The sequence below is a fragment of the Erythrolamprus reginae genome, chromosome 2, assembly GCF_031021105.1.
Source record: "Erythrolamprus reginae isolate rEryReg1 chromosome 2, rEryReg1.hap1, whole genome shotgun sequence".
NCBI classification, from domain to species: domain Eukaryota; kingdom Metazoa; phylum Chordata; class Lepidosauria; order Squamata; family Dipsadidae; genus Erythrolamprus; species Erythrolamprus reginae.
The window spans coordinates 237948007-238020095 of record NC_091951.1 but is presented as its reverse complement, the minus strand read 5'-3'; positions in this window follow the sequence as shown (position 1 = coordinate 238020095).

Genomic DNA, 72089 nt, shown 5'->3' with positions numbered 1-72089 from the left:
CAAAATAGAACAGAATTCTTTTTTAATATATTTCAAATATCTCATTGAAATGAGTACAGAAGACACACCGTCTCTGATAATATTTGTAATTGGTATTCCAAGTTATTGTTTAGGAATTCATTCATGCATATAAAAATTAGAATTTTAACAATACGCGGGAGATCTTGCTCTTGATTAGAATTGGAAATGGACTTATCAAAATAAATTATTTTACATGAAATAATTGAAAGATTGGCCTATATCTTCTTTCTACTCCCAAACCCAGTTCTAAATATGAAAAATCTATTGCACTTCTGATTCTTATATCTAATGTCCTTGGAAGGGTATCAGCAGCATTTTCTGAAAACTTCAGTCTCTGACACTTGTAGTATACAAGTGGTGCTTTGGCTGTACACCAGGTAGCTGAGAAAATAATAGCTCATTGGCCCTCTTTCCTTTGTGATACTCTCCCTTTTTTTCTGAGTAGCAAGCTACTGAGAAGAAATAGGCACTCTAACCAGAAATCTGAACTGTTTATGCCGATTGTCCCTCAAAATAAAGTGTGGGTCATCATTATTGATGACCGCACGAATCCCAGTGACTGATTAGGTCCCATAGAGTTGGCCTTCTCCGGTTCCCGTCGATTAAACAATGTCGTCTGGCGGGTCCCAGGGGAAGAGCCTTCTCTGTGGCAGCCCCGAATCTCTGGAACCAGCTCCCCACGGAGATTAGAACTGCCCCCACCCTCCTTGCCTTCCGTAAACTCCTTAAAACTCACCTCTGCCGTCAAGCATGGGGGAATTGAGGCATTCCCCCCCTGTCTCCCCCGGGCCTATACTATTTATGTATGGTAAGTCTCTGTGTATGTCTGGTTTAATAATGGGGTTTTTAAATGTTTTTTAAATTTATTGGATTTGTCATGAATTGTTTAATTGTATGCTGTGAGCCGCCCTGAGTCTGCAGTGAGGGGCGGCATACAAATCTAATAAATAATAATAATAAAATAATAATAATAATTATTGCCAACATCATTTGCACAGATTCAGCTTTTACAATTAGGAGTCAATAGATGTGGTGAAGGCAAGCAATGCTGTTGCAGATAAATGAGAAAAAGAAAGATGACACCAATCAAGGGTGGGTGGAGGAATGACCCATGGAAAAGAAGTGGTGGGGAAGTGATTTAAGAGAAAATAAAAGTGAAGAGGAGAAGCTTAGGAAATATTTAAGAATAAGAAGGGAAAATGAAAGCCTTCTTTCTATAGAACTCAAAATCAGAGGCTGGACAGGAATCCCTGTGTCTTCCACAACAGAGTCACAGAGAAAGATACATCTAGGTGAGTGCTAAGAGTTGTCGCCAACTTCATATCATGTGATCAATCAATTAATCTTTTTTTAAAAAAATATAATTTATTAATTTATTGAAAAAGGAAGGGGAAAGGGGGGGTACAAAATCAAAGGGAGAGGGGAGGAGGGGAAAAGAGGGTACAAATATAGTGAGTTTGAAAGTAAAAATTACAGGAGTCCATTATATTCCCTAATATATATACATTGTTATATAGCAATTTGTATTGTTACAGTAGTTCTATTGATGTTTCATTCTCGGTTTACATTCCCAATGAGCAAGTATATAATTTATTATCTATACCTTACGTTACTTAATAAGTCTATTCAAAACATTGGAATATAATTAGTCTTACTGTGTTCCATAATTTTTTCATCTGATATATATTATGCTTGAGAGAGGTTAGTAAGGGGTTGTGATTTTTAGAGAGTGCTTAAAGGAATGGGGATTGAGTAGGGAGGAAAAAGTGGAATGGGAAGGGGATTGCCTGCACCAATAGCAGGCATTGAGTTTTAATACTTGTCCTTCTTGTTAAGCGGTGAATATAGGAAATGAGGATAGTAAAAGATGTAAGAGTTGAAGGTAAGATGGGGTTAATTTTTTAGTAATTATGTAGGTATATCGGTAGAGTTGAACCCAGACAGCTTTTTAGTTGTTTCGTATTCTAGATATCCATTGATACCATTTCTCCCAGGCCTTATAGAAGTCTGATTCTTTTTTGTTTCGCAGTTCCATTGTCATTTTGGAGAGTTCAGTGCATTCCATAATTTTAGCAATGATATTTAAAGGTTGTGGGTATGGTATCCTGTTTCCACTGTTGGGCATATGTTATTCTGGCTGCAGTTAATATTTGTGTAATAAGGTATCTGCCATAAAATATTGGTCAGATATTAAAAAAATATTGGACCAAGTCATATTGATACCGATCACAATCAAACCAGAACTATTTCTTCTAGGTATATTTAGGCAAAAAAAATAATAATCAATTAATCAATTAACCAGCCAACCAATCAATTCACAATAGAGAATAGGAGCAGTCCAGAAGCACAGGAAGCAAAGTTCAATGGCAGCTAGCTGCAATGAGAGTAGAACTACCCATTAAGGAGGCAGTCAGTGGAGGACAAAAGGGAGAACCAAGTCAAGCATCAGGAATGGAGAAGAAAAAGGCCAAAATGAGGTTTTGAAGAAGAAAGACAGTTGATTGTTTGCAACAGAAAATAAAGAAGAGATAGGGAGATGATAAAAAGGAGAGAGGGAAAAGAGAGGAAGCTTGCTTGGCTGGTTTTAAAGTTAAATGTTTACAGTTGCTGTAGACCACAAGACTCTGGGGACAGAATGGGATAACTTGCCACACAGGCAACTTGCCACAACCTACTTGCCATGGGACAACTTGCCACGGGAGAAGAGTTACACCGATATCAAAGAAATAGTGGAATAGAAAAGAAAGGATGCCAAAGGAGGGACAATACATATTTACACTATTTGACATAATTAAATTGAATTGTTGAATTGTCCTGCCATGAGTTGGACCATCTTGAGTTGGCTGTGGCAAGTTGACTATGGTAAGTTGCCTATGTTTCTGAATGTGTGTGTGCATGTGTGTGAGAGAGAGGGAGGGAAAGGAGAGAGAGGGAGGGAGGGGGAGGGAGGGAGGGAGGGAGGGAGAGAAAGAGATCAAAAACTAAAGCTAAAGAGCAGATGCATGTACAGTGGCATTAGGAAGAGGTAGTTGCAAGCTTCTTCAGCACAAGCTTTGCTCTCTAGGCTGCTTTGATTCCCAGCAGAGAATCAAATGTTATTTGTTATTCTTACTCCATAGGAGAATCATTCCTCACCTCTTGTGAAGCCTTTTGAAATATATTAATAATGAATTTGCCTTTGTTTATAATCAAGAGTAAGTAACACTATTGTTTTTATTGGATTTCCCAAGGAGGGGCTAAAAATTGATTTCATTAGATTGGAGGCATATGGGAGTAAACTTTATGTAAAAAGATATACACACAGGTTGGAAAGAATCCAGTGGGATTGCTGCAGAAACTAGTTAGAAACTCAGAAAAACCTCTGATTTAATAGGGAGACTGCATTAACAAGTATTTCTTCCTTTGTTTACTTATATGGCTGCCCATCTTAAGCAAATAAAACCTGGGTGGTTACATGGGGGATCTGTATAGTACATCCTTCTGGATGCATATAGAAATATATATAAAGGTTGCAGCTTCAAGTCCCAGTGGGTATGGCTAGCTGATGAGGCCAAAATAAGGCCGAAATAGATCTATCCTAGTCTCCCTTAATTTTCAAATTCATCAAAAAAACACCCCAAAACATGTGACACATACAGATAGAATTCTTGGCTATCAATAAAATTAATTGCCTTGGAAATGGCCCTGGGTTGGGCCGAGAGGCAAATAAGGAGCTGTGATGTTCCTTCAATACACCAGGGTGATTCGACACAAAAATATGTAACCCTTCCCTGGTGCAGAGCTGAAGGGATTGGATACTGTAGCCTAGAGGATAATTCTCTGCCTTACAAGGCAAAGGTTGCAGGTTCAAATCCCAGTGGGTATGGCTAGCTGATGAGGCCAAAATAAGGCCGAAATAGATCTATCCTAATCTCCCTTAATTTTCAAATTCAGCAAAAAAAACCCCAAAACATGTGACATATGTATATATGTATATATATATAGCACATCCTTTTGGATGCATATACCCTTTTACATAATTTTGGGAGGGATTTATACCATTATGTAAATGAACTCAAGATCTCATTTAGAGAAAGGAAATGTGACGCATATTGGTAGAGGTGATCCCCAAATATAATTTTTCTGGCTTCTGAAACTGATGGAAAGATTGCTGAAAATCAGCATGATGTCATTTTTAATGAGGTTAACCCCACCCTCCCTGCAAAATCTTTCTTTAAAAATAAGTTTAGTATGGTAATTCGTAAAGAAAATCTCAGACAAAGAGAAGGTGTCAGGGCTTGGACCAATGCCCTATTGAAATTTTTATTTTATTTATTTTGTCCAATACACAATAATACACAATGAAGGTAATAGAGGACACCTTCGAGGAAATAGAATTAGAGAAACAATAGAAGAGAGAGTATAGGATAAAATAATCAATGAGAGAATAGAAGAAAGATATAGGGATAAAAGGGAAGATATAGGAGATATAGGAGAGACAATAGGACAGGGGTCGGAAGGCACTCTAGTGCACTTATGCACGCCCCTTACTGACCTCTTAGGAATCTGGAGAGGTCAACCGTGGACAGTCTAAGGGTAAAATGTTGGGGGTTAGGGGATGATACTACGGAGTCCAGTAATGAGTTCCACGCTTCAACAACTCTATTACTAAAGTCGTATTTTTTACAGTCAAGTTTGGAGCGGTTAATATTGAGCTTGAATCTGTTATGTGCTCTTGGGTTGTTGTGATTGAAGCTGAAGTAGTTGTTGACAGACAGGACATTGCAGCATATAATCTTGTGGGCAATACTTAGATCATGTTTAAGGCGTCTTAGTTCTAAGCTTTCTAGGCCCAGGATTGTAAGTCTAGTTTCATATGGTATTCTGTTACGGGAGGAGGAATGCAGGGCTCTTCTGGTGAATCATGAGCCTCGAACCAAGCTTCAAAGGAAATCCAGTTATTTATTAGGAGCTTCATGTCACCATGTTCCAAGAGAAAGCCAGCTCTCACGCCACTTAATTTACATCTCGTCTCTGACCATTTCCCCCCTTCCCCCAAGGTGTGTCATCAATCGCATTCTCCAACAAAGCAATTTTGTAGGTTGTAGAGATCGCTTCCCTCTGGACACTGTGGATAAGTGTGGAAATGTCCTTGACAGAGAGATGGTTGAAATGTGCTTCTGATTTGACTGAAGTGCTCCCTCACTGCAGATGTAAAGTTTGTTTTTCCATTCCCCTTGCCTATGGGAACCCAAGAGCAGGCCAGGGGTGTGTCATGGCTTCTCATCTCCATTTTTATTTATTGCCCTAAAGTCCTAGGCCAAATGTTCTAACTTTCAGATAAATTAAAAAGATAAATTAAAACTATTATTTCAAAAACAGTCTATGATGAAACAAAAAGAGACAATTCTACAAAAGTGTACTGTAAATCAACATATTAATATGTACCACCGAAAAGAAAGTAACTTGAGAAGATGTCAGCTTAAGTCATGGGAAATTAGACCTTCTCATTTTATTGATTAAAACAAGGTGATTAAAGCCGAAGGTACCAGTTCAGGAGAAATGACAGCTGTAATATCAATATGACAGCTTTACTCTTGCAAAAATACTGCAGTTATCTTCTGTGAAATTGGGAGTATTCTAGGCTTTCTTTAATTCTGTTTGAATTTACACTGCATGCTTTTTTTTTAAAAAAAATTGAAGTGAAAAGTATTTGGCATCTGACACAATCAAATTTCAAGCGCTTGGTTTGTTTGATGCAATATTGTTACACTTCATTGACTTGACAAGCTCTGCTACTATGGGGTGCTAATAAGAGAAAACTGAACCTCTCAGCTTGTTTTTCATTGAGGCATGTATATATTAAGTTTGCTTAAGCCCCCTTTGAATTATGCATCCTGGGGAAAAACGATAGGATCAGAATTATGTGCTAAGAGTGCACATACAATATAATTTTTGAGATAAAGCTTTTACTGTGCAAACACTTTAAAATTTTATAGGGATTCCATTTTTATGGTGGATGAGTTCCAGCACTGAAATATTATGATCCTTTCCATTTGCAAAGGATGTCCAACATCTTGTAAATCTATTTTCACAATTTTATCTTCACCCCCCAAAATTGTTAATTTGGAGACAGGGGAGGAACAACTCTCTCTTTTTCCTTTAAGAGATAATCAGAAGACAACCATGTATTTTTGTATTCTTGGGTGTTCTTCATACTTGTCACTTTTTGTGAGGCTGGACACTTGTATCTGTTTTGCTCCCTTGCAGGTCCCGGAATTCTTGCTCCTTCATTGAGTGATAGGGTGATCTCAATCACCTCCACAACTTCTTTTTTAATCAAAAATTGTAAAGATTGGGGCATAGCTATCTTTCTTTTTTCTTTTTTCTTGCTATTTCTACAAACTACTTTGTTCTATTTTCTTGTTTTTCTTGTCACTTTAGTTTAGAGTTATGTCATATGCCTATAATAATCTGTTATATAGAGACAATGAAAGCACCAATCAAAGCACAAACATTGGTAAAACACAAGTCCAACAGTGAAGTAATAGTGGGAAAGAGAAACAGGGGTCTAAGGAATATCAGATGTGGGCTATAGCTTTAATGTGATATTATTCTCTCAGTCTTATCCCCCTCTATATTTTCTCACATATCTTTTCCTGTTTGAAAGTGCCATACCTAAAGGAAAAAAGGAATATGTGGCATGCAATATTCTGATGGTGTTCTTCACTGGGGAAACGCCCTGGGGCATTGTGTTCTCTATCATTTTATGATGTATATCATGTTCATATACATAGCAATATATATGAAAATAACAATGAGAACAAGAAAACAGAACAAAGTAGTTTGCAGAAATAGCAAAAGTATTGATATCTATGCCCCACTTTTCCCAAATGTTGTTAAAAGCAAGGAAGAACATTTTTTCTACTCTACTACCACAATAATCTAGTACCATAATAATCAAATATATTCCAGAGACTTATCTATGTTAACAACATAGTTGAAACCAAGTTTAAAACATTAATTGGAGAAAAACTGTATTGTGAGATACGATAGGGATGTTTTCCTGTCCTTGACATCATTTTTGTTCAACTGAAGATTTAATATTTTAAATGATGCTCCAATGTTAAAAAGCAATTGTAGTTTTAGACAAGAGCTGATTTTTTGAAAATTTACTCAGTTGTCTCTATCTGGCTTTATTGAACACATTTCAGTTCAAAGCTTTTTTTTTTTTTTAAAACATGGTCTACCTTTACTCAATTAGCCAGATCAAAAACTTATTTATGCTTCAAGAAGTCCATAAATATTTCTATCCTTTGTAAATCAAAGTGGAAAATTGCAATGATATCTTGATAAACCATCAGTTATCAAAAATGAGTTCTTTCCTTTTCTGAGACATGGCTGCTGGTGGTGGTGTCATCAAGTTAACTTTAAATAATAAGTTCCCACCTTAACCTCATACTTGGTATCTGTAACCTAAGATTATCCGATTCCTGAGATTATTAAAATTATACAACTTCACCTCTTTTGCATGTGATGGAAAATGTAAGGGGCATATATAAGTGCATTGATGTGCCTATCGTCCCCTGTTCAATTGTCTTTCCTTATCTCATATATATTTGTTTTTGTAGATTTTCACGGGTACAGGTATGATGGTCTTGGTATATTCGGGTTTCTTCCTGTGTAGGATTTGGAAATTTCAATGGCTTCCATGATTATTCTTTTGCTGTAGTGTTCTGTCTTGGAGCAAAAGAATAATCATGGAAGCCATTGAGATAGAAAAACATCCTCAAAATATGAACAAGCGGGATGATACCTCCCGCTTACCAGACATCTGGAAACCAGCCCTCAAATGTATCCCAGCCATAGAAACCAGACACAGAACACACATTGTAAAACAATCAAGTAGCCTGCAAGTTCCAACTACTCAGGATATCACGCCTAATCTACAACCATTAACTAATCAGCATACCTCAGCTACATCAACGACCCCAGATGTTACCCCACTGACTCACCAGGAAGTTTCTACACAGCAGGCAATTGCTGAGCCATCAAACCACACCCAGCCACCAGTATTTATAGAAGGAAGGCAGCTCAGATCTCGCAGTGTTTGCCTTAGAACAAGGACAGAAACACCAGCCTGAAGAATAAAAAAATAAAAAAAATAAATAAAGTAATACATTTCCTTTAAATCAAAAGTCAGAGGTGTTATAGTCCTCTAGATTGCTAATTCCCATTGGAGTGCCATGAGCTGTGCTTCAGCAAATCTTTCCGCCCGCATCAAAGATGAGGATGTTATTTCAAGAAATAAAGCTATACAGTGTTCCCTCGATTTTCGCGGGTTCGAACTTCGTGAAAAGTCTATACCACAGTTTTTCAAAAATATTAATTAAAAAATACTTCGCAGGTTTTTTCCCTATACCACGGCTTTTCCCGCCTGATGACGTCATATGTCATAGCCAAACTTTCATCCGACTTTAATAAATATTTTTTTTAATAAACTTTAATAAATAAACATGGCGAGTAATGATCTGAAAGGTTGCTAAGGGAATGGGAAATTGCACTTTAGGGGTTTAAAGTGTTAAGGGAAGGCTTGTGATACTGTTCATAGCCAAAAATAGTGTATTTACTTCCGCATCTCTACTTCGCGGAAATTCGACTTTCGCGGGCGGTCTCGGAACGCATCCCCCGCGAAAATCGAGGGAGCACTGTACTGTGTGAACTCCAACATTTAGATCACTAAAAGCCTTTGATGATGCATGATAGCAATTAAAAGGTCCACATCCAATTCAGACAAACAACACACATAGAATAGGAGTTCTAGACTGTTTTCCCATCACCTGAGATAACTTTTTAGGCAGCTGGATCATTCACTTAGAACATACTCAAACCATGGAATCACTATCATGAAATCACACTCAACTTGGATGTTTTGAAAGGGAATTTGGACAAAGTGACGAACAACAATCTTAATCCCATTACACCACCCCATACCAAAGCAGGGATGCTTTGTGGCACACCCCATCAGTTAATAATTCCATCTGGTGGGGTCTAGGAAGACAGCCTTCTTGGTTGTTGCCCCTGACCCATAGTTCCCTCTAAGCTGAGCAGTGAGCAATCGCTCACTTAAAAATCATCATCAACTCAGAGTTTTCCAAACCTGCCCAGAAGCCGAGAGGGAAAGAGTGAGAGGGAAGGAGAGAGAGAGGAAGAGAGAGAAACAGATAGAAAAAAGAGAGGAAGGAAAAGAGAAAGAAAAAGAATGGGAGTAAGGAAGAGAGAAAGAAAATCAAAATCTAGTTTGAAACTAGCTCAACTATTTAAGTGGCATTTTGATATTGATAGAGTTGCCCTGTTATGAGCTCACTGTTATAGACACACAGTACAGTATTTTATTTTGAAATTCTCTGAGGCAAAACAGGGTGGGTTTTTTGTTTCTTTGTTTGTTTGTTTATTTATTTAATATTTCTGTGCCGCCCAGTCCCGAAGGGACTGCCGCTCAGACACTATACTTTTCCGCCCCCCCCCCCCAAAAAAAAAATTAGAGGGAACACTGCCCTGACCTATGATATTTTCTACCCCTGGAGATAAGGCAGGGCCCCATTCTCCTGGCTCTCCCAAAAGGAGTTAAGACAGGACAGTATATATTTTATTTATTTATTTTGTCCAATACATAATACACATTGAAGAGAATAGATATGTAATAATATAAATAAAGAAAAGAATAGAAGAAAAGATATAAAAGTATAGGTGAACCTATTTGAAAGGAAGAAAAGATAAATGAGATAAGGAGAGACAATTGGACAGGGGACGGAAGGCACACTGGTGCACTTATGTAGCCCTAAGGAGCACACAACTATGGAGTTGGTTAGTTTCCTGAAAGCTCTGCCTCCATCTTTTAATGAGATTGGAGATGGGTAGTTCAGAAATATAATCAATCAATAAATAAACATAAAACTAAAACAAGGGCTTAACTCTATTGTTGGAGGTCACAAATATCCCACTCCTCTCCTCTCCTCTTCTCTTCTCTTCTCATACGAGGTCACAAATATCCCAGTTTCCTTGTTTGTGGAAATGCTGGACGTAACAGCTTATATTCATATTTTTACACTTTTTACACTCTGTGAATCTGCATTCTACACTCTTTAGTTGGTGGTATCCTTCTCTTTTTTTTTGTTCTACAACATTAAAGTAAAATCCATTCATTCTGGGACACTTCTCCAGGATCTACTTATCTTGCAGGGGACAAAGTTTTTAATGCAAAGATTTTGAACAGAAGGCACATTGCTATATCTACAATGGCATGTTGCTATTCTCACAAACCATAAACAAACTACAGGAATCTTAGAAAGTATTTCCATATGAATGATCTAGTAATTAACCATGATAAATGAAATGTGAGCCTCTCTGGACATTCCAATTCTCAATATAAACAGTACTTGAATATGCTGCAATGGGTCAAGTCAGTTGTTACCATTACCTTTGTATTTTATTTTTCTATAATGGGACTTGGGTTCTTCCAGTCTATTCTTTATATTGAAAGCACATTATATAAGCAGTGGTATTTGAGAATGTTGATAGAAAGGGGATGGCTTTTAGGGGTACCCTGTATATTGGTTACCCAAAGCTAAGTTTTAACTCACTATGTTCTATAGGACTGAAGTTTGCCTTCATTCATTTGGACCTTTGCTCTTCTCATTGGATATCACTTTTGGAATCTCATCAGAATAAAATATGGGAAACTATTGTATCTGTGCCTAGATATACCCCACCTTTGTTTGGGTAGAGTCAGGGATAACTGATAGGAGTATTGATAAGAGCAGCAATTCATCTAAACTTGCTTGTCTGTTGGCTGTCTTTTAAATACATAGACTAAAGATGCCCATCAACCATTACAAACTTTTTATTTTTTATTTATTTATTTATTTTGTCCAATACACAATGAGGGTTTTTAGTGGGTATATATCTATATACACATAGTAAAATACATGATGAAGGTTATAGAGGAGATACTCATAGTAAAATATATCTAATAAATAATAGAAAAGAAAATATAGTAATAGAATATATCAATGAAAGAATAGAAGAAGAGATATAGGAATAGAAGAAAGATACTTCTGGTGAAGTATCTTTGGACATTTTCAAGGGTGTTAATGTCTGAGATGCGATATGGGTTCCAAACAGATGAGCTGTATTCGAGGATGGGTCTGGCAAAAGTTTTGTAAGCTCTGGTAAGTAGTGTGAAATTGCCAGAGCAGAAGCTACGTAGGATTAGGTTTACAACTTTTGAAGCCTTCTTGGCTATATTGTTGCAGTGGGCTTTGGCACTTAAATCTTTTGTTATTAGTATACCAAGGTCTTTAACCGAGTGGGCATTATCTGTGATAATTTGATTATTCAGTTCGTATTTGGAGTTCAGATTCTTCTTCCCAATGTGTAGGACAGAGCATTTGCTAGTTGAGATTTGGAGTTGCCATGTGTTAGACCACTCAGAAACAGCGTCAAGGTCTTTTTGGAGAGTAGTCATTGAGGACCTTGTCAATCTTCATCCATACCCGCAAATGAAACAATAAAGAAGATATTGATTGCTCAATTCAAATAGCCCTACCTGGCTTGGTAGACAACAAGATGTCCTGTGTCTTCTTTTAATGAACTATTTCCACTGTAGTGCAAATTTACACCTGCCATTGCTTTAACAAATGCAGTTGTCCATATCAACAATACCTGAAAGGAGAGTTTAAAACATCCCCCATAGCATTTCTGCCAGTGTGGAACAAATGTGGTTGCAAATATTTCCATCCCGGTTTTATTTCTGCAGAACGCATGAATTTTTAAAATTGCCTCTCTTGCAGATAGAATTCACTAGACCAATTATTACAAAACCATTTCCTGTGATTGTTGTCCCTTGCTAAAGGATGAAATGATAACGGCCAATGGTCTGAGGCCAAATGGTGAAAGATTTTTTTCCAAATCAACATCTGTAACAAGACCATGAAAAAATGCACATAATGTTGTTATTTTCATTTTAAAAGTCCCCTGGGTTCTTTTATTCATTGTCTCATTCATTTATTACATTCAATTTTAATATTCTAACTTGAATTTGTTGTGGAATTAATGCTATAAAAATAAAATAATTTGCCTCAATGGCTGCCTTTAACCCCTTTCGGTTTTTCTCTTCTGTTTCTGAATGCCTGTTAAGTATAGAAGGCACAGCACAACACAATTGCTTAGTAAGTAGTGAAACAAAGAAATAGCTTAAATAGCTTACTTAAAAAGAATTACGAATAGAATCTATAGCCAGTTGATAATGGCTTTCCTTGGCACTATCTATATTAATTCTCTCTCTACAAATAGAATGTAGGAGATGACCAGGCTGAGAATGAGGGAAGGGTCAAATGTATCACCAGTTATGAGTCCCTTTGGGCTCACAAATGATCTAAATCCAGCCCACCTTGAATTCCTTCTACTATTATCTCCCGCTAATTTCTCTTTGGCTGTTAGTAGTTCAGATTCTTATAGAATGCTTAAGCTTATAATAAGTCTTCATACCCATTCAAACTGTATTGCTCTCCTGATTTTCCTGGAAATTCTTCTCCAATTCTTAGAGAGTGTATTGACAAGAATCCTCCCAGCCATGGATTCTGAACTTTCCTTACATCTTTCTTTTGTAAGCTCAATTTTTCCGCTTCGTATGGAAAATAAGCTGGGAGAAGGTTTCTGACATTGGCATGCTTTGATTGGCCATTACATCATCCAATCATCACATCCTATGATCACAAAACTTGATTTGGGAAGACAATTAACAGTTTCTAAATGTGGAAAAGTGTTGGTTCCCTAAATCAGTTTTCCCTGGCTGCCTATCAAAGATATAAGTCCTGAGAATTCGGCAGCCAACTGAGAATTCCAGAACTTAAAAAGGACTCTACAATTCTAGGACATCTGAATGGATTTCAGACCAGGAAAGATGTACAAAATGTTGGTGCATTAAAGCTCCCTGACATCCTAGTACTAGGTATATCAAATAAGAAATATAAAAAAGATATATATTATTTAATAGTTCATATATTAGTAGCAGCTAGGATAGCCTTTGCTCAAAAATGGAAGGAATCTGAGATTCCAAAAGAAACAGACATACTTAAAAAAAGTTTTAGAATGTGCCGAGCTCGACATGATGACAAGAAGGTTAAACAATCAAGAAGAATCAGAATTCTATGATGTATGGCAAAAGGTATATACTTGGTGGGAAATAAAGAAAAAGGGATAACCTTGTTGTTATACTACTTTAAATATATCTGAAACTAGTAGTCTTCTTGTATTAGATGGTGATTATTTACAATATAAATGTAAATTCCTTTTTTCTTCTTCTCTTATCTTCTTTATTCTACTTTGATTTAAGTCATAATTTAAGAATGTCTATATACCGTATGTTTTTATAAATTTTAGATGTGTTTTTTCCTTTACTTATTATGTCATAATTAATACTTTTACACACTTTATAGATGTTGTTAAACAACGATAAGATGTTTCCTTTCCCCCCCCTTTTTTAATATAAAGATGACTTCTATCTTGAGCGGAGTGATTGTAGCTCCACTATCAGTGTTCCCTCTAATTTGTTTTTTTTTGGGGGGGGCGGAAAAGTATAGTTTCTGAGCGGCAGTCCCTTTGGGACTGGGCGGCACAGAAATAATAAACAAACAAACAAACAAACAAACAAACAAACAAACAAATAAAAAACCCACCCTGTTTTGCCTCAGAGAATTTCAAAATAAAATACTGTACTGTGTGTCTATAACAGTGAGCTCATAATAGGGCAACTCTATCAATATCAAAATGCCACTTAAATAGTTGAGCTAGTTTCAAACTAGATTTTGATTTTCTTTCTCTCTTCCTTACTCCCATTCTTTTCCTTCCTCTCTTTTTTCTATCTGTTTCTCTCTCTTCCTCTCTCTCTCCTTCCCTCTCACTCTTTCCCTCTCGGCTTCTGGGCAGGTTTGGAAAACTCTGAGTTGATGATGATTTTTAAGTGAGCGATTACTCAGTGCTCAGCTTAGAGGGAACTATGTCCACTATATGTTAGATTCCTTTCCTTCACCTATCTTATATATTCTCTTCCTTTCATATATCCTCTCCTCTAAGTTCACTTTCACCCTCTTTTATATTATCACATGTCTATTTTTCTTCCTATGTATTTGTATATTGGACAAATGAATAAATAAAATAAATAAAAATGTGGTGTGTGTCATGTTTGTCTATGCAAATCAATAAAAATATTTTTTTTAAACCTAAAAACCCCACAATTCCCTGACATCCATTATCTATCTCTGATTTTGTTCAAATTCTCTACTTTTTACTGATCATTATTGACTGCTGGATGCCTTCCTGAGCCACTGGTGGGAAGCCTGCAAAACTGCATTAAATTGATCCATTTATCTGGAATGAAAGAATTTAGAAATGTAATTACTTTCTTGGGTCTGTTTAATAATAATAACCAATTGGAGGAAAAAATGAAAATGACCCCAAATTTCACCATTAGGGCATTTAGGAATAGCTCACATCATTTCAAGGGAGAGGGTTCCTTGTGTCTATTAGCCTTTCTCTTAATAGCCTTACTGTTAATTAAATCATGCCTGAAGGTGTGAAACTGTCAAAGAAGCTGCTTCTTCTGAATAAAACATTAGGTAGGAGCAGAACATATTCTCTGGTGAAAGAGCAAACTGCTGAAGCCTCCAATTGAATTGTTGGAAGCGCTGATAAGAAAATAGTCTTGTCACCAATTATGGAGTTTGCGTTGCATTTTAAACTTGTAGCCCTGCGTGGAATTCGCTTTTGCAACCTCACTGCTGCGTAACCAGTCCCTAGCACAGGATGCGATGAAATAACACATCTGCATGGAACGCTTGATACTGGACGGTAACAAGGGTCTTGGGGTTTGTCCTTGTAATTCATATCGCATTTAGCAGCTACAGAACGGTTAGGGGATTTCTCATTTTGACAGTAATGGTCTTGCACACAAATGCACTGAATGGTGAAATCCCCCTTTTGTTCAATTGTCTCTGATTCTTGGAGAGTGCACGAACAACTCAATCAATCAGAATAGAGCTGGAAAGGACCTTGGAGGTCTTCTAGTCCAACTTCCTGCTCCAGTAGAAGACTCTGAACCGTTTCAGACAAGTAGCTGTCCAGTCTTTTCTTAAAAACCTCCATTGATGAAGCACCCACAAGCTGTTCCACTGGTTAATTGTTCTCACTACAGGTATTAGGAAGTTTCTTCTTAGTTCCAGGTTTATTTTATTCATTTATTCATTTATTCATTTGTCCAATACACAAATACACAGGAAGAAAAACAGACATGTGATAATATAAAAGAGGGTGAAAGTGAACTGAGAGGAGAGGATATATGAAAGGAAGATAATATATAAGATAGGTGAAAGAAAGGAAAGACAATTGGACAGGGGACGAAAGGCACTCCAGTGCACTTATGTACACCCCTTACTGTCCTCTTAGGAACCTGGAGAGGTCAATCATGGAGAGTCTAAGGGAGAAGTGTTGGGGGTTAGTGGTTGACACAATTGAGTCAGGTAATGAGTTCCACGCTTCGATAACTCGATTGTTGAAATCATATTTTTTACAGTCAAGTTTGGTGCGGTTCGTATTAAGTTTGAATCTGTTGCATGCTCTTGTGTTATTGCGGTTGAAGCTGAAGTAGCCATTGACTGGTAGGACGTTGCAGCATATGATCTTGTGGGCAATACTCAAATCGTGTTTTAGGCGCTGTAGTTCTAGGCTTTCAAGGCCCAGGATTGTTAGTCTATTTTTGTAGGATATTCTGTTTCGAGTGGATGAGGTTGCTTCTCTCCTTGATTTATTTCCACCTATTGTTTCTTCTGGTGTTCTGCCTTCTGGTGTTTTGGAAAATAATAAGTCCCTGCAGTTTTCTTGGCAGGTTTTTTCAGAAGTGATTTGTCATTGCCTCTTTCCTAGGGCTGAAGGAAAGCTCATCAGCCCAAGATTATCCAGCTGACTTCATGCCCATGGTAGGAGTAGAACCAGGGGTGGGTTACTGCCCAGATTTTGGGGGGGGGGCAAAGTGGGGTAGTGAAAATGGAGCTCCACCCCAGAACACCCAATTTGCACTGAAAGATGTTGAAAGAAAATGCAGGGTGTCCTGTATAAGCCACGCCCACAGTGTGGTAGCCCTTCAACTGAGTAGAACGCACAGTTTCCAATTTGATGTCTTAACCACAATGCCAAAGTGACTTACCTTACTTCCAAAATTTATAAGCTGGCAAGTCTCCTGAATGGCATCCTGTTCTAACTTGCCACTTTGCTGGCACCATGAACATTGGATGCAGGAAATCTTGATTGGTCAGAGCCATCATCTGATGATATTATAGGACCAATAGTGAAAGATAAACAAGGCAAAGATAGCAAGAAAAGAGTTTTCCAGTTCTTCAGACCAATGAAGAATGAGTGAGACATACCTGAAAAAGTCCATTAAGGTGTCATGGAGTGTAACCTGACCCTTTCAAAATTGTTAGTGGAAAATTCTTCTTGCACATATCTCAAGAATTTGCTCATATTTCACCTTGGGACATCAGAAATTTAATTTGGATTTATCACTAGCAGTGTGACTGTTTTGACATCAGCTGGTTTCAGCACAAGATTATTTATTATAGTACATAACATAGGAAATATACTCTCCCTGCAGTGGATACACAGACTAGAGTGACTTTTTAATTTATGAGGGATAATTCAGGTTTACTAAACTTCATCCCTTGGGAAGCCATTTATGCTTTCTGAGGGAGTTTTAGAGGGGCTTTAAAAGTATTCTGTTACTCTGAGTTTCTAGGTCTGTTGTTATTAGACTTTCAGTTAATTAATTTATTGTTGCCTGTTTTCCTGGTTCTTTTCTCTAAGGAGACTTTCCTCACCTTTTATCCCCACAACAACATCACAGTGTCAGGCTGAACTGAGAAAGAGTCAATGACCCAGAATCAGACTGGGAAATTTGTGTTGGAATGGGGATCTTAAGTTGAGTCTCATTGATCCTAATCCAATATCAGAACTATTATACGCATAGAAACACATATTTTCTCTCTACTTGTGTATAACTTAAACAACTTAAGATAGTAGGGGGAGGGGTGTTGTGTGTTAGACACACACACACACTCTCTCTCTCTTTGTGTGCACATGTGTGCATGCATGCATACCTTTGAGTAATTGTTGACCCATGATAACTGTATGGACATGTCCCTGAAACTTTCTGAGCAATATTTTCAGAAGTGGTTTGCCATTGCATCAGAGAGTGACTGGCCCAAAGTCACTTTAGGCTTCATTCATTCATTCATTCATTCATTCATTCATTCATTCATTCATTTATTGGATTTGTATGCCACCCCTCTCCGAAGACTCGGGGCGGCTAGCAGCAATAACAAGACAGTATACAATAATAATCCAATACTAAAAACAATTAAAAACCCATTATTATAAAAACCAAGCATACATACAGACATACCATGCATAAAATTGTAAGGGCCTAGGGGGAAAGAGTATCTCAATTCCCCCATGCCTGGCGGCAGAGGTGGGTTTTAAGCAACTTACGAAAGGCAAGGAGGGTGGGGGCAATTCTAATCTCTGGGGGGAGTTGGTTCCAGAGGGCCGGGGCCACCACAGAGAAGGCTCTTCCCCTGGGTCCCGCCAAGCAGCATTGTTTGGTTGATGGGACTCAGAGAAGACCCACTCTGTGGGACCTAACTGGTCGCTGGGATTCGTGCAGCAGAAGGCGGTCCCTGAGATATTCTGGTCCGGTGCCATGAAGGGCTTTATAGGTCATAACCAACACTTTGAATTGTGACCGGAAACTGATCGGCAACCAATGCAGACTGCAGAGTGTTGGTGTAACATGGGCATATTTGGGAAAGCCTAAAGCAAGACAAGAACTCGTAGTCTCTCTGTTTCTAGCCTGGTTCCTTAACCACGAGAAAAGATATATTTGCATTCTAGCCCATAAACTAGGGATGGTTTTCACTTACCTTCCCTACTGGTTCGCAAATGTCAGCATGTGCATGCCCGCGCTCGCTTCGCTCATATGGGCTACCTTCAGAAATGTTCAAAGCCTCCAATGCATGCGCTTTACTCACCAATGAGCCTTCCATGCATATGCCCGGCCTCACAAACATGCACAAATAGGATAGAGCTGGGTCGGGTGGGCGGGACCAACCACGATTTCCATTAGCGGTTCAGGTGAACTGGTCCAAACTGGCTGAATACCACCTCTAACATAAACACATAATATTCACATGTGGGATGGCATCCTTTTTCATTTTATATTCCTGGCTGAATGAATCTTTTGGAGGCAGATAGATGCCAGCCTGAATTATCTCTTAGGACACACACTCACAGTCTTCAGATGTTCCTCAGACAGCTGCATCTCCGCATGATGAATTTAAAGAGATAATCGCAGTTTGTCAGCAAAGCATTTCTGGAACCCTAGATCTTAGACCTTCTCCATTACAAATGTTGAAACTCCCCACCTCTTTACCCACAAATCCTCACTTATATACTGTCTGGGTGTGGTCAACTGTTTTCTAGAGATATTCAATGTCTACACTTTCTTTCATAGAAATATCACCTTCTAGAACCTTTCCCATAAAGATATTCCTGCCTGCTTTGTGACCTCCTGACCTGGGCATCTAATAGGGGCTCCTGATCCCCAATGTCTCCCTCCTTCTCTGAGTCAGACATTACCATCATTGGGGTTTCTACAATCTCTGGTGTTTCCTCAGGTTTTGCAGGTTCCAATTCTCCCTCACTCTCACTCTCTGACTCAGTTGTCAAGAACATTGGCCTAGGGTACCAAGATGGACCCAGTTCATCCTCCTCAGAATCTGTGACGAACTGAGCTGGTCATGGATCACTCACAACAGATATGTCCTGAGTAATATTGTAGAGTTTCTTGATGCTTCCATTTCCATTTCTAAAAACAGGCAAGGCTTGTGCCCATGAATTTAGGGTGAATATTTCTCTAAGCTGGCCCTGCTTCTTTCACCCTTGCTCCAAAATCCATGAAGGAAGTGAAATGGAACTTTGACCTCAGCGCTCATTCTGAGATAATGGCTGGCAAAATCACTGCTTATTGTTGTGGCTAGCTCTGGCCCTGCCCCAAGGACTGTGGATGTGGGGGAGACATCCACATGCTGCAGGCCTGTTTTGCCCCCGGTGGAATCTGCTGATGAAGGCTCCTCTGACCAAGAAGACATGAGTGACAGGGAGGAGGAGAGTGGGGCAGACAGCTCAGAAGGAGATCAATTATCTAGCTCCTCCTTGGATTCAGAACAAGAGTTAATGATACAGCCACGCATGCGGAGAGCGATGCATAGGCAGCAACAACTGAGAGAGTATTATCAAAGAAAATGAGGCCACCTGTGGTTGGGTGGGGCTGTGGTAATTAGTGAGGCTGCTATAAATAGCAGCCTGTGGGTTTGGCTATTGTGGAGGATTATTTGATTGTTGTGTTTCGTGACTGCTTTACTGACTTTGACTTTTTGTGTGCTGATTTTTCCCCGCTTTGAAACTAAACCAGAGCAAAGTGTGTTTCACTTTGTGAAAGAAGAAGGACTGTGAATTGCCTCACAGCTGCAAGCTAAGTATCACAGAACTGATAAGGGACTTGTATAAATTACCAGTTTGTTTGGAGACGAGTGCTCTTCGCTATACCAAAAGAGGGCTTGGTTTAAGTGAATTTTCATTATAAAGAACATTGTTTTGAATTTTCAAACGTGTGTGTGTCTGAAATTTGTACCTGTGAATTTTTGGGAGGATTCTACCAGAGAGCCCGACAGAACACTTATTGTGGGTCTTTTTGCATCCAAAATATTCTGGGGACTATCCTCTAGTACATAATCATTTTTTAGTCTAAGGTCATCCTCTTGGGCGTGATTGATGTCAGTGAAGAATATTCTAGTTTTCCGCTATCTTCCCCAGAACAGCTTCTGTGCCTTTGGTTGAAGATATCATATCCAGCAGATTGAGAATTCAGAGACTTCTGCCAGGAATGTTGCAGTGACTAAGGTCTTGAACCTTGTCCACAAAATATCTGAGTCAATACGTGCCTGTCTGAAATGGAGTGAGGGACTTGGCACAGTGGTTGTTTCAGTATTCCTTCTGCCTGTGTGCTCTTCTGTCTTTCCAAACATCTTTTAAACCTCAGCAGTAGAGAATTATTTTCCCCCAACTCTGGTATCTGGTACAAGTTAGCTCATCCATGACATTCACTGTTAAAAGAGGGTAGGGGGGAAAATCTATTTCACACAGCTTGGCCCAGCTCTACAATCAACCTTTCAGAGAATGCTTTTTTTTTTTTAGCTATGAAGAAAGCTGAGTCAAAACATCACAGAAAGAAGGCAGATGCTGTTTTCGAGGAGAAAAGGTTCAACTGCAAACTAACATTTTGGGTCTAGGAAAAAGAATATCAGCGTATTATATAGGCACTGTCCTATTACAGATCTTGAAGCCAAGTTGAAGTGTTGTTTCTTAATGGCTGCTTTCTCCATGAAAATATAAACTCTTGTGATGGTTGGAAAAAAGCTGCTTCATCTCTCATAATGCTCTCTGCTGTGGTAAAGGAGCCCCTGCAAGTTTCAAGGCCTTTGAGACAGTGCTCCCCAAGGACATTCACTGTTACCGTCCCACCGAAGTAGTACCTATTTATATACTTGCATTTGCCTGCTTTTGAACTGCTAGCTTGGCATCAGACCAGAATATCTCCGGGACCATCTTCTGCCGCACGAATCCCAGCGACCAGTTAGGTCCCACAGAGTTGGCCTTCTCCGGGTCCCGTCGACTAAACAATGTTGTTTGGCGGGACCCAGGGGAAGAGCCTTCTCTGTGGTGGCCCCAACCCTCTGGAACCAACTCCCCCCAGATATCAGAGTTGCCCCCACCCTCCTTGCCTTGCGTAAGCTCCTTAAAACCCACCTCTGTCATCAGGCAGGGGGAATTGAGATATTCCCTCCCCCCTAGGCTTATAAAATTTATGCATGGTATGTCTGTATGTATGATTGGTTTCTTAAATTGGGGTTTTTTACATTACTTTTAATATTAGATTTGTTCATATTGTCTTTTTATTGTTGTTAGCCGCCCTGAGTCTACGGAGAGGGGCGGCATATAAATCTAACAAACAAACAAACGAACAAGCAAGCAAGCAACCAAGCAAGCAAGCAAGCAAGCAAGCAAGCAAGCAAGCAAGCAACCAAGCAACCAAGCAAGCAAACAAACAAACAAACAAACAAACAAACAAACAACTAAACAAACAAACAAACAACCAAATAACCAACCAACCAACCAAACAAACAAACTCACCCTGTCTCTCGGAGCTTGGGTCTTGAACCTGGATTGCTGGTTTTCCAGCTGACAAGCCCAACATCTTAAATGCTGAGCTACCAGGCTGCCACTTCTCTGCCCTGGATTATATCTGAAATAGACAGGAATCTCTGTTCTTCCTTATTAGCTGCAGCCTTGTGGCTCTAGGATGGGTAGAAAATAGATACAGCTAGTCCTCAACTTACAGTTATAACAGAGCCTGCCATTTACAGCTGTAAGTAATGATGGCCATGAGATAGGCCATCACATGAGCATCCTGATTTTACAACCTTTTGTGCGGTGATCATTAGGTGAGTAAAGCAGTTATAAAGCAAATGTGGTGATCATTAAAATATGCTGTGATTGTTAAGCAAATCCATTGTTTGCTATTGTTTGCATTCTGCCGAAACCTGAAAGTTAAATTTGTATGCTGCCCCGAGTCTACGGAGAGGGGCGGCATACAAATCTAATAAATAATAATAATATTAATAAAATATTAATATTATTAATAAAATAATAATAAATACTGTTTTTTGACAAAAATGTCATAAATTGAAATCACATGACCATGGGATATTGCAAATGGCCATAAACGTGGGCCAGCTGCCGAGCACCCAAAATACAATCGCATGAAAAATTCTCAGTTGTTTATTAAAACTATTAATAAACATTCTATAAAATAAAAGAGAATAAAAACGTCAAATGATTTTGTAAAATGAAAAAAAAAAGATTTTGTATAAAATATTTTCATATATTACGGAGTGATATAAGCAGTGATGGGCTCCTACGGGAAAGGTCAGGAACGCTGTTCCGGTAGCAAAATTTGGAGCTCCACCCCAGAGCACCCAATTTGCACTGAAAGATGTTGAAACAAAATGCATAAGCCACGCCCACGGTGTGGTAGTAAAAAATTTGGTAGCCCATCACTGGATATAAGCAGTGGTGGATAGTAAATAATTTTGGTATTGGTTTGCGCTTGTGCTTGCGCTCATGTGCAATGCTTCTGTGCATTTGATCAATTTCTGGTCACAATTCAAAGTGTTGGTTATGACCTATAAAGCCCTTCATTGGCATCGGACCAGAATATCTCCGGGACCGCCTTCTGCCGCACGAATCCCAGCGGCCGATTAGGTCCCACAGAGTTGGCCTTCTCCGGGTCCCGTCAACTAAACAATGTCATTTGGCGGGACCCAGGAGAATAGCCTTTTCTGTGGTGGCCCTGACCCTCTGGAACCAGCTCCCCCCAGATATCAGAGTTGCCCCCACCCTCCTTGCCTTTCGCAAGCTCCTTAAAACCCACCTCTGTCGTCAGGCATGGGGGAATTGAAATTTTCCCTCCCCCCTAGGCTTATAGAATTTATACATGGTATGCTAGCATGTATGATTGGTTCTTTAAATTGGATTTTTAAAGATTATTTTTAATATTAGATTTGTTCACATTGTCTTTTTTATTGTTGTTAGCCGCCCCGAGTCTTCGGAGAGAGGCGGCATACAAATCTAATAAATGAATGAATGAATGAATGAATGAATGAATAAATAAATAAATAAATAAATAAATAAATAAATAAATAAATAAATAAATAAATAAATGTCTTTGGTGGGTGGGTGGAGCGTCCCACTACTAGCACTACTGGTTTGAAGAACTGGTCCATACCAGGAGCACCCACCACTGGATATAAGCTTCCATACATCAATCTTCATACAAACAATGCAAGTTCTCATATCAGTGAACAAAGAAATATATCCGTAAGGATCAGGGCCACCGATAGACCGGTATTACTGGGAGTGGCATCACGGGCACGGCCAAATTGGAAAATGGGGGGGGGCAGCGCCCGCCAAAAACTCTCCAACCCCGATTGAGACAAACTCTGCCTCTGTGGAGCTTCTCCAACTGCGGCCCACACCTTCTTCCCACCCCCGCGAGGAAAGAAGGCAGGGAGGCCGGCAGACAGGCAAGGAGCCCCGATGGCAGCCACGGAAGGAGGAATGACCGCGGTGTTGGCTCGGCCCTCCGGAACCCAAGCCGTGCTGCTGGGGAAGCGGAATTGGTGAAGTCGGGAGAGGGCTGAGGATTGCAAGGGCAAGAGAGCAGCGCCTTTCGGCCTCTGGAAGTGCTGGGCCAGGGGTTCGGGGGGGCCATGAACACTGCCCGCCGCCAGGAGCCAATGGCTTCTTTTAGGCTTACTCGAATTCCTACTGCTGGCGCTGGGAGCAGGTAAGCGCGTGTGGGTGGCGGGGTGGGAAGGGCAAGGCGTGAGGGGGAGGCAAGTGGAGAAGCGGAGAGAGAGAGAAGTGGACCAAAAGAAAGAAAAGGGAAAGAGAGGGAGGGAAAGAGAAATGGAGAGGAAGGAAGGAGGGAGGGGAGGGAGGGAGAGAAGGAAGGAAGAGAAAGGAGGGTAGAAAGAGAGGGAGAGAGAGAGAGGAGAGAAAGGAAGAGGAGAGATAGAAAGGAAGAGAGAGAAAGAAAGAGGGATAGAAAGAGAGAGAGTGAGAGATATTCAGTGAGCCTTTCTTTGAAGTTGCCTTTCTTTCTTTCTTTCTTTCTTTCTCTCTTTCTTTCTCTTTCTCTCTTGCTCTCTTGCTCTTTCATTCTTTTTTCTTTCTCTTGCTTTCTTTCTTTCTCTTGCTTTCTCTCCTTCCTTCCCTCCTTCCATTTCTTTCATTCCCCCCCTCTATTTTTATTTCTCTTTCATTCTCTTTCTTTCTCTCTCTCTTTCTTGCTTTCTTTCTTGCTCTTTTTCTTTCTCTCTTTTACCTTCCCTTCCTCTATTTCTTCTTTTCTTTCTCCTTCCTACCTTCTTCCCTCCCTCCCTTCCTTCAGTCCTTCCTCTCTTACTCTCCCCTTTCATAAGTTTCCTTGCTTCCTTCCTCTGTTCCTGTCCCTTCCCCCTTTCTTTCTTTCTTTCTTTCTTTCCTTCCTTCCTTCCCTCCCTCCATTTCTTGCTTTCCTTCTCCTTCCTCCCTTCTTTCCTCCCTCATTCCCTTCTTTCACTCCGTCCTCTCTTACTCTCCCCTTTCACACCTTTCCTTGCTTCCTTTGCACCCTTCCTCTGTTCCTGTCCCTTCCCTCTTTCCTTCCTTCCTTCCTTCCCACCCTCCATCCATTCATTCACCCATTCCTCTCTTGATCGCCCCTTTTACCATTCCTCCCTCCCTCCCTCCCTCCTTCCTTCATAGCTCACCCTCGCCTTTCTTCCCTTCCTTCCAGATGGGAGTGCCCCCTCAAGACACCCACCTGACTGCTGGTACCCTGCTTTTTCTCTCCCCTCGTCCTTTCCAGCTCCTCGCCGGTGGCTGCCGGGTGTGGGATCCCCCTCCCCTCTCCCCTCACTAGAAAGCACATGGTTTTGTCAACAAGGCCTCTTCCAAGAAGGGAGAAGTGCCAAGGAGCCATAAATAAGCCTCGCTCTGCCTGACCGATGCCAGGAGGATCTTTCTTTCCCTCGTCGCTCCCGCTTCTTTCTTTCTCCTGGACGAGTCCACACAATCGGCTTAACCCAGTTCCTGAAATAGCCTATGGCAGTGCTTCCCAACCTTGACAACTTGAAGATATCTGGACTTCAACTCCCAGAATTCCCCAGCCAGCGTTTGCTGGCTGGGGAATTCTGGGAGTTGAAGTCCAGATATCTTCAAGTTGCCAAGGTTGGGAAACACTGGCCTATGAGACCGCCTCGCTTGGCGTGAAGCGGGAAATGATCCCCGGGGGATGGAGTGGCTTGGCGACTTAAAATAGTTTTAAAATGGCGGGGGGGGGGGGCAGACACTTAGGCTGTATGGGGCCACAAAATTCCTGATGGTGGCCCTGGTAAGGATCATCAAAAACATAGCACAGAGGAGGATTCACACATGAAAGAGCAGAGCCGTTCAGGGGGAAAGGTAAAGAGCCAAAAAAACCAGAATGTGGTGTCAAAAGTAATGCAATATGGTTTTTCACAAATACCACTTGATAATAGCTAGGAAACTGCAACTGTTTTATGTCAGCACATCTCATAAACGGTGCTTCCTGGAAATGCTTTATCACCTTCAAGTTGAAATAGCTACATGGGTTGCTGCTTATTAATTTATTAATTGGATTTATATGCCACCCCTCTCTGGCTTATAAATCCAATTAATAAATTAATAACCAGCAACCCACATAGCTATTTCAACATGAAGGTGTTGAAGCATTTCCAGGTTAGTTTTTAAAACAGGTTCAGATTATCACAACAGGCCTGGACAAGTTGGGGGAACCTCAGTTAGCAATAGCAATTGAATTTAGGCTTAGATGCTTCTTAGTGCTTTGCAGCCCTCTTTCTGTTGACCCAACAATTTGGGACCTCATTTTACTGACCTCAGAAGGATGGAAGGCTGAGTCAACCTTGAGCCAGTCAGGATCAAACTCCTGGCAGTTGGCAGAATTAGCCTGCAATACTACATTCTAAACATGGGGCTACCACAGCTCTAGGTGCAGTTAGGTCCATTACAGAGTAAGCTGTATTTAAAATTGAGGCTAGTCTTTTTCTCATTATGTTTTAGGAAAGTTCCTAATCCTTGTAGAGTTTTATATTGCCTGTGTTGTGGACTATATGAAGGCTTCTGCCTGTCTAGCTGTCAAGTTATCCATCAAGTGTGAAATGACTTAGATATCCTTCAGTAAAGTCATTCATCTTTATGAGCGAGATGGAGAGATAAGCCTATTCACCTCAACACAACTGAGATGTCATGTCAGGCCCTATTGGCCAAAATACTTCCAGTGTGGGCAGCTTGAACGTTGTTTGCAAACCTTTGATGTGTGAAATTTTGAGTGAGTAATCTAAGGAGACAAGCAAGACCATCTGTACACTGGTTGCCAAAAGAGATGTTGCAGGACTGCCTGAAGTACTGAAGATACCTAGCCTGGATAAACTTTGGCAAACGCCAAGAGGGCTGCAAGATGGCTGCCTTTGAAAAAAAGGTGAAATCTTCAGGGGTTATGTTGACAAATTATTATTATTATTTATTGGATTTGTATGCCGCCCCTCTCCGCAGACTCGGGGCGGCTAACAACAATGATAAAAAACAACATGTAACAAACCAATTTAATCAAACAACTAAAAACCCTTATTATAAAAACCAAACATACACACAAACATACCATACATAACTTGTAATGGCCTAGGGGAAGGAATATCCTAACTCCCCCATGCCTGGCGACAAAGGTGGGTCTTGAGTAATTTGCAAAAGACAAGGAGGGTGGGGGCCGTTCTAATCTCTGGGGGGGGAGTTGATTCCAGAGGGCTGGGGCCGCCACAGAGAAGGCTCTTCCCCTGGGGCCCGCCAAATGACATTGTTTGGTTGACGGGACCTGGAGAAGGCCAACTCTGTGGGTCCTGATCGGCTGCTGGGATTCGTGCGGTAGAAGGCGGTTCCAGATGTATTCTGGCCCAATGCCATGTAGGGCTTTAAAGGTCATTACCAACACTTTGAATTGTGACTGGAAACCGATCAGCAGCCAGTGCAGGCCGCAGAGTGTTACAGAAATGTGGGCAAATCTAGGAAGCCCCACGATGGCTCTCGCGGCCGCATTCTGCAGGATCTGAAGTTTCCGAACACTTTTCAAAGGTAGCCCCATGTAGAGAGCGTTGCAGTAATCGAGCCTCGAGGTGATGAGGGCATGAGTGACTGTGAGCAATGACTCCCTGTCCAATAAAACTATAAAATAGTTTTAAAATAATTGTGTGCCTCTTTGGAAGATGAAAAAGGACTTACAAAGATGGGACAAACTGCATTTATTGGGTAGAATTTCAGGAATTAAGATTAACATTTTACCAAAGATGGTTTTTTTATTCCAGACATTACCAATACTTGATACTGATAACCCATTTAAACAATGGCAAAGACTGCCTTTGCTAGGGGTGTGGGATTGTTTGTATCCTTGGGCATTCTGACATTCATTCAGCTTGACACAGTTTAGAGTTGAAGTGGGAATGGAGCCCTCAATCAATACAGAATTCCTAACTAATGAGTCAACTACATTCCAACACCTGGCTGATGGGGGGTGGGGAGGAGAGATGTCGCCAAGCAACAAGCTTCCAACCTGGTTGGACAATGTGACAGTTGTTTTGGAACCTTGAGAAATGGAAACTTACATTGGGGTGGAAATCTTGGGAATTTTAGTACTGGCTTTTCATCAGTAGTGCCAAGATGGTGTATCTTAATAATTTTGTTCTTTGAGGAAAAGCCATGCCTCAGAGTTTTATTTGTATTGGATGCATTACTTGGAGCCTGACATGAGGGATATTTCCAAGTTTATATGACAAGGGGGAAAAAAAGCAAGAATTAGATACAAACTATTGCAAGATGCTAAGAAAAGAGGGGGTTTGGGTTTACCAGATTTGAAATTGTATTTTGATGCATGCTGTCTGATCTGGTTAAAAGAGTGGGAGAACCTCCAGAATAACAGACTACTTGATTTAGAGGGTGTTCTGTCGGGCTCTCTGGTAGAATCCTCCCAAAAATTCACAAGTACAAATTTCAGACACACACACGTTTGAAAATTCAAATCAATGTTCTTTATAATGAAAATTCACTTAAACCAAGCCCTCTTTTGGTATAGCAAAGAGCACTTGTCTCCAAACAAACTGGTAATTGGCACAAGTCCCTTATCAGTTCTGTGATACTTAGCTTGCAGCTGTAAGGCAATTCCCAGTCCTTCTTCTTTCACAAAGTGAAACACCCTTTGCTCTGGTTTAGTTTCAAAGAGGGGAAAAATCAGCACACAAAGGTCAAAGTCAGCAAAGCAGTCACGAAACACAACGATCAGATAATCCTCCACAATGGCCAAACCCACAGGCTGTTATTTATAGCAGCCTCGCTAATTACTACAACCCCACCCAACTACAGGTGGCCTCATTTTCTTTGATAATAATCTCTCAGTTGTTGTTGCCTATGCATCGCTCTCCACATGCGTGGCTGTATCATTAACTCTTGTTCTGAATCCAAGGAGGAGCTAGATAATTGATCTCCTTCTGAGCTGTCTGCCCCACTCTCCTCCTCCCTGTCACTCATGTCTTCTTGGTCAGAGGAGCCTTCATCAGCAGATTCCACCGGGGGCAAAACATGCCTGCAGCATGTGGATGTCTCCTCCACATCCACAGTCCTTGGGGCAGGAGCTGGGCCAGAGCTAACCACAACAGAGGGTCATGATTTAAGGTTTGGATGGCATGGATACAGTTAAAGTTAAAGTTAATATTGATTTCAATAATAATTTGGCTAGATGTGCCATACAAAGGAGAGTTTGGAATAAATTTAAAACAAGTTTCAAGTTTCTCCATGAAGTTGCCTCTTTGGGTGCATCCGCAGGAAATCTTTTTAAAGTAAAGAAATAGTCAAGTTAGACTGGTAGATGTACAGTAAACTAATAGGTTTAAATATCTTTATGGGAAAGGTTCTAAGTTCCGGTGACCCTACACTAAAGTTGAGGGAATAGCTTGAATTAGAAGATTATGCTCACCATTGCTTTAGATATCAACAATTGAAAGGTTTAAACTAAATAAAAAGAGTTATGGGTTTGATTTTGTTAAAAATGAATTGGAAATCTTACCATGTGGTGGTGATGAACACACTGTATTATTCCTAAGATTTATGAAATGTTACTGACATTTCCAACTGAATTTGCAAAGTGAATATGTAAAAGATTGTATGATTCATTGGGCAAGGAACTTAAATATAATGTGATTCTTGAACAATGAGAAAATATGTGGATGAAAGGTCTACAATTTTCACTTAAATATAATTTAAAAGAAAATTTCTGTATGATGATGCGTCGCTGAAATTTAACACTGAATAAGTTATCTAGAACGTATAAAGTTATTTCAAAAGATTGTTGGAAATGTAAAGACAAAGAAAGAATGTTTTATCATTTATGTTGGTCATGTGACAAAGCAAATAAACTTTGGAGCAGGATTCATATTTTAATACAGAAAATTCTTAAATAATACTTTGTTTTACTGCAATAGTCAGAAGTCAACACTTTTTTTTCTCCTTCTCCCCCCATCACTTCTCTTTCCCCTTCTTCCCCTCACTGTGTCTTCCTATTTGCCTTTGTACTTTTGTGTTTTATTCTATAATCTAATAAAATGTTTAAAGAGAAAAGAAATCTTCTGGCATGAAAGTGCTTGACCAGAGGTTCAGGACAGACCCCTCAATTTTATCCTATGGCAATTACTGCAGAAGACTCCTGTCTTCCCACGGTGGAGTCTGAAGCAAAGTGAGGAAAAGAACCAGGGCTGCTCCCCGGATTTTCTAGAAAAGAAGTGAACATCCGGCTTCATAAGAATCTTCAAGGGGATGTTTCATTTCATCTTCATCAAATCAAAGTATCCTTTGAAGTTTCCTACTATCCACATGCATATCTGTCTTTGTTAATGGACAAATTCAGAGCTTCCCCTCTACTGCCTCAGCTTTAGATAATATAAAACATTGTGCCAGCCTTCCAAATAACATCCAAGAAATAAATTAGAGTCCAAATCTTGGTCTTCTTCCAAGTTCCAAATTATTAACAGAGTCATGTTGGCTATGAACAGTAGTCAACCTGATACTAACTTTTCCTACAGTTCCCCACCCAGGTTAAGGTTCATCCCTCATCCCCACATCCACAAGTTCATCACGTGGACCAGTCTGGTTGTCTGCACATCGATGGACCTCCTCCATACTTCCGCCAGTGCTGAAGAAAAGATGGCCTTGAATCTTAAAGAAGGAATTTGTTGTGGCTTGTATCTTTCCCCCCTCATGCAACCATCCCTCCCAATTCCCACGGCACTACTCTAATTTTGACCGGCGAAAGTCTCTAACTCAAATGATTGAATGTATACAAACAAGCAAACGAACAAACATAATAATAATAATAATAATAATAATAATAATAATAATAATAATAATAATAAAAGATAAAGTAAGATAAATGAAGCCGAAGAAGCTTTTTGGACGAGAAGCAAAATCAGAAAGTCCAGTTGCCTCTTGAAAAAAGCACCTCTGGGACAACCTTGACCTGGATGACTGAGAATCCCCATAGACAAGATAAATGAAATAAAAAAGATAAATGGCCAACACAGGCAAAACTGTCTTTGAACAGTGAGGGAATTACTTATTGTAACTTATTATTATAATAAGGCAGTTTCCGTGCTGTAGCCGGGCCTGAATCCAGACTGTTGAGGGCCTAGATAATCGGCTTCTTCCAAGGACTGCTAGAGTTGAGTGCCACCACCTTCTTAACAGCCTTCCCCATAAAGGGAAGGTTGGAGACTGGACGATAGTTGTTGAGAATGGCTGGGTCCAGGGAAGGATTCTTGAGGAGGGGGCACACAAGTGCCTCCTTGTAGGGAGCTGGAAAGGACCCCCTCCCCAAAGAACCACTGACAATCTCCTGGACCCAGCTCCCTGTCACCTCCCTGCTGGCCGAAACCAGCCAGGAGGGACACGGATCCAACAAACAGGTGGCAGAACTCACAGCTCCAATGGCCTTGTCCATTTCATCAGGTGTTACCAGGTCAAACTCCTCCTAGACAGATGGACAAGGACGGGCCCCAGTCACCTCAACTGACTTGTTGTCAGTTGACACTGCTGTCCAATTGGAGTAAAGGTTCATCCAAATCTGAGCGATTTTATCAGCAAAAAACAAGTTAAACTCCTTGGCACTACCCTGCAAGGGCTCCCCAACTCCCCGCTGGTTAAGAAGGGAGCGGGTTACCCTGAACAGGACGGCCGGGTGGGATTCCGCTGATGCAATCAAGGCGGCATGATATGTGCATCTTGCTGCCTTGAGTGCCACTTTGTAAGTCTTAATATGAGCTCTTACAAGTGTTCGGTCAGATTCAGATTTACTGTTCCTCCACCGCCTCTCTAGACATCTCTTCTGGCATTTCAACACCTGGAGTTCCCCGATTTATTTATTTGTTTGTTTGTTTGTTTCTATCTATCTCTCTATCTCTCTATCTATCTATCTATCTATCTATCTATCTATCTATCTATCTATCTATCTATCTATCTATCTATTTATTGTTAGAGTTGAAAGGGACCATGAAGGCCATCAAGTTCAACCCCCTGCCCAAGCAGGAACCCTATAGCACGCCAGTCAAGTGGCAGTTCAATCTTCTGTTGGAGTTCACAACGTCCCCTGGTAGGTTGTTCCATTGGTTGTTCCATATCAAGGAGCCCTCTGGGGTCTAGTGCCAAAGAGAGGTCTCAATGACGCAATCCAGTCCAGAGCCTTTGCTGCAGCCTTATTCCAGGCCACAGCAAGAGACTCTGCCGAACTGTGGTTGAGTGAATCCGGTAGAAGCCCAAGTACCCTCTGAAAGCCCTCTGGGTCCATCAGACGCCTGGGGTGGAACCACCTAGTCGGTTCCGTATAAGTATAAACATGGTGATGAGCATAGGAAATGAGTACAAATAATTGGAGACAGTAGGATAGGGATGGTAGGCACGCTGATATGCTTATGCATGTGTCCTTCTATCTATCTATCTATCTATCTATCTATCTATCTATCTATCTATCTATCTATCTATCTATCTATCTATCTATCTATCTATCATCTATCTATCTATCTATCTATCTATCTATCTATCTATCTATCCATCCCTCTATCTATCTACCTAGCTACCTACCTATTCTCTCTCTCCCCCCCCCTCTCTCTCACACATTCTTGCCAGACCCACCAGCCCCTCTCCCAAGGTCAAACATTAATAAACAAGATTGTGGAAGTTCAAACTTTCTGACATTTTGCAGAGAATTACCGCTTCATATACCAGATTAGATATTTGACAATCTAAATGAGCAATAAGTGAATTAATATATCAATTGAACAATAATGGAGCCATGATATAGCTCTGCTTAACTCTCCCTCAAGATTTTTTGTAAAATGCCCGTGGACATTGAAGCAGATCCTTTGATTACTTTTTGAAGATCAAGTGGATCATATAGTATATGCTGGCTGATCCCCCTATCTTAATTGAAAGGAAAACACATATAAAGTAACATTCATGTTTGTTTAAGGGCCTTTTTAGAGGGTATTTTGTTTACTCACAAAATCTTCAGAAACTTCAAATATTTACTAAGCTATCCAGAGCCATTACAAAAATAGCTAACTTCGAATATGGCATATTGTCAAAACATAATTACAGCTTTCTCATCACACAGCAATGTATGGTGGGAACGAAACTGAAATCAAAGTTTGTCTCAAACCAATTCTCAGAAATAAGCAAACTCTACCACTTGACCCCATTATTCCTTTTTCTGATCAAGACTGATTGCTTCAGCTTGATTTTCTCTTTACTTCTCCATTAAGTGTGTGTTGATAGACTAAAGGGATATTTAGCTTGGTTTCTTTAAGATATTGCATGTAGTAACAGATGCACTCTGGGTAATGTAGTCCATAACATGAGATGTCATCTGTATATTCTTATGGCCATTGAGCTATACCTAGGCATTTGGGTAATTGTACCATGTTCTCCAACAGCCATTTTTAAGTCTTAACAAAGGACCATGCAACTGCTTGCAGATGGGTGAAATGAACCTTTTTTCACCTACGTGTAATGGGACAGATTATGGATATAAAATCTGATGAATTTCATCTCTTAGTAAGCCTACGATATGGAGATACCAGACAATAAATGTAATCTGTATGATTTATCCAGCAGTGGGCTTCCAGCCAGAACACTAAATTGGGCTCGCCGCTGGGGCTCGTGAATGCTTTTGGGTCCAGCGCGATTTTGCTTTTGCACCTGTGGAGGTACCAAAATCATGCATGGAGATGCAGGTACGCCCGTGTTTCAGCATGTGTGAAAACAAAAAAACCTTGCTGAAACATGGGCGCATCTGCGGCTCTGTGTGTGATTTTGATACCTCCACAGGTGCAGAAGTAAAATTATGCTGGCCCTGCAAGCACTCATGAGCCGTGGTGGTGAGCCCAATTTAGCATTCCGGCTAGAAGCTGTTCTGTCTGGGTCACTCCGGAAGCTATGACCAACCCAAAAAGATAAGCCAGACACACCAGTTGAATCCAAACACAGTTTTATAATGATAAAGAGAAAAGAAGCCAACAGAAAATGTCCTTACAAGTCAGGAAAGCACTGGAACTCCAAATAGATACACAAAGGCATAAACACAGGATCCTCACTGCCAAACGAGGCTATTGCTAACATACACCAACCTTCCACGGGTCTTCAAGATTGCTGGGCCACGAGCCAGGAACAAAAACGCTGAGAGAAAAGGCAGATAACAGCAAATCCACTTTGATAACACTCCACGCTGCCAAAAGAGTTTGCCTGCCTTATAAACCCTTCCCTGCTAATGAGGAGCACACCCAACCCCCTGGTGTTCCTCATTCACCACTGATAATATCTATTCAGTTGCTGCCTCCTTTGATCTATGCGTCTCTGTTGCATACTAATGATAGCTTGTGCTTCGTCATCCAATGACTCCAAGGACTCCAAAGAATCCAAGCTACTTGCTTGAGAGAGCTCTTCCCCAGGGCGCCCAGGCCTTTCTTCCTTGTCACGTTCCTGACTGTAATCTCCCCTGTCTGACTGCCCAGAACTCTCCTCTTCGCTCTCAGCCTCCCCTGGGCATGGAGCCAGCAGAGATGCAGCTGGTCTTTGCTCTGACTCAGGCTGAACCACAACAGAAGCTCACCCTTGGATTTACCCATTTGCATGGAGTTTTAACTGACTAAGAAAAAAATTTCTAAGCTTGGACCAGAACAAAGTGGTTTGGTCAGTTTTTGCTCATTGGTTTTGGAAGCGACCTGTTTATTTGGAAACTGTTCTGTTTGCCATAGTGACTGGTCAAGAGGACCACTGATCTTGCAAATAGCAAAGGCATTTAGGCTTATTTATCACCCCATAGCACTTCACAGCACTCTCAAAATGGTTTATAATGTAGAAACATTATTTGCATATCGCCCCAACACTCTGGGTCCTCATTTTGCTATCCTCAGAAGAATGGAAGTTTGAATCAACTTTGAGCTTTGTCAGGCTCGAACTCCAGGCTGTGGGCAGAGTTTGCTTTCAAATGCTGAAGGTGCCATAGTCTTCCGGCAAACCACTGTTCTGAAGTCCTACCATTTCTGTATGTGGTGCTAAGATTAATCCGCTGCTCTGTTCTCCACCACCCACCCCATTCTTATCCCTAGCATAATAATCAAGGGCTTTCTTTCCTTCTGATGCCAGGCATTTATTTCAACACCTCTCCCCTTTGCTTTAATGAAAGTATCAGTATCTGTTTTCAGCACATTGTCTCCTTAGGATAAGTTGCTTGGAAGGCAGGAGCTACTTAGCCAGAGTCTATTTTTCATCCTAGCACAAACATGAGATGCCACTACGGTAGTACTCTTTTACTTATTCTTCCCATTGGCAGTGCATTAGGGCTCTTCTACAATACCAGCTAACTGTACTGGATGATACTTAATGGACCTCAATCTAGCCAAATACAGAACAGCTGGCATCTATGTTTACCCATCCTACTTCTGAAGTAGTGCTTTTTACCTTCTTCCATCCATGCCGTCTGTTTGCAGTGTCTTGCATCAAAGTAAATTTAGTTGGGGAAACTTGCCTTGCTTCTAATGGGTGTCCTGAGGCTTCCAGAGGCTGGTTTCTTGTCTGGAATTGGATTCTTGATTTTTAGGGCCATTTGCCTTTTAGCAGAAGAGTTATGACTGCTAAAGTTATAAGCCAGAGGCATCTCTCTCACTTTGCTTGCCAAACCTAGCAGCCCGGCCTAGCTCAGGCTGCTGAAGTTTGGAGCTATGACAATAGACATGTGGAATACATATTGGGGTGGGAAGGAATAGCTCCTTCCCCACTGAGCTTTCTGAGACTGGAGAATCATCAGGGAATTTGAGAAGCAGCGACCCGGTAAGCTACTATGCCAGGTCAGAATAGCAATAGCATTTAGCACTATGAAACCTATATACCACTTCATAATGCTTTTACAGCCCTCTCTAAGACGTTTGCAGAATCAGCATACTGCCCCCAACAATCTGGGTCCTCATTTTACCCATCTCGGAAGGATGTAAGGCTAAGTCAACCTTGAGCCGGTGGTGAGATTTGAACTGCTAAACTACAGCTAGCAATTAGCTGAAGTAGCCTGCAGTGCTGCACTCTAATCACCGTGCCACCCCGGCACTGCGTCACCCCACCACCCTGGAAGCCTAGAACTACAGTGCCTAAAACATGATCTGAGTATTGCCCACAAGATCATATGCTGCAATGTCCTACCGGTCAATGACTACTTCAGCTTCAACCGCAATAACACAAGAGCACGCAACAGACTCAAACTTAATACGAACCGCTCCAAACTTGACTGTAAAAAATATGATTTCAACAATCGAATTATCAATGTGTGGAACTTATTACGGGACTCAATTGTGTCAACCCCTAACCCCCAACACTTCTCCCTTAGACTCTCCACGATTGACCTCTCCAGGTTCCTAAGAGGCCAGTAAGGGGTGTACATAAGTGCACTGCTGTGCCTTTCGTCCCCTGTCCAATTGTCTTTCCTTTCTTTCACCTATCTTATACATTCTCTTCCTTTCACATATCCTCTCCTCTAAGTTCACTTTCACCTTCTTTTATATTATCACATTTCTTCCTATGTATTTGTGTATTGGACAAATGAGTAAGTAAGTAAGTAAGTAAGTAAGTAAGTAAGTAAGTAAGTAAGTAAGTAAGTAAGTAAGTAAGTAAGTAAGTGTTGGATAGTTATACTTTTGATACTGTCCATTGGTCTTCCACCATTTTCTGGTGATGGTTGGGGAGGAAGGAGGTTCAGTGGTGGTATGGTGGGTAAGAATTAATACCTGCCCCATTTCTCTCCCTTTTGTTAAGGTGATCAGACATCCCGGTTTTGGCGGGACAGTCCTGATTTTTAATACTTTGTCCTGTGTCTCACAGGATTTTTAAAAAGTCCCGATTTTTCTTTCTCTGGATGGCTCAGAGAGAATAAAGCATTTCCTTTCTCTGGGCGCTGGGAGAAGCTTCCTCCTCCCAGCGCCCAGAGAAAGAAAACACTTTATTCACTCTGGGCAGTCTAGAGTGAATTAAGTCCAAGCTATGGGTTGCTTTGCGCATGCCCAGCAGAGAGAGAGAGAGAGAGAGAGCGAGAGAGAGAGAGATATATCAGAGGGTTGGAGAAGGGACCGAGCACACACCTCTCTGGCATTGGGAGGAAAGAGTGCTGCTTCCAGTATAAGAAGCAGCCTGAAAGAAGAACAGGCAAGCCACTTTGCTCTCTTCCTTTGTTTTACTGTTTTTATGCTTTTCAAAAATGGAAAAGATAATAAACTGATAGAAGTGCTGAACTGGAAAGCAATACACAAAAACAAACGTTGAGGTAAAAATCTGTAGAGATTTTTCAATCGTCCGTCGTCTGTCCTCCCCAACCCCCATGGTGTCCCGCTTTACCGAAGTTATAATCTACCTATAAAATACCTTTTGCGGAAAGTGGGGAGGGAGAATTGGTATTCCTCCGTCTCCTGGTCCTCGAAATCTGTGACATAGACCGAACATCATCATCATCATCATCATCATCATCATCTTCATCTTCATCTTCATCTTCATCTTCCCCTTCCCCTTCCCCTTCACCTTCACCTTCACCTTCATCTTCATCTTCATCACTTATTAGACTTGTATGCCGCCCTTCTCCGGACATGGACTACTCACAACAGGAAACATGTCTCCTCTCCTTAAATTTCTTTTCCCTCCTTCTGCCACCCAGAACAAGTCAGATTGAGTAATGAGAGTAGGGAGAAAAGTACCTTGGTGCTGTCTGAGCTTGATTGTGAGCGTTGATGATGTTACTTAGTTTGGGTAATGAAACACCTGCATGAAAACAACCAAGCTCAGAGAGCATCAAGGAGCCCTCATTTCAACCTTGAAAGATATATATTCTCCTTTATTTAGGCCACATATTTTTATCTTCCCTGCTTCAAGAGTGGCAGGAGAAGAACTGGGAGAGAAGTATCAGAGAGCAGCTCTGTTGATGCATGGAACCATCCCATTGTGGGATTAGATGGCTCATCGCAAGAGGTGGGCACCAAAGAAAGTGTTTTCCACTTCCCTTTCTTCTCATGCTTGTCCAGGGAATGGGACACGAGAGGAACATTTTTTGAAGCTGCCTCACTTTTTCCTCCCAGCCTCCGCACTAGAGAAAAGGCCTTAATTTCTGCCATGAAAACAGCCCTCAATCTCCTCACAACCTTTTATTTACTTTTATTTATTTATTTTGTCCAATACACAATACATATAGAAGAGAATAGACATGAGGTAATATATATAAAGAAAAAATATAAAAATAGAGGAGAAGATATATGAAAGGAAGAAAATATACATGATAAGTGAGAGAAAGGAAAGACAATTGGACAGGGGACGAAAGGCACACCAGTGCACTTATGTACGCTCCTTACTGGCCTCTTAGGAACCTGGAGTGGTCAATCATGGAGAGTCTAAGGGAGAAATGTTGGGGGTTAGGGGTTGACACAATTGAGTCCAGTAATGAGTTCCACGCTTTGATAACTCGATTGTTGAAATCATATTTTTTACAGTCAAGTTTGGAGCGGTTCGTATTAAGTTTGAATCTGTTGCGTGCTCTTGTGTTGTTGCGGTTGAAGCTGAAGTAGTCATTGACCGGTAGGACGTTGCAGCATATGATCTTGTGGGCAATACTCAAATCGTGTTTTAGGCGCCGTAGGTCTAGGCTTTCTAGGCCCAGGATTGTTAGTCTATTTTCGTAGGATATTCTGTTTCGAGTGGAGGAATGAAGGGCTCTTCTGGTGAAATATCTTTGGACATTTTCAAGGGTGTTGATGTCTGAGATGCGATATGGGTTACAGACAGATGAGCAGTAGTCTAGGATGGGTCTGGCAAAAGTTTTGTAGGCTCTTGTGAGTAGTGTGAGATTGCCTGAGCAGAAGCTTTTTGCAGAGAAATGCTAGCACGTCCAAGAACAATAGTTTTTAGCATGTTGTGTCTCTTTGGGATTCTAGCATGAGACATTTGTTGAACATTTTAAGCTGCTACATGTATAAGTCTTCGGAGAGGGGCGGCATACAAATCTAATAAATAGATAGATAGATAGATAGATAGATAGATAGATAGATAGATAGATAGATAATAAAAAGATAAAGTGATTGGCTATCACTTTCTTCTTTCTGTTGTGTGACAAAATTAACAATCGCCTAAAGAAAAAAAAACTCCCCTCCCCCAATTTGGGGGTGGTAGGGTTGACTGATGAGGATAAGGAATAGCCTAAAAGTCAGACTGATGAGGATAAACACATGAGGACAAATTAATCACACGGGGAAATATTAAGGAGAAGAAAGCATCAGCAGAGACCCTCTTCTTAGCTTCTTAACAAAGATATTGATGCGGAAAAGAATTGAATCGGTTTGTTCTCAGGAACTGGGCTTCATGAGATTTATTTCAGTGCGCAGATGGTTTCCTGCATTTCAGCTATATTGGATGTGTTTTTTCCCCCTCCTCTGCCACCCAAAGCACATATGATGGAGTGAACAGAACTGTCCCCTAATCGCCACATTGCTGCTTTCTCACAATATCCACGTGTCTTGAATGGAAATCAGAAAGCAGAAGAACAGGCCTCGAGGCTATGCCTGCCAGATAGGGCTTGTGCTCCCAAATCCCTCCCTTGGTATCTTCCAGGCTCCTCGCTTTAAATGAATATAGGGTTTTTAAAAAGCTGTTTCAAATGGCAAAGAAACAGGCTGCAGGCGAAGCAATAAGGCACCAGCTTTGGGTGTGATCTTCTCATTTCTGAGAATAGTACCCTCTCAATAAAGAAACAGCAGGGGCAACACTGCAGTTCTTTGTTTGGGTGGTGGGGTGGCGGTGGTTCTCTGTCCAGCGAACAGCAAAAACAAACTGGGTTTGTAAGATGTGTTCTGGGATGCTGTTGCTGAGAGTGGGAGGCAACCTCTGTCTGCTCCAGGAAAGTGTATTGATAGTAGCGGCCCCACAGTTACTCCAAGCACTTTAACAGACTATCTATCTATCTATCTATCTATCTATCTATCTATCTATCTATCTATCTATCTATCTATCTATCTATCTATCTCTATCTATCTATCTATCTATCTATCTATCTATCTATCTATCTATCTATCTATCTATCTATCTATCTATCTATCTATCCATCCATCCATCCATCCATCCATCCATCCATCCACCCACCCACCCACCCACCCACCCACCCACCCACCCACCCACCCACCCACATATTTATTTATTTGTTTGTTTGTTTGTTTGTTTGTTTATTTGTTTGTTTGTTTGTTTGTTTGTTTTCCACCCTTCTCCAGTGGACTCAGAGTTGGAAGGGACCTTGCAGGTTGTAATGTCCTGGCTGGTCACTAGAGGGCAGTTGAAATAGCGGGAGTTTCTAGCATGGGATTGGTCACTGAGTTCTTGGTTACACTATAAATAGGAGCTGTCACTGTTCGGCAGCTTCATTCCTGTCACAAAGTGTTCGTTCTTGTCATTTTATCCACCCTGGAAGGATGGAAAGCTGAGTCAACCTTGAGCCAACGAGACTCAAACTGCTGAACTGCTGGGAACCCGCAGTCAGCAGAAGTAGCCTGCAATACTTCATTCTAACCACTGCGCCACCACAACTCTTTTTATCTGGAGCTTTCACAGATCCTCCAGAGTCTACCTTTGTTGTTGATCAAGGGTTAACTCCTCCTCCTCCTCTTCCTCCCCCCCTCCTCCTTCCTTCTATTTCAGTCCTGATGTTTGACATCTCCCCACCTCTTTACAGCCCCACAGATCAACTTACAGAGTTCTATTGCCCTTTCCCATAGGCTAAATATCTCTGGAGATTGTCAATCATCCAGGTCATGGCCGTTCCAAAGGTGCTTTTCCTAAGTGTAATAACTCTCAAAGCAAGGTTGAATCAAGCAACCTTTGCTAACAGGACAAGGAAGTCAATTCAGTCAAGAAGCAATGGAGTATTGAGAACTCTATACAACGACAGTTCTCCTATTTACACAATCTAGCCCAGCAACAGGGCAGTTTTACAAAGATACATTTTAATCACCAAAAGAAGGCAACCAATCAACATGCAATAAACAAATCTGAACTTTTGACTTTTACCCTGTCTGGGTAGGTCACCCAGGCAAATATCTAACACTAAGGATAACTGGACTTACTGGCTTTTATCTTTGAAAAGGTTTTGTTTCTCATCCAAGAACTAATAAAGAAGCTTCTTGGATGAGAAGTGCATCATTTTCAAAGAAAAAAAGGAAGTCCAGCCTTTTAGAAAATCACTTTTGGATTCCCCCTAGTCTTGTGGCGCTAGACCTATGGATGCGCGGTCCCATTGGTTCCTCTTCCACATTCCTGTGCACACATGTGCACCAATCAGCTGGCCTTCACTCACGTGGGAGCACTGTAACCTGGAAGGGCAATGTTCCAGTGCACGTGTTCGATTGCCAGCATTCTGGCCAGCTGTTTGTTGGGTGTGCATTTGTGCTGGAAACTGTAAGTTTTGGTGCCGGGATACATATGCATGCTGGAATGCTACTGTTCCAGGTTTCAGCACTCCTGCACATGCAAAGGCCAGCGAGGTGCGCAGTCCAAGCAGGATGGTTTTGCACACAAGTTGGCACATGGTGATATAAAAGGTTAGCCATCACTGTCCTACCCTGATCTAAGACTTTTACCTACCTTTTAAGCACAATCATTGATGCCTTTAGATATTGCCACTTGGGAAAGCAGGGGGCTTTTCCAGTTTTCCACTCTCTTCTCCACCCCTATTTTTTTTTTAAAGTATCTTGTTGTCCCATTATCTTAAGAAGCCTAGAAGCTCAATTGTCACATCCAGCATCCCAGATCATATGCCTATCAATCAACCTACCCCCTACGTGGAATGAATGGATGACTTGGCTGATTGTTTGGTATTTATGCTTCATTTAATTCATTCTGTTGCTTTTCCTCCTGCAGTTCCAAATCAACCCCTCATTTTTTCCCCTCTCCACCACAGGACTGTGCTTTTCCTGACAGTAGATCAGATCTTTCAGTTTCTTTGATATCCTGCCCTTTTATTTATAACTTTTTGAGATTGTTTTGGGATATAAAGAATCCAAATGTATCCTATGCTTTTCTTGAAGGGGGGAAAAATGGAAGCATGAAATGATCTGTTTTTCTAATACTCAGGTTTTATGCCTACTATTATTGTCATAAAGATTTTAAGATTATTATTAATATTTTAATAATAACAACAACAACAACAATAATAATAATATTAACAACAACAACAACAATAATAATAATAAAAAGATCTCAGCGGACATTTGAAAACCATCACTATTTTTATTTTATTTTTATTTTTATTTTTATTTTTATTTTTATTTTTATTTTTATTTTTATTTTTATTTTTATTTTTATTTTTATTTTTATTTTTATTTTTATTTTTATTTTTATTTTTATTTTTATTTTTATTTTTATTTTTATTTTTATTTTTATTTTTATTTTTATTTTTATTTTTATTTTTATTTTTATTTTTATTTTTATTTTTATTTTTATTTTTATTTTTATTTTTATTTTTATTTTTATTTTTATTTTTATTTTTATTTTTATTTTTATTTTTATTTTTATTTTTATTTTTATTTTTATTTTTATTTTTATTTTTATTTTTATTTTTATTTTTATTTTTATTTTTATTTTTATTGCTATTGCTATTGCTATTGCTATTGCTATTGCTATTCACACTGGGTGCTGTGCCAAAAGACCTCAGCCAGCATTTGAAAACCATAAACATTGACAAAATCATGATCTGTCAGTTGCAAAAGGCCACCGTACTTGGATCTTCATGCATCATACGAAATTGCATCACATAGTCCTAAATGCTTAGGAAGTGTTTGACTTGTGTTACTGTGATATGAAATCAAGAATATAAATAGCTTTTGCTGTGTATTGTTGTTGTTTTTGTGACAATATTATTATTATTATTGTTGTTGTTGTTGTTGTTGTTGTTATTATTATTATTATTATTATTATTATTATTATTATTATTATTATATTTCTATCTATCCCATAGAAAGCTCAGAAAAAGCAAACTCTGGGCTTCTCTTCTCCTCTGCAGTTTGATTTTTATCTCCTGATGGAAAAGATAGAAGTGAAATTGAAAACCTAGAGAAAACAGCTAGAGATCAGAGGTGATTGATTCTGTATTTTAGGAAAGGGCTGCATTTTATTATCAAAACTTTTCCCCTCCCAAAGCAGTTCCAATAACAAGAAATGTGGACTTTGAACACCTTTTGTATATTTGGGGATATCTTTTTTTTAAACAATGGTGATAAAATAAGTCTGCCTAGTCTGGTATCCTTAGAAAATTGGTCAATTTCTGGTCTCTATTGTATCTGTTAGTCTCCCACCATACAATAATTGGGATGAAAGAAATAGGAGACAGTAGCCATGATTGCAATTATAGCTGTAACAAAAAAAAATCACCGGGTGTGAACAGCTCCCGTTCCACCCAGTATCAGTTCTCTCTGTATACACCAGTTTTTCTGAGAATGCCATAAAAGCTGATCTGAGCAAGAATGGGTGAAGTAGACTTCATAACAATAAGCAGACACAGGTTTTGTTAAATCAGAGGCATATGCCGTCCATGAGTCCTCATCGGGGTTGAAGAAAGGCAAAGCGTGCGGCATTGCTGAAGCCATCTCTGGAATGCGAAGGCTCGAACCCCTCATCGCCACTGTTAAATCAGAGGCTGGAGGCTGAGGAAGAGGGTAACAGCTCTTTATTCAATCATCAGGAACATTAAAAGTGACCAGCTCGCAGGCAGGTAGTGACTTAAAGACAAGTGGCCAAAACCGCACCTTATATACTTTATTACCAGCGCTGGGGATTGGTGACAATGTTTCAAGACTTCGCGCCGGGGCTTCCTATTGGTTGCACCCGGCGATTCCTTATTGGTCGTGCCTCGGCTTCCCATTGGTTGCGCTTGCGGGCTTCTCATTGGTCGCGCCTGCTCCAATCAGCGATCACCTTTATTCTAACAACTTGCAAACATAACAGGTTTACTTAAAAGGTTACCCTCACACATATGTGCTAGTCGTTCCCAACTCTAGGGGGCGGTATTCCGAAGAGTTGGCACTATCCGAAGACATCTCTGTGGTCATGTGGCCGGCATGACTACACATCAAAGGAGCATGGAACGCTGTTACCTTTTCACCAAAGGTGGTCCCTATTTTTCTACTTGCATTTTTACATGATTTCAAACTGCTAGGCTGGCAGAAGCTGGAACCAGTACCAGGAGCTTATTCTGTTATACAGCACTAGGGATTCGAACTGCTGAAAACTGCCAACCTTTCTGATCAACAATCTCTGCATCTTAGCCACTGAGCCAAAACCATGTCCCGTGACTAAAGTCTTAAGGGAATGCATTTATGGGTTAGGCAAAGCCTAGCACCTTGTAAGCTACATCTTACCAGAAGGAAACTTAAAAGATTGTGTGTTTTGTTTCTGTGTTCTTGTAAAGTGATGCAAAAGGATCAGTGATGGGCTCCTATGCGTACGGTCAAGTACGCATGAACCGGTAGAAAATTTTTGATTTTTTTTCTTTTTTTACCTTCTGGGCTCTGGGTATGTTTTTCCTATTGCAGTAAATGAGGTTGAATCTATGTAATTGTAGAAGAGTTGTGCATGTGTGTACGTGTATATATACATACAAATACAGTTTATATAGTAGATAATGTATATTTTTGTGTGCCTGTGTGTAATATGTATGTACACATATGCCATATATACATAGAATTAAACAGTATATTTTGGACGTTCAGTAATAGTAAATAGATAGGAAAATTGTATCTCTTTGAGGCGAGGAGAGGCCAGGCGCCCTAACCCAAGCCCTTGACGTGAGTGATGTCAAGTTGGCCACCTTTAAGCCAGTCACATGACCTTTAAGCCATCCCCGGTCACGATCGTCAAGCCACTCCCACCTGGTCACATGGCAGGCAAGTCACACCCACAAAATAAGCCACGCCCACGGTGTGGTAGTAAAATTTTTTGCAGCCCTTCACTGAAAAGGATCCTCAGATTAGCGATCATCGTGTCAAACTTGCTGTGTCACCTTGATGTCATGTGACATATTACAAGGTTTTTGCCTTCACAGAGCTGAGGCGGGCGTGGCCTGTGCATGACACATCTGGCCCATGGGCCTGCAGTGTGACACCCTTGCCTTAGATGAAGAGCAAGCGGAGTAATAGACAACAGGATGCGGAGGGATTCTTAATTCTCTATATACATCCTACTGGTGTGGTCAGTAGGTTGCAACAATTGATAGACACATGCCATCAAGTTGTTTAGATTCCTAGAAACCACATAGCTGGATTTTTTTCCTTGTCAAGTAAATTGTGTGGTGCTGCTGAATTTACATCCTCCCTACTCCATCCCAAAGTTGGAATTGTTGAGGCTGCACTTATGGAAGAGGAATCCAGACTGAGAAGATTGCTAGTGTAATTTACCAGGTCACCTCCCAAGTCTGGATGGGGGAAACAGGCCAACCTAAATAGATCAGTGAGAGGAGGCTAATAAAATGTTAATAAACACAATAGTTCTTAAACTCTTTCAAGCTAATGTGGCGAGCTATATCTTGTGGCAATTAATTTCATATATTAATTAGGCCACCTAGAACACTCTATTTTATTATGCCATTCTTAATCAATTCCATTGGACATCCCTGGATTACAATATTAGGGGAAAGGAGGAAATACTTCTTGCTTAATTTCTTGAGTTCATCATTTTACAAACCTTCATTGTGGTTGGCAGCATTCCAAATACTTCCACATTGACAGTTTCAAGTAAGAATCAAAAAGTAAATGATCAGGGGGGCCACAAGTAATTTAGCTGGGCAAAACTTCATGTCTGATATAAGCCATTTACCTGGTTGAAATTGCTTTTTAAATGGGAAAAAAACGCCACAGCATAGATTGTGGATATACTGCAATAGTAATGGGAATGTCTTGACAGTCATTTAAATATTCTGTCTAGACCAATGGTTCCCTGTACCCACTGTTGTTTATGTGATTTATTTTTCTATGGTAACTCTTGTTATCCCTATGTGATTTAGCTAAAATAACCTCTTAAGTCTGCAACTTTAGAATTCCTGCAACCAAACATATATTTTAAAATAAATGGCTGTTAATGGAAATGGGAGAGGGAGTGAAATGGGGGATGGGAAGACAAAGTACGCTTAAACATTGGTCCTTAAAATTGAATTCCTTATAATGACCAATTAGGAGAAACAGTTTGGAGACCTTGATAGACTCATTGCCATTGGAAGAGGAAGAAACAAAGAGTGTCAGCAAACAATCAGGACTATATCTTAAATTGCAGAATATGTTTATTCAAGCATATACACAAGAAACTGATGAACTAATGATCAGCACTAACCTGATGAGGGTCAAAGGAATTTATGGATTTGGAATGTTTGTGACAATGTAAGGACTCTCAGCTGATGACATATTTAACTCCATCTCCAACTCTTATTTATTATTTATTATTACTTATTTATTGGATTTGTATGCCGCCCCTCTCCGCAGACTCGGGGCGGCTAACAACAATGATAAAAAACAACATGTAACAATCCAATTTAATAAAACAACTAAAAACCCTTATTATAAAAACCAAACATACACACAAACATACCATACATAACTTGTAATCGCCTAGGGGAAGGAATATCCTAACTCCCCCCTGCCTGGCGACAAAGGTGGGTCTTGAGAAATTTGCGAAAGACAAGGAGGGTGGGGGCCGTTTTAATCTCTGGGGGGGAGTTGATTCCAGGGGGACGGGGCCGCCACAGAGAAGGTTCTTCCCCTGGGGCCCGCCAAACAACATTGCCTGCTCTTCTTCTATATAGATATAGTAATCAATCCAGAAGATTATGAAATGTCATACCAAAGATTTCCATAAGGAGATATTAAGCAAGGAATGGGGAACCATTCTGGGAGGCTGTTGTATGGAGGAACAAAGGCCATACTACATGGAGTAAAGAATATTTAACTATCGAATATAGGAAGTCTCTAATGCAAGGCCAGGCCTTTCTCAGGTTTTCCTATATTACAAAATGCAGAATGTAAAGATTTATGCTTGATGTTTAAATAACCTAACCCTGCTTTTGGAAGTGTCCAACCTCAAAACCTTATCAATTTTCTGCAAACTCAGTTAGAAGAAGCTCTAGGAATAGATTTTTTTTTTTTTTTTTAAAAAATGGAGTTCAAGAGCTTTATAATTTATCAGGCCTCAGAATTCCTATTTACCTGCAGGGGGATCTTCTTCAATATATATGTTAATATATATTTCTCCAGTGCTTGGGCTGGCAGAAAAGATTGCCAGCCAAAATTGCTCTGCCTGTTGACTGAAACACTATTCTGCTCCAGTGAAGCGACCACTGCCAGATGCTCTCTTTAGAGATTCAAGGAAGGGCACGCTAAGAAAAGCAATCAGGACGTTCCCTGGTTTTATTTCCTTTCCCACCAATAGTGGAAAAATATGGGATGGGGATGAGGTAGAGGCAGGAGGCGAGTTTAACCAATAACTAATAAAAGGGGCGAGTACAAATGCACTAGAGTGCCTTCCGTCCCCTGTCCTATTGCTTTCCTATATCTCCTATACCTTTCTTCTATTCCTATATCTCTTCTTCTATTCTTTCATTGATATGTTCTATTACTTTATCTTCTTTTCTATTATTTCTTAGATATATTTTACTATGAGTATCTCCTGTATAACCTTCATCATGTATTTTTCTATGTGTATATAGATATATACCCACTAAAACCCTCATTGTGTATTGGACAAAATAAATAAATAAAATAAATAAATAAATAAAATAAATAAATAAATAAACTATACCATGTGTTCAGATATCTAGCATAATCTGGTATAGGTAGTCCTCAACTTGCAACAGTTCTGCAGCCATTCTGGTGGGAAAGGGGCCTGGAGGCATCCCTCAGTTTATAACCCTTTTCCTGGTTTCTGTCCATCCTGTGCTTTGATTTACCTTCCTGGGAATATAAGGAGGGGAGGGCCATCTGTTTTGTCTCAGCTGTGAAGCCTCCAGCAAAACAATGCCTGAGAACAACTTCTTATCGCCTTCTCAGCCTGTGGTTCTCCAAACATCTCCACACCTGTGGATTGGCTTATTAAACACTGGGACTGAGGGGAGTAAAACTCTCTACCAGTTTTAATCTAACAAAATTGTGTGGGGATTTTTAGGTCTTGCTTTCCTTGTCTTGCTATCATTTTCCTTTCAATAAAAGTTTCCTTTTGAAATTGAAGCTCTTATGCTAAGTGCTTCAAGAATTCTACTTTCCTGATCAGAGAGGAAAGGCAAGTCCTTACAAATTCACTTAGTGATCGTTCAAAGTTACAACAGCACTGAAAAAAACTTACAACCATTTTTCACACTTATGATTGCAGCATCCCCATAGTCATATGATTTACATTTGGATCAATGGTGGGTTCCTGCCAGTTCCTACCAGTGCACACCACGATCCTGGGTCTATCCTGGGTCTTGAAAGCTTAGAACTGCAGCACCTAAAACAAGATTTAAGTATTGCCCACAAGATCATATGCTGCAACGTCCTTCCGGTCAACGACTACTTCAGCTTCAACTGCAACAACACAAGAGCACACAACAGATTCAAACTTAATATTAATCGCTCCAAACTTGACTGTAAAAAATATGACTTTAACAATCGAGTTGTCGAAGCGTGGAACTCATTACCGGACTCAATAGTGTCAACTCCCAACCCCCAACACTTCTCCCTTAGACTCTCCACGATTGACCTCTCCAGGTTCCTAAGAGGCCAGTAAGGGGCGCATATAAGTGCACTGATGTGCCTATCGTCCCCTGTCCAATTGTCTTTCCTTATCTCATATATCATATATATTCTCTCCTTATCTATATATATATCATATATATTCTCTCCTTATCTCTTATATCATATATATTCTCTCCCTCCCATCTACTTCTCTTCTTTTTACTTTCTATCGTTATATATATTACTTAATGTCTATTCTCTTCCATATGTATTGTATATTGGGCAAAGAATAAATAAATAAATAAAAATAAACGATGTTTCGCACACGCACATCGCCTTGTGCGATTTCACTTCCGTTCGTGCTCAGAGGGATGATTTTACTTCTGCACATGCTCAGAGAGCAAAAAAAAAAAAAAATCACTGAAAATTACCAAAAAAATATGGCAGTGTGCATGAACTGCTGTCTATGAAGCCAACTCTTTCCAGCCCTGCCAGGATTCTGGGGAGCACCTTTTAGAAACATAGAAACATAGAAGACTGACGGCAGAAAAAGACCTCATGGTCCATCTAGTCTGCCCTAATACTATTTCCTGTATTTTATCTTACAATGGATATATGTTTATCCCAGACATGTTTAAATTCGGTTACTGTGGATTTACCAACCACGTCTGCTGGAAGTTTGTTCCAAGGATCTACTACTCTTTCAGTAAAATAATATTTTCTCATGTTGCCTTTGATCTTTCCCCCAACTAACTTCAGATTGTGTCCCCTTGTTCTTGTGTTCACTTTCCTATTAAAAACACTTCCCTCCTGAACCCTATTTAAACCTGTAACATATTTAAATGTTTCGATCATGTCCCCCCTTTTCCTTCTGTCTTCCATACTATACAGATTGAGTTCATTTAGTCTTTCCTGATACGTTTTATACTTAAGACCTTCCACCATTCTTGTAGCCCGTCTTTGGACCCGTACAATTTTGTCAATATCTTTTTGTAGGTGAGGTCTCCAGAACTGAACACAGTACTCCAAATGTGGTCTCACCAGCGCTCTGTATAAGGGGATCACAATCTCCCTCTTCCTGCTTGTTATACCTCTAGCTATGCAGCCAAGCATCCTACTTGCCTTTCCTACCGCCTGACCACACTGCTCACCCATTTTGAGACTGTCAGAAATCACTACCCCTAAATCCTTCTCTTCTGAAGTTTTTGCTAACACAGAACTGCCAATGCAATACTCAGATTGAGGATTCCTTTTCCCCAAGTGCATTATTTTACATTTGGAAACATTAAACTGCAGTTTCCATTGCTTTGATCATTTATCTAGTAAAGCTAAATCATTTACCATATTACAGACCCCTCCAGGAATATCAACCCTATTGCACACTTTAGAGTCATCGGCAAATAGGCAAACCTTCCCTACCAGACCTTCCCCTATGTCACTCACAAACATATTAAATAGAATAGGACCCAGAACAGACCCTTGTGGCACACCGCTTGTAACCTGTCTCTGCTCAGAATACTCGCCATTAACAATAACTCTCTGATGTCTATGCTTCAGCCAGCTTGAAATCCACTGAATTATCCAGGGATTAAGTCCAATCTTCACTAATTTATCCATCAGCTCTTTATGTGGAATATCCACGGCACCACCTTGATCCAACACCTTTGTGTCATAGTCAAAGAAATCAATGAGATTAGTCTGACATGATTTGCCTTCAGTAAAGCCATGCTGATTTGGGTCCAATAAGTTATTGTTTTTTAGGTGCTGATTTATCCTCTTTTTGAGTAGAGTCTCCATCATTTTAACTACAACTGATGTCAAGCTAACTGGCCTGTAGTTACCAGCTTCTTCTCTACTGCCCTTCTTGTGGATAGGCACAACACTGGCCATTCTCCAATCCTCAGGAACATCTCCTGTTAACAGGGATTGGTTAAATTTTACTGATGAATTTAGTGCTTTAGAAGGAGTGTTCATGTATGTTGCGATCCAAAGCATATTTTTTTCAGCAGTAAATCCCACTGAAGGGTTTTTATTTCTATGCAATTGCAAATCTGTTGTGAATAATTAGAAGGAATAAATTGGTCTCAAATCATGATCCTGGGATGAATATCCATCTAATATTGAAGCTGCTGTTGAAGTTAATCGCATCTATGACTTCTGACAGCTTTGAGCATTTCACCCTTCCTAATTTTGTTTTGAGAGCTTGCCTAAAACTATTCATTCGTTAGAAGGGAGGAAATAATCCTTTGTTCCTTGGATTTGCAGCACCATCATAGCACAAAATCATGGCTTGCTAGGTATGGCGGTGGGGTGTGTGCTTGCTAATGAAACAAGAAAATGTAGGATCATGAAATCCAGGAATGTGCGTGCATGCATGTAGAGTTTAGTAATAAGAACACCGCAGGCAAAAGAAACATGGAAAGGGAGATGCGAGAATTCACTTTGTAAAAAATGTGCCTTACAGAAATTTTCCCACAAATGCATGGATGTGAATAGACTGAGTTTCTAAGTTCCAAATCGGAAGGACAAATAGTACAGGAAACGCTGAATGAAATGCAGTGGTTGTATCCTTTAGCTTGCCTTACATATATTTATCTTATTTTCTTGTGACCGGCAAGCAGAGTTTGGTTTTTTTTTTCAATAGTTGCGGTTGCCTACACCAGGGGTAGGCAAAGTTGGCTCTTTTATGACTTGTGGACTTCAACACCCAGAATTCCTGAGCCAATCATGCTAGTTCAGGAATTCTGGGAGTTGAAGTCCACATGTCATAGAAGAGCCAACTTTGCCTACCCCTGACCTACCATCTCTTTGTATGTATGTGATTCTATTCTCCACCCTTTCAGGTTTTTATAGGAATTGTCCAGTCAGCGAAGCAGTGGAAGTGATGTGCCGGTGCTTGGAGGCTGTTGGGGTCTGGATGGATGTCAACAGACTCAAACTCAACCCGGATAAGACGGAGTGGCTGTGGGTTTTGCCTCCCAAGGACAATTCCATCTGTCCTTCCATTACTCTGGGGGGGGGGAATCATTAACCCCCTCAGAGAGGGTTCGCAACTTGGGCGTCCTCCTCGATCTACAGCTCACATTAGAGAAACATATTTCAGCTGTGGCGAGGGGGGCGTTTGCCCAGGTTCGCCTGGTGCACCAGTTGCGGCCCTATTTGGACCGGGAGTCACTGCTCACAGTCACTCATGCCCTCATCACCTCGAGGCTCGACTACTGTAATGCTCTCTACATGGGGCTACCTTTGAAAAGTGTTTTGAAACTTCAGATCGTGCAGAATGCAGCTGCGAGAGCTATCATGGGCTTTCCTAAATATGCCCATGTCACACCAACACTCCGCAGTCTGCATTGGTTGCTGATCAGTTTCCGGTCACAATTCAAAGTGTTGGTTATGACCTATAAAGCCCTTCATGGCACCGGACCAGAATATCTCCGGGACCGCCTTCTGCTGCACGAATCCCAGCGACCAGTTAGGTCCCACAGAGTTGGCCTTCGCCGGCTCCCGTCAACTAAACAATGTCATTTGGCGGGACCCAGGGGAAGAGCCTTCTCTGTGGCGGCCCCGACCCTTTGGAACCAACTCTCCCCAGATATCAGAGTTGCCCCCACCCTCCTTGCCTTTCGTAAGCTCCTTAAAACCCACTTCTGTCATCAGGCATGAGGGAATTGACATTTTCCCTCCCCCTAGGCTTATAAAATTTATGTATGGTATGCTAGTATGTATGATTGGTTTCTAAATTGGGGTTTTATAAATTAATTAAATATTAGATTTGTTACGTTGTATCATTATTGCTGTGAGCCGCCCCGAGTCTGCGGAGAGGGGCGGCATACAAATCTGACAAATAAATAAATAAATAAATCATCCAGGCATAGTCATATGGACATAGTCATATTTGCATAGTCAGGAATCACTGTATGCAGGTGTTTATTACAGATGATGATGGGGATGATACTGATCAAGGGTGATAATTTTAGAAGGCTGCTTGCACACGTTCATCAATCAAGAACACGAGGAGCCCCTGATGGTTGGGTTTGCAGACCTCTGAAGCAAGAACCAAAATGGTTCTCTCAAAAGAGGTCCTAAACAAAGATGGTTTTGCCCCATCAACCGCAAGTGGTCAATAGGAGTTGGTCAGATGCAGGACACAGACTTCATTTTCAATAATATTATACAGGTTGTCTTTCAGGAGGGTCCTTGACTTATGGGCACACTTGAGTCCCACATTTATGTTGCTAAGCAGTTGTTAAGTTAGTAACATGGTTGCTAACTAAATCTGGCTTCCCCATTGATGTTCTCATCAGAGGTTTAGAAGAGATGATCACACGGCCTGGGACTAGGGGCGGATTCCCATTAATGCTGCTACCAGTGTGCTGCGCATGCAGCTTAGGTCTCTTGCATGTGTGTGTGTGCATGCGTCCCAGCATGTTTTTGCTTTTGCACATGCACAGGAAGTAAAATCTCATGAGGGGATGTGCATACACGCTTTTGATGATTTTTTTGCTTCTGCGCATGCGCAGAAGCAAAACATCACTGAAATATACAGGGGAGTGGACAAAAAATGGAAACACCTTGTGAAGCTCCCTTCGAACAGTTTTTGTGGAAACTGGGTTCTGTACATGTCTATTGAGCTCTGCAGTGATTTTAGGAGCTGCGGTCTTGCGATCCGCTCTAACAATTCGCTTTAGAGTCCGACGGACTCTCTCAGACAACTCCGACTTTCAACCAGACCTGTGTTTGGCTGAGGATCTTTTCCCTTCTCTTTCAAAAGCAGTCATTACTTTTGAGACTTTCTGTTCCACTAGCGCCTGCCATTCGAGCACCAACAGTTTGGCCTCTTTGAAAGTCTGAGAGGTCTGCCAGTTCTAGAAGGTTATAACCAATTTCCTTAAATTTCTGTAAAAAAAATGGTAGTTTTAAAAAAACATATCAAATAACAGACTTTTTTTAAAAAAACATTAAAATATGTCAAGTTTTCATTGATTTGATTTGAACATGTTCAAACATTATGATGCCAAAAAGTCAGGTGTTTCCATTTTTTTGTCCACCCCTTGTATCTCTTGCATACATTTCCTCTTGGGATTTTGCTTCCTGTGCATGTATAGAAGCAAAAACATGCTGGGCGCACATGCATGAGCAAGATATTCGATGCTGTGTGTGTAGCGCAGTGATCGCTACCGGTGCGCCGTCCTTTACCGTACTGGTAAGCAACTCACTATTGCCTGGGGCACTTCAATCATCATAACTACATGGCCTAGAGGTGGAGCTCTTGTCTCACAATCAGGAGGTTGTGAGTTCTAATCCTAGGTAGAGGCAGATGTAGGGTCTCCTGCTTGGGCAGGGGGTTGGACTAGATGACCTGTAAGGTCCCTTCCAATTCTGTTAATCTGTTAAAGATCTGTTAAAGTTTCCAAGCGCCTGAATTTTCATCATCGAGTCTACGGAGAGGGGTGGCATACAAATCCAATAAATGAATGAATGAATGAATGAATGAATGAATGAATGAATGAATGAATGAATAAATAAATAAATAAATAAATAAATGTGACCACAGAGATGCTACAATAGTTGTGAGTGTGAAAACCAGTCATAAGTCAGTTCCCCCCTCCCAGTACTGTTGAAATTTTGAGCGGTCTCTAAACAAATGGCTGTAAATTAAGGACCATTTGTAGGTTGTGTCCATGCAAAATGTGTGCAGGGAGAAGAGAAATGGTTTTTCAGAATAACATTTTCAAAAGTTTTATTTCATTGTGACTTCGGTAGCCATCCTAAGGGCGGGTTGCTTTATTATCACGCTTGCTTTTTGTAATTTTTGTTTACTTCTGTTGTTGTTCTACTCATTTCAATTGGTTGTAACCCATTCGGAGTGTTTTGATTTGTAAGATATTTAGGGAGATGTTGGGAGTTTGCAGCAAAACCTTCCTCATTTTCACAAGCTTTTGAGGAAGTTGATAAGGAAAAGGCACATTGCTTCTCTCTGTGATTAGTCCCAAACAGAGACCTTCCTGCCGTGACTTAAATAATGAGCAAGAGCATTTCGGGGAATTCATCAAAGCACTGAAATGGCCATGATGTGGCAGATAATTGGAGTGGGATTGGAAAAATAAATGTTCTCAAGTCAGATTGTTGCTGAATGCCGTAAGCTCCACCAACTGGGTATCAAAGATTCTTCTTTTTGCTCTTCAGGAGAGGGGTGGGGTGTAGAGAAGGAGACAAGCCATTTCAGAGATGGGCATTTCATTAAGTGCCCAAGATGGGGCGACAGGAGTGAAGGATGCTGTTGAAGTGTTGATGCTCGGGACTTAAGTCAGATGGAAAGCTGCACTGGGATATTTAATAAACCCTTCATGAACAGCAGAGAAATCTCACCAAAAGACATTGGCACTTAGTTGGGAATGAGATTTTCTTTGTCTGATTTTCAAAAACAAGGACAAAAGATACTGTTGTGCTATAGAAAAGAGCTGTTCCTATAACTTGGCTGATTGATTGCACGTAGGGTACATATTTTTGGCTCACTGAGTGAACTATTATCCCTCTCTTGTTCTTCGTTTGATCAGTTATTATTCCTGAGTTACATTTTCTGGAGAAGGCAAGTGCTTTGCACATAGTGCAAACATAGGCAGCCACAGAAGTATCCTACCATTTTCTTCCTCTTGACCCTATTTGTGGGTGTCAGTGATTAAAACCTCTGCTATATGCATTTCAATATTAATATGGCTTTGGAAGTGCTTTCTTTCCAATTCTGCAGTTTTTCTTCTCTTTCTCCTTTTTATTTATTTCATTTCATTTCATTTCATTTCATTTTATTTTATTTTATTTTATTTTATTTTATTATTTTATTTTATTTTATTTTATTTTATTTTATTATTTTATTTTATTTTATTTTATTTTATTATTTATTTTTATCTATGTTTCTATGTTTTATTTTATTTTATTTTATTTTATTCTATTCTATTCTATTCTATTCTATTTTATTTTATTTTATTTTATTTTATTTTATTTTTTTATTATTTATTTTGTCCAATACACAATGAGAGATTTAGTGGGTATATATAGAATAGAAGAAGAGATATAGGAATAGAAGAAAGATATAGGAGATATAGGAGAGCAATAGGATAGAGGACGGAAGGCACTCTAGTGCACTTGTACTCACCCCTTACTGACCTCCTAATATTAAGTTTAAATCTATTGTGTGTTCTTGTGTTGTTGTGGTTGAAGCTGAAGTAGTCGCCGACAGGCAGGACGTTGCAGTATATGATCTTGTGGGCAATACTTAGATCTTGTTTAAGGCGTCTTAATTCTAGGCTTTCAACGTCTTGCCTGTCGGCGACTACTTCAGCTTCAACCACAACAACACAAGAGCACACAACAGATTTAAACTTAATATTAACCGCTCCTGTAATCCTTCTCTTTCTCCTTCTCTCCTCCTTCTCCTTCTCCTGCTCCTGCTCCTCCGCCTAGCACCTTTGGGACAATCATGACCTGGATGACTTGAGAATCAAGTCTTTTATGGAAAGAAGACTATTTTGCTTATTTTGTTAATTCTTGCTAGTTTCATGGTTGCATTCCAATTCTTGATTTTTATTCATTGTTAAACCTCTATGCCACTCATCTTGCCAAGGAAACACTAGGCAGCTTACAGTCATGCAATTAAATGCCATATAAAACATTAAAACAACATAAGAACCATGCATTTAAAATTCAGTTAAAATTCAATTAACCAGGATGAAAAGGAAGGGAGCACAGTGTGCATGGAGAGGAATCTACTAAACACCTCCAAGTTGCCACTTTCCTTTTGGGGCCCTTTTAGATGTCACTTCATGGGGGACGATGACAGGATGTTCTAGCGGTGTTGAAATTGTTTCCTGCTTTCTTGCTTCCACTGTTGTTTCTCATTGTCCAATGCAGGGCATAATGACTCTGTATTGTTAGATAGAAACATAGAAACATAGAAGACTGATGGCAGAAAAAGACCTGATGATCCAGATGGATTGTTGTTGTTAATAATAAAAGACCAGATGGATTGTTGTTGTTGTTAATAATAATAATAAATAATTATTTATTAGATTTGTATGCCGCCCCTCTCCAAGGAAGTTGTGTCTGACCCATCACAACCCCATCCACAATGTTCCTTCAGGCCTTCCTCCACCTCATTCTCTGTCGCCCCCTTCTTCTTTTGCCCTCAATCGTTCCCAGCATTAGGCTCTTCTTCAGTGAATCTAATTTATTATCTATCTATCTATCTATCTATCTATCTATCTATCTATCTATCTATCTATCTATCTATCTATCTATCTATCTAAGGTTATAGAGGAGATACTCATAGTAAAATATATCTAAGAAAGAATAGAAAAGAAGATATAGTAATAGAACATATCAATGAAAGAATAGAAGAAGAGATATAGGAATAGAAGAAAGGAATAGGAGATATAGGAGAGCAATAGGACAGGGGACGGAAGGCACTCTAGTGCACTTGTACTCGCCCCTTACTGACCTCTTAGGAATCTGGATAGGTCAACCATAGATAATCTAAGGGTAAATTGTTGGGGGTTTGGGGATGGCACTATGGAGTCCAGTAATGAGTTCCATGCTTCGACAACTCGGTTACTGAAGTCATAATTTTTACAGTCAAGTTTGGAGCGGTTAATATTAAGTTTAAATCTGTTGTGTGCTCTTGTGTTGTTGTGGTTGAAGCTGAAGTAGTCACCAACAGGCAGGACATTGCAGCATATGATCTTCCTTCTCATTAGGTGGCCAAAGTATTTGAGTTTCATTTTCAGGATCTGGCCTTCTAAAGAGCAGCCGGGGTTGATCTCTTCTAGGACTGACCGGTTTGATCACCTTGCAGTCCAGGGGACTCGCAAGCCTCTTTTCCAGCACAATAGCTCAAAGACCTCAGTTCTTTGGAACTCAGCCTTTCGTATGGTCCAACTTTAGTTAGGTGGATTGCATGGTATCAACATTTGAGAAGAGGAAAGGAGAGGAGATGACAGGAGAGGACAGGAGGGGAGGAGAGGAGATAGGAAGGGAAAACAGAGAGGAGATGGGTACAGGAAAAAGCTAAATTATAAAGCATATTTGGTAATTGAAATATTAAGAAAAACATGGAATTTTCAAGGAAATAAAACATGTCAAGTGCAGGAAATCAGGAATCCAGGCAGTTCAAATGAATACAGGCAGTCCTTGACTTATGACCACAATTGAGCCCAAAAATTTTGTTCTAAGTGAGACATCTGTAAAGAGAATTTTGCAATATTTTGTGACCTTTCTTGTCATGGTTATTGAATGAATCACTTCAGTTGTTACGTTAGTAACACGGTTGTTAAGTGAATCTAGTTTCCCCATTAACTTTGTTCATAAAAAGGTCACAAAAGGTCCCAGGACACTGCAATCATCATAAATATGAACCAGTTGCCAAGCATCCAAATTTTGATCACCTGAATATGGTGCAACGGTTGTAAGTGTGCAAAATGGTCATTAAGTCACTTTGTAACTTTGTAACTTCGAACTGCTGCTTAAATGAACCATTGTTAAGTCAAGGACATCTTCTCTATAGATTTATGGTTTACAAGAATCCGAACGACTAATGGTTGAAGTAAATTGGTGGTAGGAATTCAAGGTGAGCTGGACTTAGATCTCTTGTGGGCATGAAGGGACTTGAGACTGATGACGTGTTTGATCCCTCCCTCAGGAATAGTCAGGTCACCTCGTATAACATCCTAGCTATGAAAGCAATTTGATGTTGAGGTCATTTTTAGGTAGATACATAGGTAAGATCTTCATTGCTAGTGTTAGTGTTAGTGTTTGTTAGTGTTAGTGTTAGAGTTAGAGATTATTTCTTTAGAAGAGGATGATTTGTGAATGATGCTTTGATATGGGTTTGATGATGGTCTAAATCAGGGGTCTCCAACCGCCGGTCCGCGGACCGGGACCGGGCCGTTGGGGGTTTTCAGCCGGTCCGCGGCGCCAGGGCCCCCTCGGCCTTTCCGCGCTGCCCACCGCCCGCCCGATTTGCCCCCTCTGCTCCTCTGCCACCTCCTGCCTTTCACCGCAGCTCCTCCCGCACCCGGAACGCACGCCCTGCCCGCCTCACATTTGCCGAGAGGACTTTCGCCCCGGGCTCTCAGCAAGGGGGCTGCATGAGAGGCGGGGCCGGCGGAAGGTGATATTCAATGTCGGGGGCGCACGGGCGGTTTTGCGCGCGCTCCCTATCTCCCTGCTAGCCCACTCGGAATACTGTATTCAAAATAAGAAAAGCCTTCGCCGGCAAAGGCTTTTCTTATTTTGAATACGTATTCCGAGTGGGCTAGCAGGGAGATAGGGAGCGCGCGCAAAACCGCCCGTGCGCCCCTGACATTGAATATCACCTTCCGCCGGCCCCGCCTCCCATGCAAACCCCCTTGCTGAGAGCCCGGGGCGAAAGTCCTCTCGGCAAATGTGAGGCGGGCAGGGCGTGCGCGCGTCACCGCTGAGAAGAACGGAGAGAGAACGAGATTGAGTGAAAGCAACAGACAGCAAGATAGAGAGAACGTGAGAAAGAGAGAGTGAGAGAAAGGGGGGAGAGAAAGAGATAGCAAGAGAGAGAGAACAAGAGAGAGAAAGAGCGTGAGAAACAAAACAAGAGAGAAAGAGTGAGAGAGAGAGAAAGCAAAAGAGACAGAAAGAAAACAAGAGAGAGAAAGTGAGAAGAAGAGAGAGAAAGAGGGGGAGAGAGAGAAAGAGAGAGGGGGGAGAGAGAGAAAGAGAGGGAGAAAGAGAGGGAAAGGGGGGAGAGATAGCAAGAGAGGGAGAGAGAAAGAGAGAGGGAAAGGGGGAGAGAGGGGGGAGAGAAAGAGGAGATAAAGGAAGAGGAGAGAGAGAAAGGAAGAGAAAGAAAGAAAGAGGGATAGAAAGAGAGAGAGAGTGAGAGATGCTCAGTGAGCCTTTCTTTGAAGTTGCCTTTCTTTCTTTCTTTCTTTCTCTTTCTTTCTTTCTTTCTTGCTCTTTTTCTTTCTCTCTTTTACCTTTCCTTCCTCTATTTCTTTTCTTTCTCCTTCCTACCTTCTTCCCTCCCTCCCTCCAGTCCTTCCTCTCTTACTCTCCCCTTTCATAAGTTTCCTTCCTTCCTTCCTCTGTTCCTGTACCTTCCCTCTTTCCTTCCTTCTTTCTTCCTTCCTTCCTTCCTTTCCTCCCTTCCTTTCCTCCCTCCATTTCTTGCTTTCCTTTTCCTTCCTCCCTTCTTTCCTCCCTCATTCCCTTCTTTCACTCCTTCCTCTCTTACTCTCCCCTTTCACACCTTTCTTTGCTTCTTTGCACCCTTCTTCTGTTCCTGTACCTTCCCTCTTTCCTTCCTTCCTTCCCACCCTCCGTCCATTCATTCACCCATTCCTCTCTTTTTCGCCCCTTTTACGGCGCCGCTGACAGCTAGCTCCCCCCCCCCCACCGGGCCATGGAAAACTGGTCTAGCTGAAAGCCGGTCCCTGGTGCAAAAAAGGTTGGGGACCTCTGGTCTAAATAGTTTCTTTCAGTTGTATACGTCTATAATTTTCTATATTTTTCAGAGTATAAGACACAACTTTTCCCTCCCTAAAAGAGGCTGAAACTTTGGGTGCGTCTTATACTTTGAATGTAGTTTTTTTGAAGCTTTTTTTCAGCTCTAATTAGGTGCTAATGATCTTCCCGGCTTCCTATTACCTCCAAATAAGTTATTTTTTCTGCCCTAAGTCTTTGCAGGTTTGTTTTCATTCTTACTCTGAAAAAGGCTTTTTCAACCCTAACGCGGTGCTAACAATCTTCCTGGCTTGCAGCCCTCTGAAGCAGTTTTTCCAGCCCTAAGCCCTAAGCCTTTGTAGACTTGTTTTCATTCCTACTCCCTCTGAGAAAGGCTTTTTCAGCCCTAATCATGGGATAAAATAATGTGCTAAAGCTGAACAGACTAAAGATGCTCGTCAGATGAATACCCCCCTCCCATTTTCTTCCCCCCAAACTAAGGTGCGCCTTATACTCCGGTACGTCTTATATTCTGAAAAATGTGGTAGTTCTTATCCTATTTCATACTTGCCTCTTATGAGACCTTTTATGTCCATTTGGAGAAAGCAGACTTACACTTAATCCCTAGCTGTTCTGTAACTCATAGGGAAGGAATACAAGAATATACAGTGATCCCTCGAGTTTCGCAATCTCGATCTTCGCGAAACGCTATATCGCGATTTTTTCAAAAATATTAATTAAAAAAAACCCCACTTCCGGGTTTGGCTTCGGGAATCAGCTGGGACGCGGCGCGGCTGTTTTAAAAGGTCGCAGCCGGCCTGGGGGGCTTCCAAGCACCCGCCGAACCCCCAACCCGGGTTCGGGGGGGGTGCTGGGAAGCCCCCCAGGCCGTCTGCGACCTTTTAAAACAGCCGCGCCGCTTCCCAGCTGAGTCCTGAAGCCAAACGCGGAAGTTCGGCGGCCGGACAAGCGGCGGAAAAGCGGCGGGCAGACAAGCGGCAGGCGGACAAGCGGCGGGTGGACAAGCGGCGGGCGGACAAGCGGCGGATGGACAAGCGGCAGACGGACAAGCGGCGGACGGACAAGCGGCGGACAGACAAGCGGCGGACGGACAAGCGGCGGACGGACAAGCGGCGAATGGACAAGCGGCGGACGGACAAGCGGCGGACAGACAAGCGGCGGACGGACAAGCGGCAGACGGACAAGCGGCAGACGGACAAGCGGCGGGCGGACAAGCGGCGGGCGGACAAGCGGCGGGTGCGGCAGCAGCGAGGAGCCGAAGATCAGGGTTTCCCCTTTGCGGCGCTGCCGAGCAGATCAGCTGCTGGGCGGCGGAAGGAACCTTCCCTGGGCCAGGTGCGGAAGTAAAAACACCATCTGCGCATGCGCGGCCATGGAAAAAAAGGGCGCGCATGCGCAGATGGTGTTTTTACTTCCGCACCACTATATTGCGAAAAATCGAGTATCGCGAGGGGTCTTGGAACGTAACCCTCGCGATACTCGAGGGATCACTGTAATACTTTATTTGCCTTTTTTTTTTAAAGAAAGAAAGGAAGAAATAACTTGTTCAAATGTTGCACATATGCCTATTATACAATGCCACATTGTAACTTGGCCATAAGGGACGCAGAAGCTCTGGCAGGATATATTTAATCTAGCTTTCCATGGAACAGTAAGGAAGTAATGTCAACAAGGCTGGTGGAAGGCTCTGAAAAATTAAAGGTACCCACTAATTGAAACAGCCTACAGTAATGGTACGAATGCGAAACTTTAGATATACATTATTTGAATTGTCAGGAGTGTGTGTGTGTAAATTTTGCCTTTCTAGACAGATAGCATAGCTGCAGCAGTGTTTTCAAATGGCATCGGTAAGTGATATACGTTACAAGCAACATGACATCATTGAATTTCTCACTGCGGAAAAAGAAACTGTTGGGAACATTCACAAATGTTTGTGTATAGTTTATGGAGAATCTGCTTCCATTTGTTTGGGCCATTAAAGGATGCCATTCACAGAAGACATGTTGAGGATGACAAAGAGGTGATTTGCACAGTGCAGAAATGGCTTCGTGACCAGAACAAGGAGTGGTAACAATAGGGCATACATGCCATATAAGGCCATATAATGGGATGGAGATAACGTGGAAAAATAGGGAGTGTGGAGAAGAAACATCATTCTTTCTCGTGCATAAGTTTCATTGTATTCAATAAATAATTGTTGAAAAAAATGTGGTGCATTACTTTCTGGGCAATCCTCATTTGATGAGAGTTCCTTCAGAATCTGTGTTCAGGAAACAGAATGGAAGAAAGAAGGACAGTGAGGATGAAAGACACTCATAAGGTGTGGGAAATGTCAGCTAAAATAAGATTGAGGGTTTTTTGGTGCTCCGTGAGCTTGTTTTTTCCTTGCATGTATTTCATTACCCAAACTAGGCAGCTTCATCAGTGGTTGTACTAATGGCTCTATAGCTAGGGCTTTGGGGTGTTTTTTGAACTACAAATATTCTTTTTATTGATAAAATAAAATTGTATTTTACTGATGAAAGGCAAGAGTTCCTTTTGACATCACGACTGAAGGATTTTGTCCAAACTAGCGTCTTTGACAAGCTGCCCAATGTTGAATGCTTCATTGTGAAATACATAAAAGCAATGCTGCAGGTTTCCAAGGCTTTTCTTGATGTAAGCGGTAGATTGGACTCTCAGGCTTCAAAGGAGAAAAAGAAGAAAAGCACAGAACTCATTTGGATATCAAGGGTGAACTAAAGCAGGGGGAAGAGAGCACGGGGGGAGATCCTTGCAGTCAGAGCTAAGGAAGGAAAGTTGCACAAAACAAACAAGATTCAATTGGGTTATTCTATGAGTCTGATCTGATTTGTTTTAGAGTTTTGCGATGGAACGGGGATTCCGTTTGGGGAAACACACCATCCAAAACTAAGCAGTGTTTTCAAAGGATTGTGGCCGTTTCTGCTATATGTGGCTGTGAGAAAATAAATGGGTTCAACTTTCAGCACTAATGAGACCTTGTGGTCAAAACTGCTTTCAAAAAGAATCCTTATATGGAGGTGATCTAAGAATAAAGGGGAAAAGTGTTTGAATATATACATATATATATAAGCAGAGTAACATAAGAGGACCAGATAAGATATCAGAATCTATTGTAGTAATTTAATTAACCAGATAAATGAATGAAGACAAGTTTGTATAAAACAGTAGTTTACTCTTCAGTAGTGATGGGCGAACCCAAGGGTTTTCGGGTTCGGCAAGTTCTGACGAACATTACGCAAAATTCGGCCAAACCCGAACCGAACCCGAAGTCGAACCCGAACGGGGAATCCCACCAAGAGATTCCGGGGGCGGAGCTTTGACGTCACGTATACTGGCAGGTTGCTAAGGATGCCAAGGTGATCACTTCCTGGATTCCATGGAATCCAGGAAGAGATCACCTTGGCATCCTTAGCAACCTGACGGTGACGTCAAGGCTCCGCCTCTGGAATCTCTTGGTGGGAGGGATTCCCCAGCTTCTTCAAAGGGAGGTCTTCACGTAAAAATAAACATTGTTATTTTTACGTGAAAAGATGCTGCAGCGGCACTGCAAGCAAAGGGCGGTCCTTTCACATAAAAAATAAACATGTTTATTTTTATGTGAAAGGACCGCTCTTTGCTTGCAGCACCGCTGCGGTGTCCTTTCACATAAAAATAAACATTGCTTTTTACAAAAAGGGACGCCGCAAGTTTGGTTTGCCTATCACTACTCTTCAGTCTTCTATATACAGGAACTTTACAATAGCTATAGTCAGCTTACTTACAAGTACATATTCAACCAATCCAGGTTACAAGTAGATACAAAAGCATATCTCTATCTCGGTTCTACTCAATATCTAATTTACGCTCAAACTGCTCCAGCCACCAGCCACTGCAAATGACCACCAATGACCAACAAGACCAACAAAAGAATGGTGAAGTTTATCTGCATATTATACTGCTCTGGCCCAATCACATTGCAGTTCACACCCAATGACTCAGCATGAGCATGCTTTACATTCTACCTATAGAATATAATGGTATCTCTCAATTCAGAAGCCTTTGAAATAGATTAGGTGAATTCAGGGAGACAGAATGATGGCCACCAGTCACGTTGTTGCTTCAGGACAGTGGCCCCACCCCTCTTAATGCCACTCACTGTCTAGAGTTTATGACTCATATGGACATCTAGCTGTTGGCCATTTTAAGCCTGCTTGTGAATCAGGAAGAGATCTAATCTAAGGCAGCAAGGCTGCTCATAAGATCTCAGTAACAATCTTTGAAGGAGAGGTTCCTCAGGCAGAATCACTGCAATTTGCTACCCCAAGTAATTTTCAGACAAGCGTTCTCTGTAAACACGGATGCAAATCAAACCATATAAAAAAGACAAACAGCAGCATCAGAAGATGGCTCAGGGGCATGGTAAATCTTGCAAGCTTCATAAAAAGCAGCAAGTGAGAAAAAAATAAAAAAATTAAAAATAAAAGGCAGCGAGGGGAAAAAAATATCAAAAGAAGCCCAGCAGGAACAGGTCTCCCTGCCACAAGGAACACCTCTGAAGAAACAGTTGACAAAACGAGAAAACGTTAATAAAAACCACACATGGGCTTGATCAAGATACTAAAAATTAGTTTTGGAGAAAACAGAATGATTTAGTGTTCTGGCTGAGCTTGTGATATGTAAATGACATCTATTAATTTTATGGAATATGGTCTTCCTAGGAGTCCAAAATTTATGGTAAATTGCAGGATTGCAGCCAAGTCTTTCTTAATCAATCATCTGCTCATAAATGTACCCAGTACTAACATACAACACAGACACAGACACACACACACACACACACACACACACAGAGAGAGAGAGAGAGAGAGAGAGAGAGAGAGAGAGAGAGAGAGAGACATTGGGAGACAATAATCTGAAATTTATGTCATTTGCAACATTTTGTCTGTATTTCCCTGCTTCCATTTCTGGCTAAGCCTCATGCAGACATTTGGAGAAGGCAGCAGTGTCAGAAATTTGAGTTCAATAATATCCTGATTAGAAGGCGTTCTTTTAACTAGAGTGCAGAATGATAAAAAAGAAGATTAAATAATTAAGTGGCAGGTCACTTTCTGGGAACCTGTGTTCGAAAGTTGGCTTAACAAGTTGGGAAAGTTGTTAGAAAATAAAGAAGTTAGGAAAGAAAGCTAAAAGGCAGTGGCTCATTTAGTTTTCAAGACTACAGGTGGAATTTTCCAGTTATAACACCTTAATCATTATAGAAATGTTTGGTGATGTGCTGGACATCCCGGAATTTACCAATAGAATCAAATATATTTTCCAGCCATTTTTTCATAGTAGCCATGATTTTAGGAAAGAACAATACAGTACTAGTATACTATATACTGCTTCACAATGCTTTCTTTCTTTCTTTCTTTCTTTCTTTCTTTCTTTCTTTCTTTCGTTAGTTAGTTAGTTAGTTAGTTAGTTAGTTAGTTAGTTAGTTAGTCCAATACACAATGAGAGTTGTAGTGGGTATATATATATACACACACATAGTAAAATACATGATGAAGGTTATAGAGGAGATACTCATAGTAAAATATATCTAAGAAAGAATAGAAAAGAAGATATAGTAATAGAACATATCAATGAAAGAATAGAAGAAGAGATATAGGAATAGAAGAAAGGAATAGGAGATATAGGTGAGCAATAGGACAGGGGACAGAAGGAACTCAAATGCGCTTGTACTCGCCCCTTACTGACCTCTTAGGAATCTGGATAGGTCAACCGTAGATAATCTAAGGGTAAAGTGTTGGGGGTTTGGAGATGACACTATGGAGTCCGAAATGAGTTCCACGCTTCGACAACTCGGTTACCGAAGTCATATTTTTTACAGTCAAGTTTGGAGCGGTTAATATTAAGTTTAAATCTGTTGTGTGCTCTTGTGTTGTTGTGGTTGAAGCTGAAGTAGTTGCCGACAGGCAGGACGTTGCAGCATATGATCTTGTGGGCAATACTTAGATCTTGTTTAAAGTGTCTTAGTTCTAAACTTTCTATGCCCAGGATCGAAAGTCTAGTCTCGTAGGGTATTCTGTTTCGAGTGGAGGAGTGAAGGGCTCTTCTGGTGAAGTATCTTTGGACATTTTCAAGGGTGTTAATGTCTGAGATGCGATATGGGTTCCAAACAGATGAGCTGTATTCGGGGATGGGTCTGGCAAAAGTTTTGTAAGCTCTGGTAATTAGTGTGAGATTGCCAGAGCAGAAGCTACGTAGGATTAGGTTTACAACTCTTGAAGCCTTCTTGGCTATGTTGTTGCAGTGGGCTTTGGCACTTAAATCTCTTGTTATGGCCCTCTCTAAGTGGTTTTACAAAGTCAGCATATTGCCCCCCACAATCTGGTTCCTCATTTTACCAACCTTGGAAAGATGGAAAACTGAGTTCAACTTTGAGCCGATTAAACTCGAAGTGCTGAATTGCAGGCAGTTTGCAGTCAGCAGAAATAGCCTGTAGTGCTGCAGTCTAACCACTGTTCCATCGTTCAAATGATTTCTTTTTGTATGTGTGTAATTTTTTAAAAATTTTCTCCACATTAAAAGCATACATACAACATCATATACCTTCAACAATACAACTTAATAAGCATATATCATAATCAGATAATTATATCTTTACTTTCGATATATGTAATTTTGGAAAATTACAATTGTATCACAAATTGGTATAAATTGGACTTGATGGATTAAACTTAAAGTGGGTAAACATATATTTGTACCATCAGAAGGAAAGGAAAAAAATGATGAAAAATGAATGAAATGAGTTAATGTGTGGAAATTTTGGATAATAACTACTTCCTCCGGCACTGTATAGGACATCAATTTGAAATAACAAACAAAGAACTTATAAACTGATATTTTATTGTACACATAGGTAAATGTGGAATTTTTAGGGGAAATTTAATTATGAGAAAAACAGGGAACAAGAATAAAGAATGCCAATTTTTGGGAAAGGGGACCTACAATGGTTTGTTATATATAATGTTAAGCAGGGAACTTTTTAACTTGCTTAGTACTTGCTTAGTGGCTTAGACTTGCTTAGTACTTAGATAGGAAACTGCCAAGGAAATAAGTGAGAAATTTGAGAAATTTAAAAAACAACAACATCCAAGATCAAGAAATCAAAAAATCTACTGTAAGAAGAAGGCAATGGCAAATGGCTTCCCTATTCTTGCTTCCTGCTCAACATAACACAGATACATTCCTGAAGTTACCAGATGATTTAACTACAATAATGCCTTTCTATAGGTAGTCCTCAACTTACAACCACAATTGGGGCCAGCAAGGCCTCTGCTCTAAGCAAGGTGTTGTTAAGTGAGTCATGCCTGTTTTCTGTTGGGCTCTCTGGTAGATTCCTCCCAAAAATTCACAGGTACAAATTTCAGACACACACATGATTGAAAATTCAACACAATGTTCTTTATAATGGAAATTCACTTAAACTAAGCCCTCTTTTAGTATAGCAAAGAGCACTTGTCTCCAAACAAACTGGCAATTTGTACAAGTCCCTTATCAGTTCTGTGATACTTAGCTTGCAGCTGTGAGGCAATTCACAGTCCTTCTTTCACAAAGTGAAACACACTTTGCTCTGGTTTAGTTTCAAAGCGGGGAAAAATCAGCACACAAAAGGTCAAATTCAGTAAAGCAGTCAGGAAACACAACGATCAGATAATCCTCCACAATGGCCAAACCCACAGGCTGCTATTTATAGCAGCCTCACTAATTACCACAGCCCCACCCAACCACAGGTGGCCTCATTTTCTTTGATAATATTCTCTCAGTTGTTGTTGCCTATGCATCGCTCTCCGCATGCGTGCCTGTATCATTAACTCTTGTTCCGAATCCAAGGAGGAGCTAGATAATTGATCTCCTTCTGAGCTGTCTGCCACACTCTCCTCCTCCCTGTCACTCATGTCTTCTTGGTCAGAGGAGCCTTCATCAGCAGATTCCACCAGGGGCAAAACAGGCCTGCAGCATGTGGATGTCTCCCCCACATCCACAGTCCTTGGGGCAGGAGCTGGGCCAGAGCTAACCACAACAGCCTGATGTTATGAACTTTTTTTTGCCACAGTTGTTAAGCAAATCAAGTGCAGTTGTTAAAGGAATATTGTTTCCCTTATAGACTTCCCTCATTGACCAGCTTGGGAACGTCACAAATGGACATCACATTACAGGATGCTGCAGCCATTGTAAATATATGCCTGTTGCCAACTGCCCAAGTTTTGATCTCATGGCTGGGGTTGTAAATGCAAGAACGATCATAAGTCACTTTTCTTTTACTGCGGTCTCAACTCCAAATGGCTGCTAAATGGATGATTGTAAGTCAAGGGTTACCTTTGTTATGTAATATCTGGGCCAGTAGTGGGTTTCACTACCGCTTCGGAACTGTGAATGCATGTGGGGCGATTCTGCCCATGTGCAGAACCTTCTGCACATGCACAGGTCATCTATAATGATGTCTGGATGGGTAAGCGGAGCCTCCTTCTGCTGCCGCTATTGGTTCAAACTGGGGTGAACCAGTAGCAACTCACCACTGATCTGGGCAGAGCTGCAGATCATTTCCAATCTCAGTTTAAGGAGCCGTTTATGACTTGCGGCAACACTATTTGAAGGAACACCTCTTTCTCTGTATTCTTACTCATACCCTGAATTCATCTTAGTAGTGTTTGACCCTGGCATAAAGAGTAGCCATTTAAGACTTGGTCTGTTCAATTGTATCCCCTTCCAATTCGAGAGTGCCAAATCCAATGAGATTTCCCAGCACTGATTTTATTGCCTTATGGTACAAGGCAAACTCATCCTTACTTTATTTCCCAGGCGTTTAATAATAACAACACTTCTTCAGTGAGTTGGGCAACCTTATAAAGGTTAATTATATCAGTAAACGTTGAATGTTCTATCACTGTTTTCCATTTACAATTGCTTTGTTCTCTTATTCCATTGTTCTGTATCTCTGCTATTTAGGAGCAGGATACAAATATTCAAGTTTCAAGTTTCAAGTTTTATTGGATTTATATGCCGCCCCTCTCCAAAAACTCGGGGCGACTAACAACAATCATGAACAATATACAATAAAATCCAATATTAAAAGCAAATTAAAACCCCTTAATATATAAAAACCAAACATACATACAAACATACCATGTATACAGTTGTAACGGCCTAGGGGGAGAAAAAAGTCTTAATTCCCCCATGCCTGGTGGCAGAGGTGGGTTTTAAGTAGCTTACGAAAGGCAAGGAGGGTGGGGGCAATTATAATCTCTGGGGGGAGTTGGTTCCAGAGGGCCGGGGCCGCCACAGAGAAGGCTCTTCTCCTGGGTCTCGCCAAGTAAATAAATGAATCTCCTGAAGTTAAAAAAAAAAAAACATACCACAAACTTATCTATACCAATTGTACTACTCTCTTTGTAAATATTGTTAGAATATTCATGAACTGGGGGAGCCATGTTAACAAGGCCAGCCAATGAATAGGCATAGGAACTAAGTCAGCCAATGGGAGCTAACTACTTCTGAGTCTGTGCAGAGAATCGAAACTGAAAACAGAAGCTTAAGGCTGGACATGGTTCAGTTCACTGTGTTCTCTGTCTGCTGTGTACGCTCTGAATTCTGAACTAGAAGCTGCTTGTGTGCTTCTGGAAATTGATTTTGCTGTAACAAACTCTGATAAATATTTCTCAACCTCAGCAACTTTAACACGAGTAGACTTTGATGCCTAGAATTCTCCAGCCAGCCAGAGTGACTGGGGAATTCCGAAATCCATGTATCTTAAAGTTGCTGAAGTTCAGAAACACTGTTCTCTGATACTCAGCACTTGATTTTGAGTTGGGAAAGAAAGTGTTTTTTTTTAAATAAAGAAATAACATTCTTATTTCTTTCAATAGGGACAAATAGGGCAACAAGAGCACACTGATGCATCATCAGCTTGGGTGGACATGTTCATTCTCCACACCAAATTCCAAGATATTTCAGGATTCGTGCAGTTCACCCCAAGCAAACTCATGTGAATAATTATGGGGGGAAAAAACCTTCTTTAACTTTAAGATAAATTTTGTTTTTGAAGGGCTCTGATTGAGCTCCAGTGCTACCTGTGCCTGACTTTAAAAAGCACTTGGATACTAAAAATCGGCAGCTGCTTTGAGATAATCCTTGATCCCAGATTTTTTTTTCACTTTTAAAGCCTATATTTGCACAATGTGCTTAACTAAGTCAGTCAAAGGTTTGACAGTTTGAAGAAAAGCATAACATGCTCGGAATGGTGACTTTCAACCCAATGTGGTATCTTGGGGTTTACTGTGCTGAGCAAAGTGATACTTCAGCGTATTGTGTAAGCCCCAAAAGTAGGTTAATTCAGTAACCAGATTAAGTGTACTGCATTAACTCAGTCAGAAAAGAACATCTAAATATTTAATTTGTCTCTTCCCAGAAGGACAGTTAGTCAGATGAAAAAGAGACCAAACATTAAATTCTATTGGGAATTAGTCATTATTGTCAAAGCCTGGCATATTTTTTTCTGTTAGTAAGGGAAAACCGTGAATAATAAGGACTTATGCTCTTATATTTAGTAGTATACTGTGCAGGAGGTCATGTCCTAGGGGAGGCCTGGTTTATAGAGTTACTATAAGGAAATGAAAAGTATGATGGTGCTACCTAAGCTTACCAAGAACAAGGGGACACAATCTGAAGTTAGTTGGGGGAAAGATCAAGGGCAACATGAGAAAATAGTTTTTTACTGAAAGAGTAGTAGATCCTTGGAACAAACTTCCAGCAGACGTGGTTGGTAAATCCACAGTAACTGAATGTAAACATGCCTGGGATAAACATATATCCATTGTAAGATAAAATACAGGAAATAGTATAAGGGCAGACTAGATGGACCATGAGATCTTTTTCTGCCATCAGTCTTCTATGTTTCTATGTTTCTATGGTTATTTTCTTACAGATGTTTCATTACCCAAAATAGGTAACATCAGTGTTAGCATCAGGGATGATGCTAACACTGATGTTCCAAGAAGATAGCAGTGCCAAGAAGATCCCACAATCAATGGCACCCTGACCCTAAGGGCACAGATAAACCCCCAAGTGTCATCACCAGCTCTCAGAAAATATGCTAATGATCAAATGACTGCAAATAAATACAAAGCTTCCATCCCGCCCATCCTATCAGAACCCATCATTCCATCCCCCCACCATCCAGTCTCAACTGTTAGTAAATATGCTTCTATCCTCTTCATCATCAGAATTGATGAAGGTTCTTGGACGAGAAGCGGCATGTTTTCCTCTTCTTCCCCAAGAAGGAAAATATTTTAGAAAGAGTGCAGAGAAGAACAACAAAGATGATCAGGGGACTGAAGGCTAAAATATCAAAAGAATGGTTGCTGGGACTGAATATATCTAGTCTGATGAAAAGAAGAACCAAGGGTGACATGATAGCAGTGTTCCTGTCCAGAGTTACAAATGTGGAAGGTAGCCAACTAGCCACAGATCAAAAAAATGAAATAACTGAAATCTTCAAAGAAAGGAAACACTGCAACAGGCTTTCTTGTAAGAAATATACTTTACTTTTCTTCTCAGCAAAAAAGTTTCTTTAAATAAACTTTTACTCTATGTCACAAACACTTTAACTATTAACCAATATAACAAACCACCCACAATGCTATCATACAACTATCAAGAAACTACTACTAGTAGTACTAGTACTATTACCACTACCACAACTACCACACCCATGCAAGGGTGTATCTTTCCTTTATATAGTTCCCAACCAATTAGGTTGCAACACAATTAGTAAACCTATGATTACACACTAATTATTGCTTACATCATCCATTACCATGGTTGCAGACCATTTTCTTGCATTGTAGTATGTACTAACTCCTGACAGTTCAAATATCTCAGGGGTTGCTACAAAGAAAAGGGAGACAGCCTATTCTCCAGAGTACCTGAAGGCAGGACGAGAAGCAGTGGAGGGAAACTAATCAAGGAGCGAAGCAGCCTAGAACTAAAGAGAAATTTCCTGACAGTTAGAACAATTAATCAGTAGAACAACTTGCCTCCAGAAGTTGTAAATGCTCCAACACTGGAAGATTTTAAGAAGATGTTGGATAACCATTTGTCTGACGTGGTGTAGGGTAAGTTCCAATTTATTAACAGGGCCATGTTAGCACAACTGGAGGAATCCGAATCTAAAGTTATGAGAGTATCTTCCCCCCCGAGTTAGAGTTCATATCCTTGCATTTCTTCCCACAAGCCAATGATATGAATCATAAATCATCTGCCAGCGTATCCTGAAACTCCCAGCAGCTTCTGGCCAGATGCTGAACAAAGGCTGACCTTGAGAACCTAAAAGGAATGTGTCATGGCATGCAGCCACCCACCCACCCGAAGTTCCCACAGCAAGAAACATTTCAA